Source organism: Belonocnema kinseyi, chromosome 2, assembly GCF_010883055.1.
Source record: "Belonocnema kinseyi isolate 2016_QV_RU_SX_M_011 chromosome 2, B_treatae_v1, whole genome shotgun sequence".
NCBI lineage: Eukaryota > Metazoa > Arthropoda > Insecta > Hymenoptera > Cynipidae > Belonocnema > Belonocnema kinseyi.
Genome location: NC_046658.1, coordinates 118320122 through 118392210, shown reverse-complemented (window position 1 = coordinate 118392210; position 72089 = coordinate 118320122). Strand labels below are relative to the sequence as shown.

Sequence of the window (72089 nt, the reverse complement as noted above, 5' to 3'; positions counted from 1 at the left end):
TATTTAAACTTTCGCGCTACAAGAGAATTGTGGCAACGCTGCATTTTCATTTCAGCATTTTCAGCAGCTTTTGGAACGATGTACATCTATCTTCAGAGTTCAGAACGTACAGAGTTCGACTGGTTTCGGAAGTTTTCATTTCAGGCGAAACGTAGATGTTCATTCGTAATATTTCTAATGATTTGAGTGCTGTTTACCGGCTTTTTACTTTGTAGTCTTAAAAATGCGAGTTTTATAATCATTGTCACAATTTTGTGTGATTATTTTTAGGCTTTTATAATAGTGTAATCTTATTACAAAATAATGCTAGATTTGTAGGTTAGGTTTCATAGTCACGATGGCGGATAAGGCTATAATGAAGGTAAATTATGCAAAAATAATTATTGTTTCGAGTTTTTAAAGAAAAATTAATCCTTTTCCTGATTCAATTATGTGTTTAAGTTTCAACTATCTTTTTGTATTTTTTGCAGCAAATTGCTGAGCAAAAGCTCAAGGCGTTTTCCATCGGCACAATGGGGAAACGGCCTCTCAGTAAAAAAGAGTTGGAAGATCAGCGTAAAAAAGAACAGGAACAGGCTGCGGCACAGGTTAGAATTTATTTTTCACTGTTTTAAATATCTATTGTTTTGTCTTCATTCGTTGTGAGAATTTAATCAATTCTTTTTAAAGGTTCTTGTATGTTGCTCTTAGCGGCGCTGTGAAATCATCTTGTATTGTATTTACCTTTCAACAAATTTTGATTATAACTTTTTTTGTTACTGTCAATTGGTACACAATAATTGTTTCATTTTTTAATGCGTATTTTCGAAGAATATTGCCTATATTGCAACGTGCTTAAAATAAAATTAATTTCCGAATTCAGAAAATTAAGCGTTTTAACAGTGTGTCGACTGGACCTGGACACAAAAAATGTCAAATGATCAATAATTTTATATTAAAATTGAAAAACAATGTTGATTTACAATCAAATTTACCAAATTCAGATTGAGCTGTAGATAAAACTAGCTATTTAGAACTTTTACTTAAAAAATTTTTATTTAAAGGGTTAACTTTGAATCCAAAATCCCATTTTTTAAACCCAGAGATTATCTGATTTATGAATTTAATATTTATATAGATTTCCAATTCATCAAAAATTATTTCACCTTTAGCATTTTTTTTGCGTATTTAGTAAGATTCTTTTAATGATTTGTGTATACAGCTTTTTTCTTCATCTCAGGTATTTATGAATTCAAAACTGGCAAAGAAAAAGGACTTACTATAAGTTTTCAAAAGATACTTCTTAGTTTTTTATTTTAACATGTTAATATTTATTTTGCTCATTTTAGCATACATTAAAGTCGATATATCTGAAGTTTTCAACGTTAAAATTAAGGAAATATTTTTTCTCAGCTTTAGATTTTCTTCAGATATTGTTCCAGTTGCCAATAAAAATATGAATCGTCAATTGTCGTTTTTTCATTTATTCCGTAAATCGATACTGTATAACTAATTTGAGTTTAAAAACGTTCAGAATTTCAATTGCGTTTTCAATCGTTATTTTAAAAGATGAAAGCGATTAAAAAGTGTTCTCGTGAAAGTATGCATTGGCATTAATATTCGTTCTTAATAGGCTTTTGAAGAATTTGTGGCAACTTTTCAAGAAACACCCACTAAACCGACTAACAAAGTCTGGGTTAAAGCTGGTACTTACGATGCTGGTAAAAGACGTGAGTGTCAAAAATTAGATAATTATTTCACAGATCACATTCTTTCCCCTATTCCCTTGCGTTTTCCCCTTTTTTAAGTTCCCAATTTTCGAAAAACTCCTTTTCTTTTTAAATACATAGTTATTTGAAAATACAATATTTGAATTACGCGGGAAATACTCTAAAATTAGTAAATGTACATGTGAGCTCGAAGAACCATTGTTTGTTTTACATCTACAGAATTTTTTTCAAAACTAGCATATTATATCACGTGTAGTGAAGGATTATTTTTTTTCTAACTTACGGAATTATTTACTATAATTAATTTATCTTTTGTAAATCAAATATTAAACACTCAAATTATTTATAAATGATGTACAAAATGAAAAAAAAAACAATATATCAGTCACAACATTTCAAAACATGTTGAAAATGTAAAAACCGAAGACATAAATTGTTATTCAATATAAAAACTTGGAAAAATATATAGTAATTTTATTGAAAGTATTGAGCAGATTCAAATTTTATTTTTAATTCTTACCAATAAAAAATGTCTATATAAATGAAGTGTTTTTGAATTGTAAAATATTCTAGGATTAAATTTACATTCAAATTATTAAATAGTAAGGACAAAGTGACAAATTTTGGAAATAAATATTTAGTTTGAATCATAGGTATCATGATTTAATTTATAATTATGGTATTTCTCAGAAGAAAAAATATTCTTGATTATGCGATCATTTCTACACTTATACACAATACAAATGTTTATTGAACAAAGTTTATTATTGGTCGAGCATTTTTATAGCGCTGTGAATGGATTTACAAAGACCTAAATAACTAATTTTTACAAATAAATTCTATAATGTCAGAAACAATTGAAAATAATTTAATTTTCTTTATAAATACAATTTTTCTAAGATTTCCCCCCTTTTTTTGTGAAAGAATGCCCCTATTTCCCCCTTTTTAAGCTCCTTTTGTGAAGTGATCGATGTTATTTGTTTACATATATATGATCTATCTAAATTTATTCACACAATTAAAAAAAAAAATTATCCTAAATATTTCCTCTTTTATTCGAATCATAGAGGAAGACACGAGAGAGAAGGGAAAACTTTATAAGCCTCAATCAAAGATATCAGAGTTGGTCGATAATAGATCGTCGGCAGAACAAGCCCAAGAATATGCCAGACTTCTTGGTACAAGTGAACGAAAAATGGACAGACTTGGTAAAAAGAAAAAAGAGGGTGAAAAGAAAAAGAGTAATTTAGAATTGTTCAAAGAGGAACTTAAAATGATTCAAGAAGAGCGAGAAGAGCGTCATAAGTACAAAGGCGTTGTTAAAACAGTTATAACAACAGCTGCCGAAGATCCTATGATGGCAGCTCTAAAATGCGTTGAAGGTAATGTAATTTTATAGATTTAGGTCACAATTGAGATATCCTGTCCCTGCCTCGAAATTCTGATAGGTGGCTTTCATTCATATCCAGATCCACGAAAGGCTTGTCTGCGTTACTACATTGACGATCCTCGCCTCTTAGCCCTGATGTATGAGGGTAATCCTTTATCCCTTTTTAGATCCGCGTTTCGTATCAGTTGCTTTAAAACAATTACTTTATTCAATATTGTAAAAAAAATTCTGTTTGTAAATTTTAGATGGTTCTTTTGACAACGGAGATCCAAACACGACAAATCTGTACCTTGGAAACTTGAATCCTAAGGTGAATATGCAGATTCTATTGTTTATTAAATTACTACAATATGAACAGGGGCGGACTGACGTTGAAACTAGATCGGTACTATCGCCGATGGGCCAGAAGACATCGAGGGTCGCTCGTAGCGGCCATTATTAATATTATTAAATTAAAAGAAAAACTTAAAGCCCTTCTAATTTTGAAAATTCGGTTGAAATTATTTAAATCTTATAAAGTTCCTTGATAACTCCCTTGAAATATTATAAAATATCTTAAAATCTTTACAATCAGTTCAATGGAATAAAATATCCTGAAATTCCATAAAATCCGATGACATTTCGTGAAATCCTGAAGAATGTATTAAATTAGCTTTGGAGCTTTTCAAATGCCTTCGAATCTTTTTAAATATCCTAAAACCTCAAATCTTCCGAAATTCTTTAAAACTGCATAAATTTTTTTTTAAACCTTGGAAATTCCTTGGAATCTTTTTAAATATCCTCACATCCTTTGAAAATCTCTAAAATCTCCTGATTTTTTTAAAATGCTCTTGAATATAATATTATAAAATACATTGAAATTCCGTGAAATTATATGGAATCGGATGATATTCCTTGAAATATTTGAAGTCCTATGCAATTTTTAAGATACTGGGAAATTCTTTTAAAATCCTTTGAAATATTAGAAATTCATCTAAAATTATTTAGAATTTTTTTAATATCTTAAATTCTAATAAATCCTATGAAATTCATCCAAATCTTCCGAAATTCTTTAAAATCGCTTGAAATCTTTGAAAATCTTATAAATCCTTCCAAATCTCCCGCAATTCAAGAAAGTTCTTTATAAAACCACATCGAATTTTTGAATCCCTATGAAATCCCCAGAAATATTTAAAGTCCTTCGAAATCCCTCAATTAATTGTTTTGAAATTCATAGAAGTATTATAAAATGTTTAGAATTTTTTTGTCTCCATTGAAGTTCCTTAAAAATCATTTTAAAAAACTATTGAAATCGTGCCAGTCTCTTGAAAATTCCTTGGAATATTTTAAAGCACCGTTAAATATTTCAAATCCTTTTAAAATCTTTTAAATCCTTTAAAATTCCTTAAAAATCTTGCAATTTATAGACAACCCAGTGCAATCTTTTAATCTGTCATAATCTAAAAGTCTTTTAAAAACCGCATATCATTTTCGAAATGTTGTGAAATCCCCAGAAATATTTTAATTCCTACGAAATCCCTTACTTAATTTTTGTTTGAAATTCGTAGCAATTCATAGAAATAATATGAAATGTTCGAACATTTTTTTAAACTATTGAAATGCTTAAAAAATCGCTTGCAATTTCATTTAAAAAATCCTGTGAAATCCTTATGAAGTTAAAAGTTTTTTACAATCCTGTAAAGATTGTATAAATCTCTTAAAATACTTTGCAATCCCTGAAAAAGTTTAAAAAGCTTTAAAGATTTCTTAAAATAATAAAAATCCTTGGAAATTTTTTGAAAGCTTTTGACATCCTTTTATATTCCTGAAAATCTTTCGAAGCTTTTGAAATGTTTTGAACACTTTCACAAAAATTGCTTAAATCCGCTTTTAGGGCCGCTTCTGAATTTGAAGAGAACACTTGAATTGAGTTTTCTTTTTTTTTTCAACAGATTACAGAACAACAATTAATGGAGATATTTGGAAAGTTTGGTCCATTAGCTAGTATAAAAATCATGTGGCCTCGCAGTGACGAAGAGAAGGCTAGGCAAAGAAATTGTGGATTTGTTGCATTCATGAGTCGCAAAGATGGAGAACGTGCCCTGAAGAATCTTAACGGTAAGTTTATTACGATCTGTTTTTTTGCTTATGATCAAATCTATGTTCAAAGGGATCTCAATCAAATTTGGGATTTAAGGTGATTTTTATTGTTGGGACAATTTACTTTTCTTTACAGATAAATTGAAGAAAATTTGTTTGGTATTTACTGCCCCAGAAATTAGTAGGGTATTCCGAAATTTAAAAGTATTTTTCAATCTACCAATATACTTGCCTCTGACTTGTAATTTTTTTATTTATTTTTTCCCCCGTCATACGTATTAAAATTTAAATACCTCTAATAAAACTATCATATATGTTGAGATTTTTTAAAAATTTGATCTTCAATTGACCACGACTAGAGGAAACGTATAAATATGCAAAAATTAGTTTCTTAATCCACCAGGCATTTTTAATGCAGAAGATGATCGACATCCCTTTTAGCAAACATCTAATCTTAATTAGATTTAAAACCCGTGTGCATTAGGGCAGCCCTTATTTTTAAAAGTCAAAGTTTTTGGCCTCACTCCGTAGTTCTATTCGAATGCCAAAAAAAAAAAAATATCTCCAAATTTGAGCGAAATCAAAGACCAAAGACCATGTAGTTTCCCATTGATTTAACTTGGGAAAGAGGCAACTTAATGTGTGATTTAAAAGCGAAATTATGGTACTAACTAACTTGTAATGTATGTTCCTGTACAGAATAAGGAAATAAGAATAATTTTTTCTATTTAAAAATTTGAAGAATTATGAGGCCCCAAAAATCGCTCATGAGTGCTGATTGAAATTTTCATAAAATGGTTAATCATAACATGGATAAATATTTTTTTGCACTTATAATCCTGAATGAAAAAGTTTTCAGTTTCCACTCGCACGTAACCTAATTTCGAATTGTTCAAATAATTTATTTCTCGTATTTTGGGCAATCTAGGTATCTATTGTAGGTGTTATAATTCTTATAATGAATTTATACAATGTTATTATAAGTATAAATAATTTCCAAGCTGTTCAAATAATACTTTTTAATTTAAATACGTAACACATTGGAAAGAAACAGGAAACATGTGCTTCTTTAGCAATTTTTTACCAATTTTGATACTCTTATGTACCTTGTTGTTTATTAATATTCCCCTTAGTTCTGAACGCAATTTTTCATGTTTTAAGCCGTTAACAATTGGTTAAATAATTTTGTTTAATATGTAAATCGTAGTAGACTATCGTTGTTGATTTTTAGACGTTATTAATTCAGTTTGATCGCTGAACCGGCAAATGACCAGGAATTTTATGAGGTTGGGTAAAACCGGGAAATGATAGTTTATTTTTTTACCAGGAATTTTACAAATTTTGTAGACAAAAAAATTCTGTCTACGTTTGATTTCAACAATTTGTTCAGGAATCAGTTGAATTTTTATCTTTTTAAATTATGGTATTATTTCGTTTTCAATGGGTAATTCGAAAATCTTTCACGTACAAATTTGCCATTTTTTATTTTAAGTTTTAAGCGTATATTTTTCATTTAAAGAATTTTAAACTGCAGTTTTAAAGACTTAAAAAATATAAATTATTTGTGTTTGACATAGACAATTTTGGATAAAAAACATTTTTAGTTTATCAAACAAATATAAATTATAATGATTTTTAAAATTGAACTTTAGTTTAAATTTTAGTAGTTAAACTAATATAAACGCTAGATTTAAACCTTATATAAATAAACTTTTCAATTTAAAATAATTTAATTTACAAGAGAATTGTTGAATTTTGACGTATAATAAATTTGAAATTATTTCATATAATTTAAACGAAGTGTTTACTTGTACCGAAAAAACCAGCTATTTGTACCGAAATTTCGGTGAAAATAGACCACGATCTAATTTGAAGCAAAATATAGAATTTTACCGATTTCGAAAACAAATTTAGAATCTTTTTAAAAATTATGAAAAGCTTTAAAAGAATAAAAAACATTTTCTTAAGATTCCACTGAAAATTTAAAATAACTTTATTTTGAAAAATTCTTTTTAAGAAAATATTTAAAGCAATATGAAAAGATTACTAAAATTGTAAACAATGAACTTGGAAGATTGTAAATAAATATTTTTAATTTTTCAGGATTAACAAAATGTAGGAAGAACTCAATTAATTCTCAAAGATTTTAAAACTATTTGAAAGGAAAATAATTCAACTTTTAATTTAAGAAGTGTTCAGCTTCTAACAAAAATGTAATCGTTCGATTTTCAGTATTTATTAGTTTAAAATTGCTTAAAATAATTTGCAGTTCAGTTTTTATTACTTCAAATGGAACATTTTTTAACTTTAGAGATTGAATTTTTAAATTTAATTCACTGAAAAATGTTTGCGAACCCGGAAACATCCGGGAAATGGCCGGAAATTTCTTTATGCGATTAAAACGGCCACCCTGGAATTTGTGAATGCTATCTTATAGTTATCAACCATATCCAGGTAATTTTAACATTTTAAATAGTTTAAAAATGACAAAAATTAGTTAAATAATTCAAAGTAACGAACAAATAGATATTTAAATACATACAAATTTGTTGAAAAATTTCGAATTAAAGTACCGATTTGTCGCATTTTCCCTCAAAGAATGCATCGAATTAGAAAATAATTTTAAGAAGCATTTGTACTGCTAACACTGATGAGCGAAATAATCACGCAAATATAAAGCCATTATTTACCAATTTTACAGAACAAAATTATTTAAACAATTTTGAATTTTTTAAACTAAAGAAACCCGTTTGTCCTGTTTCTCTTCAATGAGCTATGTATTTAAACATATATGGTAAGTATTGTTTAAACATTTTAAAAATTAGGTAAACATGAAATAACATCGTTTAAGTTTTTTATAAGACTCATAGAATCTACAATATCTACCTATTTTTCGGTTTCTACCAGAAATCAATTGTTTAAACAATAAAAAATTAGCTAAGCATATGATACCTTAAACAAAATAAAGGATCAAGCCATTTTCGAAATAGGTCAAATTCAAATTTAAGAAAAACATTTTTTTACATATAATTTTTAATTATTGTTTAGAAGTGTTATTTTGCAATAAAAAGTGACTGTAAAAGTATCTCCTTTATTGTTGATCTCTTTTGAATAGTTGTGAAACATTTTAAATATTAGAAGAAGAAAAATATTTAGCGTTTTTTGAAAAAAGTGAAATTAAAATTATTGTTTCACATATGTTTAAAGATTGTTTAGGAATTTTTATTCAATAGCAAAAATGGAGAAAAAAGTATAAAAGAATTAGATAAATTGAAAACTGCGTTTTATGGAGGTTTTTGTATAATAGAAAATTCTTTTTTAATATTAAGGTTAAGCCTCTTCAAAATTAAAAATTTGCCTTTAAACTAATCGTAGGTCATCAAAAATCTGTTTTCTGTAAAGAAAAATTGAGTTTAGCAACTTTTCTTTTAAAGATGGTTGAGGCTTACCTTGGGGAATTGCTAATAAGAGGGCCTTCAAATTTTATAATATTAAAATTTATGGCCGATTCTTCTTCCCTGAAGTATTTTGAACAGATTACAAGTTGCGTTTAAATGTGGAGATAACTTTCTTGGGCATTTAGACAAAAATATGGGAACGGACCAAAAAGATTTAAAAAATTTTCACAATATAGATAAGGGCCACCCTAAAGTTCTGTCTCCAATAGATTGCGTATATCAGTTTTAAAGGTTGTTGAAATTAGCTCATACCATTAAGATTATACTGTTGTTAATATTTAATATTCTACGAATCTATTGTATAATTCTTGCATTGTATTTTTTTTTTTAATTTGATCATTAAATTTCTAATCGGTCCTTTTACCACTATGTCTTTTTCATGTGCAAATGGTAAAAATATTTCACTGGAATATGATGAAATAGGTCGAGATATAATGCAGTACGAAATGAAATTAGGCTGGGGTAAAAGTGTACCCATACCGCCGTATCCTATATACATTCCGCCAGCTTTAATGGAAATAACACAGCCACCGCCACCATCTGGACTTCCATTTAATGCTCAGCCGCATCGTCGCGACAAACACAAGGTACATCTATCAGACCAATCAAGGGGCGTTAATAAAAGCAATACTCTATCAAGTTTTAATCACCATCGTTTTATTGCCGTTCGACTACTTTACCCTGAATACTTATTAGCGTACGTTAGACATACAGCTTTCTTCAACAAGCAATTAACCTTTTTCTCTTGTTGCCCTTTTTCGTCCTACACGATGAATATAGGCAACAAAAATCAATTTTATCTAAGACTGCCAAAAACTGACTTACCTTTTTTTTTACGTCATCATAGAATGGGGATCCAAACCCAATCTTTCGATTTAATTTAATGAAGATTTAATCCGAATCTTGTATTTGGAAGGTCCTTTTTAAAACTATTTTGTGTCCTCCGTGTAAAAAAAAAATTGATACATAAATTTTTTTGATAAGAGGAATCTAGGTGATTTAAATTAAAGTTTGATTAACGAAAACGAGACGATAGTTTAAGTTTCTCATAAGCAATAGTAATATTCATGAACTTAATCCATTCGCCTTGAGCTGGAGTCATGTAACTATATTTTTGAAACATAATCTCAGATACCACGTATTCGCAACCACCAGACCTTGGAGCCGCAGGAGAAGGAAAACTTTGAAAAGGTAAAGCCATTGTCTTCTGCTAGAACATACGCAAATATTATTCGGCGATGCCCGGATCAAACGCCCTGATACTATCGAAGTGCCTTATTACTTACTGCTCATCATAATTTTCAAAAGAAACAATTCACCTGCTGTGAATTACAAAGACTTCAATTAGATTAATTAACGGATAATTGTGATAATGTCCTTCAAGTTGAAAAGTTTTTCTGGCCGCGTTTAAATTAAAAATTTGTTTGAATTTTTGAAAATGGTACATTTCGTACGAGTAAGCATGTAGAATCAAAGAGTAAAATGAGCTTGGATTCATTTCGGTAAGTTGAATTTTTGAGAGAAAAACTTTGTAAAAGCGGAGGTGCTCGTGTAAAAACAGCCTGTCTATCGCGATAAGGTGTAAATCTTGTAAATCTCGCTCTAAACTTGCCGTAAGAGTTCTCTAATCCACCTTTAAAAATTGTCTTGTCTTGATTTGGCGTCCATTCTTGGGGGTGCATTCTGGCGTTTGGGCTGGCATTCTGTACCTCTATCGACTTACTCTCACTGTTGCACTGTGATCTGGGCCTTGACAGATTTTGCAGAATGCAGTTGTCAAAGTGGTTATTCCGACGGAAAGGTATTGTTAGATTTTAAACTTATATATACAGATTCCTGTAAGTATGATCGCATCCGCCTCCTTTTCCTCTCTCCACGATATTTTTCCCTTTGCAAAATGAAATCCTTCGTGTATCATGGAAGTTCAGTTATTTAATGAGACTGCGCGTTATAGGAACTTAGTCATGTTGATACATAGAATGGTGGAATTTGTCATTCGAGAAGGACCTATGTTTGAAGCAATGATCATGAATCGAGAAATCAACAATCCTATGTTTCGGTTAGTCATCAACTTTTATAATCTACATTTTTGCAATTTATTTGAAAACTATATAAATATATATGAAATGCCTCAAAATTTTGTGTCATTTGACTTGCAGGTTTTTATTTGAGAATTATTCGCCAGCACACACGTATTATCGTTGGAAGCTTTATTCTATACTGCAAGGAGATGGACAGAAAGAGTGGCAAATTGAAGATTTTAGAATGTTTAAGGGAGGAAGTGTCTGGAGACCTCCTCCAGTAAATCCATGGACTCAGGGAATGCCCGAAGATTTGGTCGAATTGGAGGAAAGACAAGAACCCAGAAGGGGCAGTTTATCGAACAGGTATTCTTATAACTATTAAGATTATATATTTTTTACTGCAAACGTGATTTGAGCAAGATGAGGCTAGAAGTTGGCCAAAACTAAAAGGTGCTCACTCGCTTCATCAAATCATGAAAGTTCTATCTCGGGCGAGCACTTTAATGTTTTGATGGAGCGAGCGAGCATCTTCTAGTTTGGGCCAACTTCTAGCTTCATCTTGTTCAATTCCGCGATCTAAAACTATCTAGTGCTTACTTCTTGGTTAGCTTTTTATTGTTTATATTTTTGGTTGAGTATCGTCTAGTCGATCGCGTGCGTTGGCATTCTATCGTTAGGACGCCTCGAGATGTTGAGGTATTTCAAAGAATTGAAACATTTTTACGGAATTTAACGAAACTTCCAATGGCGCCAGAGTAAAAAATGACATCAAAACCTATTTTTCTATATCAATTTCACATGATTTTGATTTTCATAATTTTTATACGCAGTTTAGGTTAAATAAAACCGTTTAATCACGCAAAGTACGATGTTTCATTTTTCATTGAATTGAAGCTTTTATTTTTTATAATAAATACTCTCTTTGGAACGAACACTATAAGACTAATTTTATTTTTGAAGCGCCGTATCTCGGAAGTATTCAAGTAAAAATATCAAAAGCTTAAGTCTCAAGGACTGAAATATTTCAAAAACAGTTTACGAAATTAGAAGGATATCTGGGGATTTTTGTGAAATTTCATAGATTTAAACAATCATTCAGGAAATTTCAGAATTTTTATAAAAATATCCAAGGATTTAAAGGAATTTTAACGAAATGTAGGATATCTAAGGATTTTCGATGATTTCACGGGATATCAAATGATTTTAAGATCCCAAATTACATCGAAGGATTTCAGAAGATGTCGCAAGGTTTCAAAAGATTTAAAGTAATGATTCGGAAAGATTTCTACGGATTTTAATGATTTCAGTGAAGTCTAAAGGGATTTGAAAATTTTCAAGAGATCTCATGAGACTTCTAAATATTTAATCAAATTTGAAGGATTTTAACAGATTTTTACAGATTTTAATGGATTGTAAGGAATTTTCATGGGATTCTGAATAATTCAAGCGGTTTTAATGAGTTTAATAGTTTGTAAAGGGTTTTATGGGATTTTAAGAGATTTCAAAATAAGTCACTGGAATTCAAAGGATTTTGAAGGATTTCATGCAATAGCAAAGTATTTTTATGAAATTTGTACGTTATTAGGGGATTTTAATGAGATTTCCGAAAATTTTAAAGGATTTTAAGAAATATAAAATGCGTTTATATGTTTTTAAGGGATTTCGAGTAATTTTAATGGCTTTTAAAATATTTTAATGGATTTTGATATATTGTAAGCAATTTCAAGAGGTTTGGAAATATTTACGGATTTGAAAGATTTCAATTAATTTTCAAGAGAGTTCAAGAGATCTTGTAAGTTTTTGAAATAATACACGGAATTTAAACAATTTTAACCAGTTTTTAGAGATTATGACTCATCTCCACTGATTTTAAAAGAATTATTAGAGTTTTTAAGAGATTTCAAAATAAGTCAGTAGATTTCAAAATATTTCATGCAAATTCGAAATATTTTTACGAAGTTTTGATGGATGCCAGGGGATTTTGATGAAATTTCAAATATTTGAAAGGATTTAAAGAGATTTCAGCGGATTTGAATATATTTTAAAACATTTGAAAGGAGCTTGGATATTTTTTTAATGGATTTCGAGGAATTTCAATATCCTTTAAAAGATTTTGATATATTGTAAACGATTTCAAGAGGTATTTTAATCAGTTTTCCAGGATTTTTGAAAATATCGTAGAATTTCATGGGATTTTAGAATATTTTAGTGGATTTTAAAGAATTTATTCAAGAGAATGAGTCATTTCGTAGGGTTCGCCGTGAAGTTTTATTATTTTATTCTGAGTTCTTTTAAATTCTATTCAATTCACTCAATTCAATTAATTTTTTTAATTGTTTGCTTAATTCATCTTCGAAGTCTTTAAATCCTCTTTAATTTTTCTAAACTCACTTAAAACTTACTCAAATTAATGAATTTTTTAATTGTTTTGAATCCAGTCGATTATTTTTTAAATTCATTTTGGTTATTTATGAATGTCATTGAATTATTCTCTCTTCCCTTAATTACCTCCAAATTCACTCAGATATTACTGAAGAAAATGGATTTTTTTACAAATATTTTCCATTTCATTTGAATGCTCTTAAATTTAACCTGATTTTTTTTATTCATTGGTCGCTTCTTTAGTTAGAAATTAGTAGGGTTTCAAAGATTTGAAGACATTTATATTTTTTAAATTCCCCCTGAATTCTTTTGATACCTTTGGAATTCGCTTGGATTTTTTTCATTGTGAATTAATTTTTTTTAATTTAATTGGGCCTACAATCTTTTAATCTCATCTTTAATTCTTATGCCTTTCATCAAATTCTTTTGATTCTTCTTGAATTTTTATAAGCTCGTTTCAAACTTACTGAATTCAATGAAGTTTACCTTCATTTCCTCTAAATTCTAATTTTACGGAAATCAATTAATTTTTTTGATTTACAACATTTTTTCCAATTTATTTGATTTTTTTTAATTCAATGTGAATTACTCTGTAAACATTAGTCACTTCTTGGGTTAGAAATTAGTAGAATTTTAATAATTTTAAGATATTTGAATTTTTTTATTTTACCCAGAATTCGGCTTAATTCACGCAATTCTATTTAATTAAATAGATTTTTTGAATTATTAGCCATTTCGTCAAATCCTTTTGAATTCTCTTGAACTTTTCTAAGCTCGTTGAAAACCTAATGGATTAAATGAAGTTTTTTCATATTTCTGAATTATTATTAATTTGTTTTTTCTTCTTCAAATTTACCTTGCATTTTTATGAATTTGCTTGAATTTTTCTCGTTTACCTTAAATTAGTTCAAATTTGACGGAAATCAATGAAATTTTTTTATTTTAACATTTGTTTCCAATGTATTTGAATTCTTTTGAATTTAACTTGAATTGTTTTGAAGTCTTATAAATTTATTCTAAATTGGTTACCCTTTGAGCGCGAAAAAAGTAAACTATCACCCTGAAAAAAGTACCCTTCGAACCCTATATTCCCTAGGGAATAAACTAAATTCCCTTTACAAAAAATTTACTTATTTTGTAACTTTCCAGCCAAAGAGATCGATTGGAAGACTTGTTGCGTAACATAACGCCCGAGCGAATAAAAGTCGCAGAGGCGATGGTATTCTGCATCGAGCATGCTGAAGCAGCTGAAGAAATCTGTGACTGCATTACAGAGTCCCTTTCGATTTTGCAAACGCCAGCAAATAAAAAGATTGCCAGACTTTACCTCATTTCTGATATTTTGCATAATTGTGGCGTTAAAGTCACGAATGCTACAATCTACCGAAAAACGTACGTATTCGTTTACTCTGTCAACGTTTTATTTAAGATTTTAGAGTATTTTAAACTAAAATAATAATTTATTTCGAATGTAGGTTTGAATCACGTTTGCATGAAATATTTGTCGAAGTTCAGCAAGCTTACAAACAGTTCGACAGTAGGCTGAAAGCTGAAGGGTTTAAAGTGAGAGTGATGCGAATATTTAGGGCCTGGGAAGATTGGGCTGTTTATCCCAGGGACTTGCTAGTCAGACTGCAAAATACTTTCCTTGGCATTGCTACGGTGAGTAATATATCACATATCGGTCCCTGTATCTCCTATTGTACTCGATATTCACTTAAGGTTCCTAAAGTACCCGATTTTCAAAAATTGGTCCCTTTGGGTACCCTATTTGAGTCCGACACTTAAAAAAAAGTAGGAAGTAACTGTAAATAATAAGCAGGGTTGCCACACACTCATTATTAGTCACTTTTTTAAATTATAAGATCGCATTAGTCACTTTTCATTCAATAAATTAACGCATGGGTTAATCATTATTAATTTCAGGTCTATTTTACCTATTTTTCGAATTCACCTGAATTCTTTGAAATATTTCAGGGTATTTGTAAAGATTCCGAGAAATTTTCAATAGATTTCAATAATTTGAAGGAATTTTAAAGATTTTATGGTATTTTTAACAATTCTAATGCTTTTTCAGGAGCTTTAGATTATAACTATTTTCCGAGGATTTCAATGATAGAATTTCACGGGCTTTTTTCATATTTTAGTGGATTTTAAAGAAGTTATTTACGAGAATTGAGGTATTTTTTAGGATTTTGCAGATCTGAAGAGATTTTGAATTCACCCTCAATTCTTTTTAATTTGTCCTAAATTCTTTGTAATTATCTTGAATTCTTCTAAATTTACTCTATTATAATCAATTCAATGCAGTTTTTATCATTTTAAAACGTTTTAATTTAATTGTCCCTGAGGATCAAAGGATTTGAAATATAGTAAAGCATTTTTTCCTTCAAATTCCTTGGCATTTCCAAGAGCTTTAAAAAAATTCAAAAGAATTTAAAAGATTTGATATATTTTAAGTTATTTTAAAATATTACAAAAAAATTTCTCATTGATTTCAGTCATTTAATGTAATTTAAAAGGACTTGAAATATTCGAGGCGTTTTAAGGACTTGAAAAAGTTTCAAGGATTTTTAACCCTTAATTGGCACAGTTGTTGTCAATATACGTAACTGGCACTGTGGGGCAATAAATACCCGAGCGTACTCAATCGAGTCTCACGCAGCCGGCATTTAATATTATTGCACACAAAAATTATCTAATGTAATTTATTGTATATTTTTCAAAGTTAAATTGTTTTATAGTGATTTATTTAAATTAAGTTAGTAAAAAAAATTCTTGAAAAAAAAAACGGAAAACATCAGTTTTTTACCTAAAAAATCATAACTCGCGTTATTTTTAATATTTTTAGCTAAAAATTTATGAGTACATGCTTTAGATACTATAGTTTAAGAAAAAAATTACTGTGAAATTGATGCTTTCAAAAAAGGTATTTATTTTGCCAAATGAAACCTCAATTTTTGAGTAAAATTGAACATCATATATTTCACTATTCAAATCACTTTATTTTTATTTAAATGGACAAAAAAATTTTTTAAATTGTTACAAAATAATTATAAATGTATATAAATGTAAAAAGAAAGCTAAACAAAATTTTTAAAAAAATTTTTTAACCTAGCAGTTTCCATCTTGGCCTGAATTGTCGCTGCAGATACCTGCGCGGTGCTTATGGTACATTGGGCACCTGTATGAGCAACCGGGCCAATTCAGGGTTTCTGTCATCTAAAAAAACAAGAAACTATGAAATAATGAATAAAAAATTTATTTTTCTTAAGACGATATACTTACGTTGGAAATTTATCAATAATCACAAAAATAACTAAAAAAATTTTTTGAAAAAAATAACTTTTTTGTTCACTGACGGCACACGGGGTAATTTAGACCCCCACAATTTTTGGAGACTACTTTGAGTGACAGCCCAACTGACGCCTGCCGCTCTATGTTCACCTATTGTATCGTCAGTTAGTGATGTCATCTACTGCTAAATGTCGCCACATGGTCCATTTTATTGAATTTAGTATGCTTATTTGGAGCTCAAAAGATATTAAAGGATTCGAAATATTGGAGGAAATTTTAAAAGATTCCCTGAAATTTTTTTATTTATCGTAATAGTTTGAAGGAATTTTAAGGACTGAGATACCTTAGGGTATTTTAATACAAGAGATTTACAACATTTCAAGGGGTTTTCAAGGGTTTTGAGCGATTTAAATATTTTAATGGATTAAAAAGATTTTTTCACAAGATGTGAGGGATTTCGTATGGTTTAAAAGATTTGAAGAGATTTTTAAATATTTTTTGCAATTCATTTGGACTACGCCCTGAATTCTTATTAATTTATCCTGAATTCACTCAATTCTATTCAAGTAAGTTTTCCATATTTTTTAATGGTTTTCAATTCACTCGATTTATTTTTAAATTCAGCTTGATTTTTTATGAATATAATCTAATTCTTCTAATTACTTTTCAATTTCTCTGAATTCACTCAAAATTGATTGCAATCAATCGAATTTTTTCGATTCTTAAAATTGTTCTAATTCATTTGAATTCCTTGAAATTTAACTTGAAATGTTTTGTAGTCATTAGTCGCTTCTTGTGTTAGAAATTAGTTTAAATGATTTAAAGATATTTGATTCTTAGGCATTTCATAAAATTCTTTAAATTTTCTTCAATTTTTCTACTCTCATTTCAAAGTTACTACATTAAATTAAGTTTTTTCATATTTTAAAATTGTTTTCAATTGATTTGATTTCTTTAATTCACCTTGAATTTTTAGATTTTTCATAGAATTCTTCTCCTTTATCTTAAATGCCTCTAAATTAATTTCAATTTTACGGAAATCAATAGAACCTTTTGATTAAATTTTCTTTTTTTTTATAATTCATTTGAATTCTTTTAAATGTAACTTGAATTGTTCTGAAATATTAGGAATTTATCCTGAATTTCTTATCCTTTAAGCGCGAAAAAACTACTATAGGAGCGTAATAAAAAGTACCCGTTAGTCTCTATATTCTTATCCCATAGAAAATTGTGAGGCCTTCAATTGAAACTTACTCGGAGACCCGTTACCCGGGAAATGAGTTTCGTTTCATTATTTATTAATGTTGAATGAAATTATGTATTTTGTTCAGCCGGATGAACCTGAAGTGGAAAATGACGAAGATATCGATGGTGCACCGCTTTCGGATACAGATGCTGAAGCAGCAGAAGATCTTGACGGTGTTCCTCTTGACGGCGCTGCTCTTCTAAAAGGAGCAATAAAACTTGGGCTAACACCACAACCAGGATCTCATTACGATGATATTGACGGAATACCAAGTAAGTCTCAAGCGAGGGGTTAATAACTCGACTTTTGAGCTTGTCCCAGATTTTAGAATATCAAAAGATTTCTCACCGATTCATGGATCACAGTCTTCCCCCTTTTTTTACCCTTTTGCCCATTAAATTTTGAAAATCCTCTAAAACGCTTAAAGTGGAGTATTTTGGCTCAATTTTCTCTTTAGAGGAGCCTTTTAAGGCTCTTTGAAAAAAAATGTTTTTGCTGATAGCAATTTAAAATATTCCCTAAACGATTTATTTGCTAATTTGATAGTGATGAAATTGCTGACGAGTCAATCGAGACTAAATATTAAATTAATATTGAAGCGCTTCAGTTTTCTAATATTTCAAGTGAAAATATTGAATTTTTAACCAAGAAGATTAGTTTTCTATAAAAAAAACTGCGAAATTTCAACCAAAGAGATGAATCTTTTACTAAAGTGATGAATTTTTGACGAAAAATGTAATTGTTGTCATTTCAACTAAAAAAGATTAAAATTTTAAATCGGAAGTAATTGAATTCAACCAGAAAGGACAGATTTCCTGAAAAACAGTTGAAGTTTCAACCCGAAAATGTGAATTTTCAACCGACAAAGTTTCTTTTCAACCAGTTATTAGAATTTTCAATAAAATATCTGAATTTTTAACAAAAAAGTTGATTTTCAACACACAAAAAAAAACTAATTTTTAACAAAACAGTTCAATTTTACTCCAAAGAGATGAACTTTCAACCAAGAAAGATTTTTCAGCAAAGTAAAAAAGAATTCAACCAAATTGTTCAATTTTCAAGCCAAAGAGACGAATTTTCCACAAAACAATTAAATTCCTAATCCGAAAATATACAATTTCAAGCAAAAAGTGAATTTTTTATCCAATTATTTGGGTTTTGAACAAAATAGTTGAATTTTCGAGCCAAAAAAAAAACAAACAATTTTTGACCAAAAAGATTAATTTTCAACCAAACTGTGGAATTTTCTATCAAATTGTTGAATTTCCAAGCTTATAAAGGGCGAATTTTCTGCAAAACATTTTCATATTCGACCCAGAAATGTTAATTTTCAGTTTCCAACAAAAAAGTTATATAAATTATCAACCATAAAGTTAATTTTATACCCAAAAAGAGGAATCTTAAATCAAAACATTTAATTTTCTGCCAAAAAGAATGGTTTTTGAACAAAATTGTTGAATTTTCAATAAAATAATACAAGTGTTAACAAGAACTTCAGTGAAAAAAAGTAGAAAAAGAAAAAAATAGGATTAAGGCTGTGAAGTTTTCGATGAATAAATAGGAATTGTTATTTATTTTTACCACTTTTCTTTGATCTTGTTGAGTTATTTTCTGACTTGCTAAAGAAAAGGCACTACTGTTCGACGGCACTTTCGTTCAATATCCTACCTAAAATTGAACTGCTGTAATCCCTGAAGATTTCCAGTGTGGCCACTTTACCGGGAAATGGCCGAGAATTTTATGAGACCGGAAAATGACCGTGAATTTTTGTTTACAAGGAATTTTACAATTTTTAGAAGAAAATCTTTCCAACTTTGATTTCAACCGCTTGTTATATAATTAGTTAAATTTTTATCTTTTTCAATTATGATTTCAGTTTAGAACACGTAAATCGAAAATCATTCACAACATTTTCCATTTTATATTTCCATTTTATAAGCGTACATTTTATTTTAAGATTTTTAAAATTCAGTTTTTAAAACTTGAAGAATTAAATATTAGAAACGTTTGAAATCAAAAATTGTACATAAAAAACATTTTTAGTTGATCTAATGTGAATATAAATTAATAAAGGATTTTTTTAATTGAACTCTACTTTGATTTAAAAAGTGAATAATAATTTATTTTACCATTCAATTTGAAATTTTTTAATTAAGAAAAATGACAATCAGTTGAATTTTGATATATACATAACACTTGAACACCTATTATTCTTAGAAAAAATTTGAATATGTTAAAGAGATATTTAGAAGTTTTGAAATAATTCAAAATTAATTTAAAATTCGAAATGATTTCAAATCATTTTTAAAAGAAGTGTCTACGTGTACTGACCAAATCCTGGCATTCGTACCAAAATTTCGGTGCAGAAAGCCCACGGTCTACTTTAAAACAAAACATTGATTTTTGAAGGTTTCGAACGAAATCTTTAGAAGCTTTTTAAGAATTTTGAAAGGTTTCAAAAGAATAAAAGAAATTTCCTTGGAATATTAAAAATTATTTTTTATTTTGAAAATTAATTTGAAAAGAATATTTTAAAATATTGAAAAAATTATCAAAAATGAATCTAGAAGATTTTAAGAAAAATTCTTGAATTTCCAGGATTTTAAAAAAGTTCTGAAAAAATTTGAAAAATAATTTAAAGTTTGATGAAATATAAAAGGACATGTAGATGTTTCAAGATTTTGAAATAGTTTCGAAGCATTTAAAGGATTTTTAAACTAATTAAAATGAAAATAATTTAACTTTTAATTTAAGAAGTGTTTTCAGTTTATAAAAAAATGTAATCGTTCAATTTAAAAATGCGTAAAATTATATCATTTTTTTAATTTGTTGTTTTATTTGTCAATTTAGAGCTTCGAAAATGATAACGTGTATATATATTTTTGGAACTGAATCTTTGAACTCTAAAATTTATAAAAGTATAACATTTTTAATTTGGCAGTTTAACTGTATTTAATTTAAAGTTATTTAGTTGAAAATTGTTAGTAGCTTCCGCTTTATACGTGTAAATTATTGAGAATTTGAATACAGAAATTTTCATAAACTTTAATTTTTTAAATTGAAATCTGAAAAATTCCAGTTTGAGTGCTTTTATTTGCAGTTCTCTTTTTATTACATCGAATGGAATTTTTTTAGCTTCAGTGTTCAATTTCTTCTTTTATTTTCATTTATCTTGAAAAAAATGGTCGAACTGGAAAATGGCAGGGAATTTTTTTCTTTGTTTAAAACGGCTACCCTGATTTTAAATATTTCTCGAAGGCTTGTATGTAGATTTGAAGAGTGATCAATCCCGCCGTTTTCAATCTTCTCGTTAACAATTAAACCTATTTTCTGTGATAAAAATCTTATAAATTTCAACTTAAAATGTGTTTCGTTAATAGTGGATGAAGATATCGACGGTATTCCAATGGAAGACGATGACAGTGAAAATAGAATGAGGGATGACGACAAGAAAGCCGCTATGCCAGCAGGTTTTGTTCCTTCGAGATGGGAAACTGTAGATCCGGACCAGGTAAATAAATTATTGATAAATAGAGAAAATATAATGACAAGTATAGATTTAATGTTGAAAAATAATAAATATTTGTTACAGGTCGAGGCTCAAGCAATGACGACAAGCAAATGGGAGGAATTGGAACAGAACGACGACTCCAATTCCCAAGATGCTAGTATGGATTCTAGGTAAAGGCTGCGTTATTACTTAATAATAATTAACAATCTTTCGTTAATTACACTCATTTTTTTTTGTATTTTTTTTTTGTATGTGTTTGTTTGAATGCATTACAGTAGCCGAGATAACAACGATATTATTCAATTAAATTCCAGTAGCCGAGATTACAATGAAGAAAGGCGGAACAGACTTCGCGAAATTGAAGTAAAAGCCATGCAGTATCAAGACGAATTGGAGAGTGGAAAAAGATCTATAAAAAGTGGAATGTCAATTCAGGCGCAAGTTGAACATTACAGGAAGAAATTAATAAGAAAGGTAATTTTGGGCTTATTTATTGATTTCAATTATCACCATTGTGAGCGATGCTAATGAAGCAATGCAATTGTTTTTGTTTCAGAGTGAGAGGGAAATGAAAGACATCAAAAATGATGATCGAGAGGATGATAGGCGGAGAGAGAAAAAGCGAAGTGCCTCTCCAGAATCGCCAGTCCATTACAGAGAGAGAAGGAGAAATTCGCCAAGTCCTCCCCCTAAAAGTAGCAGTCGATACAGGTAAGTTTAATTAATTTGGATTTTTATGTTAATACAGTTTCCGAATTGGAAGTTCCTTACACTTTTTAATAATTCATTTGTTGAAAAATAATAACTTTTACAGGTCTACTTATTCTTATTTACTAACAATTTTTTTGTGCTGATATTAATTAATGCAATTTTTTCAATAATTCTTGAATTCTAGACAATTCTTATTAATATTAATATGAAACTTCTAAACAATCTTTGAATGATTATGATCATATTTTTTATGAGTAAAGTAAATCATTTTTTATGAATTCGGAAATTAAAAAATCATCATAAAGTATCAAAATAATTGTTTAAGACTTTGAAATAGGTTCGAATAAATAAATTCCAAGTCACCGTGAAAAACCGAGAAAAAAAGTCTAATGTTGCACTTTGAAATTGAAAACTTCTAAGCACTTCATTTAACAAATTTTATTCGTTAGTCTACATTTTTGTTATGAATGCTTTTGAACTAGCAGGACTTGGACACTAATGTCACTATTATTTCGTAATTACACGACAATGCCACTGTTTCTTAACTTTTCTTTTTAAGACATTTTTTAACTTTTTCGCTGATTGGCTAAAATAACATTGTCGTTATATTTTTCATTGAAATCGTTTAAAAATCAACAATTTGATTGAATCACTTTCAATAGTAAAAAAATATCCAATTTAACACTTTCAAAATTAAAGAAGCTTAGATTGTACCATTTAAAAAAGGACCAAATTTAGGAATATTCAAATTTAAATGATTTCGGGTCTAAAAATGCTAAATAAAAGCATTTATCTTTTATTAATAACGAAAATTGTCATTTTTTAAGTTTTAAGTTTAGAAAATACCTCAAAGTAGATATTCTTCCCAATTAATTAGAATTTAAATAGAAAAGATTCGAGTTTGTAAAAGATTAAAGTTGAAATTGAACGGAACAGAAAATTAAAATTTTTCGACTTTACAAGAATTTAAATTTACAAAAATAAGCATTAATTTTTAAATTCCAGAAATGTAAAATATTTGCTTTTAAATAGGGTTTATTTCGACAAAATGTATTCATTTTATTGGAATACGTGAAGTAGGAATTAATTTTTAATGATTTTACTTTATCCTTTCAACTAGTTCAAATAAGAATTTAATTAGTTTGATCTCATGCGATTCTTCTGCTTTAATAGATAATATATTTTTCTTCCTCTAAAAGTCTTTAATTTTATCTGAAAGGAAACTGTCAGTTTGATGATTTATGTTTTGAATTTTGTGCTTCCTCATAGAGGAAGCTGTATAATAAAATGAAGTGTCCGCGGTCTAAACCTGTTATCTGACATTTCAGAAATTGTACACGGCGAAGGGAAATCGTTCCGTGGACCTATGCTGTAGAAACCAAAATTATTATTCTTTAAAATACATTGTAAAAAAACAACTAAAATGACTTTTTCTGTTTCGTTTGCGGGATACTAACTGTATATAAAAAATGTGCCAAAAATCAGTTTTGAAAAAAAAATTCGAGTTAACAGGTTTAGACCGCAGACCCTTCAAATGTTCTAGGCAATTGCATTTCTAGATTTCAGAGAAATGTATAATATTTTTTAGATTGAATATAAAACGGTTCCCTTACATTTCAATATTTTAATTTGGAAACAAAAATTCAGTAACAACCTATGATATTTTATAATAAATTGAATGAAAAATGTAGTCGTAAGCTAATAAAATATTAAAATAGCAGTTCGGTAAGTTAAATTTATTATTTATCTGCATAAAAGTGTATTCTTCAAATAAATTTCGTATTTCTATTTTTCTACTATTTTTCAAAATTGATGTCACTATTGTCGCTATTTTTTATTTTTGAAGTGACTCCAAGCCCTGAACTTGCAAAATTTGTATTTTATGAATTTTAAATAGTACCGGTAATTTTTTTAAGTTTTTGCGGTGAACATAGACTCTTTTGCAATGTGAATAATTTCAAATCGAAAGCAATAATTTTAAAATAATTTTTAATTTAAAGATGTATAACGAGACAATGTCAAATTCAAACGTTTAAAATTGAATAATTTATAATCGTAAATTTAAAAATCGTTGAAGCTTAAATGACAAACCGGTTAAAAAGTAAAATCTGACAATTATTAGTTGTAAACAAATAAAGTTCTAATAATGTAACTCCAAAGCGTTTTAATATAAATTTTTTTTAAATTTCGCAATTAAATTGAACTTTAAATAATTATGTCTCGATATTAAGAATCATAATTTTAAAAACTCCATTTAAAAAACGTTTAGCTTTTAAATGATGCCATTTTTTGCGCATACTTAGTTCTAAAAAGTTTAGTTTTCAAAACTCTAATTTAAAATTATTTGATCCTGAATTTGAAAATAATAGACTTTAAATCTTTTCATTTTTAAATGCTCAATCTAAAAAGTTCAAAAATGTTATCTTTTGATACACTATTTAGGGTGTACAGCAACCTTCAAAACCGGGAATTCTTCTCGAACCTTGAATTTTTCACGAGAACCTTGAATTTAATTTTTTCCCTTTAAAACTATTATTTGATTGTAATGCGGAAAGTAATTTAAATATGTTAATTCAACTTATAAATTATAAGAATTATTAGCTGAAAATTTCGATGTTCATTCACTTTCATAATTTGAATGAGTGTACACCCAATTACAAAACATTACTGAGGATTTGAACAGATTTCAAAATTTTTCAAATACTTTAAATTATTTGAAAGGATTTCAAATATTTTGCAGAGCTTTCACCGATTTAAAAGATTTAAAAAAGGCATGCACTCCAGATTTCAAATATTTCAAAACAATATGTCTCAAAGCTTTTAAAACTTTCAAAAGATTTAAAAGATTTGAAAGATTTGAAAAGGGCTATAGTACACTAGATTTCGAAAATTATAATGCATTTGGAAGATTTGAAACGATTTTAAAAGGATTCAAAATATTTTAGAAGATTTGAAAAGATTTTACTAAGTTTAAGATTTCAAATAATTTAACCCATTTACGATCAAAGCTATCAATTTTATAACATGAGTTTGACCGCAAAATTTATGGGTATAACGAAACAATAAATAGATCAAAATTACTGTTCCTTATGTTTTTGAGTGAGCTAAATTCGAATCCGTCGTCAAAATTCGAATATTTTGACTTGAAAATTAAATATGGCGGTTTATGTATACAAACATAGTGAAAAATGTTTGATTTTTTATTTTTATGATTTTTTTCAGGCATAAAACGCTTTAATATCTTAAAATTTCTTCAACCGTCGGAGCATAAAATTATTAAACTTCAACAACAAAATTTTATATATATATATATATATATATATTTTCTTCCAAATTGGCGGACAAAATGTAAACATGTTCCAAAAACTGGTTTTTTCCATCATCTTTGTTTTTCTCAAAAACTTGAAAGTTTTAAAAAAAGTTCCATGGAATAAAAAATGTCTTAAAATTAACCATAGAACACTGAAATTTTTAAAAGATTTTTTAGAAAAAATTTTTGATGAATAAAAAAAACAGTTTTTGGGATATTTTTGCATTTTGTCCGCCATTTTGGAAGAAAAAACATACATGTAAAAATTTCCTGTTAAGGTTTAAGAATTTTGTGCACCCATAAATTTTACGGTCATACTCATGTTATAAAATTGATAGCTTTGGTCGTTAATGGGTTAATGATTTTAACGAATAAAAAAGATTTCACAAACAAACATTTAAGATTTTATGAAAATTTTCCAAAGATTTTGAAAAGGCGTGTTCGTCAGATTTCAAAGATTTCAAACATTTTCAAAGATTTTTAAACTTTCAAAAGTTTGCAGAAGATTTTACACAGATTAAAAATTATTTAATGATTTCAACTGAACAATATTTGAAAGATTTTAAACGATTACAAATATTTTAAAAGGTTTCAACAAATTTCAGAAGATATCAAAAGATTTCAATGATTTCAAATGAACACAAAATATTTCGCAAACAAAGTTTAAAGAAAGCTTTCACAAAGGTTTCAAAACATTTCAGAAAGATTTGAACGATTTTAAATATTTTACAAAAATTTAAAAAGATCCTAAAAGATTTCATATAAATTACAAGATTTGAAGTACTTCAAGATATTTCAACGATTCACAAAAATTTCAAGAATTTCAAAGACGATTTGTGTTCGCCAAAAATTAAGAATTTGTTTATTTATGGTTGTGCTTTCTTTAACAATTGTTGGTCAATAAAAAATGAAATTACACATTTTTTACATCTACAACAAATGGTTATAAACCTGGAAAAGATCTTGAATTTCGTCCCGAATGATCGCTGGGCACTGAATATTGAATGTTTCTGATTTATTATTTTACGATTCGAAGCAATTAAAATCCATTCAATTTTTAAAGTTGCGATTTTTAAATCAGTCTATTTCTAAGGCTAGTGATTCAAAGTGTAATTATACTAATTTAAAAATGTCTGAAAACCAGAACTTTGGTAATAAAAAGTTCCACATTTTTACTTTACTGTTGACTATGAGACCGACCTGGAATGAAGTAGCTCGTATTAAAATTAAATTGTTGACTCTGAATGTAATTTTTGTTCAGGTCGCGTAGTAGATCACCAGTGCGTAGTAAACGCAGATCCCGATCGCCGCACAAGAAACGAAATCCGATCACTCCGTCGCCACCTCGAATTCGCCGATCACCTTCGCCTTCTTTTTCTTCTTCGAGATCATCGCGTAGATCACCCGTGAGTGAACGCAGTGATCGGAAAAGAAGAGTTCGATCGCCTTCTATGTCACCACCTCCTCCGCCAAGAACTTCCTCAAAACACAGAGCCAGCAGTCCACCGTCACCTTCGCCCCGGAAGCACAGACATAAGCATAAATATTAAGCTCAGGTTTTCCTGGCTATTCTTCTATCTATACCTCAGTCAACTGGACAGAAATTCAGTTACGAATCAAGGTAAACTGAAACCTCATCACATGGTCTTCGATTTTTTATTTTAAAATGAATTAGGCTCCAGCACAGTTTACCCTAATATAAATTAGTATAAATGATTACTATTATTAATAAGAACTTTCAGGAGCCTCAAGTTTTTCAATTAGAGATAAATATGACCATATTGTACATTCTCCGTTTTACACTTATTTAATTTACATCGCCGTTGGGTGCACTGTATGCGTATTTCTTAATGCATCCAGTGATACTATAAATTTGTATTATATTTGTAAATTGCTTCGGTGAGAACACGTTCATTGATAAGTGCATCAGTGAATGTGATTAGAATTAAAATATTTCCACTTTCACTTCATCGTCGCAAGTCCGAAACGTCTGTTGATATAATGCTAAGTAATAAATTAGTTGAAAAATAATCATTTTTCGGATTTATTTATCGTGATTTTAGAATTATCGGTGCATTAGCGTCTTCTGGTTTTTTAAATAATTAGTTATATTCTCATCTTTTTCAATTATGATATCATTCAGTTTGACTCAGAATGCGTAATTCGCAAAATATCCATTTTAAATTAAAAAATTTTAAGTGTACATTTAAATTTAAAGAATTTTAAAATGCAATTTTAAAGACAACAATTAAAAATTAGAAGCGTTTAAAATCGAAGATTCTGGATAAAAAGAATTTTAGTTGATCAGCTGTGAACATAAATTAATTATTTTTCAAATTGAACTGTACTTTAAAATTTTAAAAGTGAATAATAATTGATTTTACAAGACGATTCGGAATCAGCTTACGATTTTAGAATGTCCAGATTTTAACGTTAAAAAATAAACTGTTTGAATTCGAAAGTCTTCTTCGTTAAAGAAATTTTAAAGGCCTGATTGAAACTTTATAATCTGTTTTCAATTTTAATATAACTTCAAAATAATATGTTCATAATTAAAGGCTTTATTAAATTTTAAATATTATTTTCAAAAAAGAACAATGACTTAATATTTAGAAATACCTCACTATTAATTTAAAATCAGTAATTATAAATTCAATATTCAGAACTAAACAAAAAAAACGAATTGTTAGATTATATTGTTCAATGTTGATGTATAAATAAAAATTACACACGTATTATTCTTCGAAAAAATTCCAGTAATGAGAAGATATTAAGAAGTTTTGAAAAAATTCAAAAATTAATTAAAAATGTTAAATATCAAATAATTGAAACAAATTGTCTGCTTGTACCAACAAAATCCGGCTATTCGTACCAAAATTTCGGTGCAAATAGGCCACGGCTTAATTTAAACCCAAACATACATTTTGGCAGATTTAGAACAAAAAAATTAGAAGTTTTTTAAGACTTTTGAAAGGCTTGATATGAATAAAAAAACCTAAGAAAATTCCAAATGATTTTTTATTTTCAACCATTTTTTCAAGAGAATATTTAAAAAGATTTGGAAAGATTGACAAAATTATTAAAAATAAATGTGGAACATTTTTAAGGATTTTTTTTTATTTGGCAGAATTTTAACAAAATTTGAACAAAAATTCGAGTCATTTTAAAAGATGTTTATAAGTTCTGAAAACATTGTACAAATAATTAAAATTTTGAAAAAATATAAAATAACATGCCGATACCTCAAGATTTTTAAATAAAATTTTGAAGCATTTTAAGAAGTTTTAAAATATTTAAAATTAAAATAATTTAACTTTTAATTTAAGAAGTGTTAAGTTTATAAAAAAGGTATAATCGTTCAAGATTTAATGTTTCTAGCTTGAAATTGCTTTAAATGATATAATTAAAAGTTTTAATTGATTGATTTTCATTTTAGAGTATCGAAAATGATAAAGTCAATTTATATTTTTGCAACAGAATTTGAATCTCTAAACTCTATAATTGATAAAAGTTGAAGATTGTTAACTTGGCAGTTTAACTACATGTAATTAAAAATTGTTCATTTGCAAAGTGTTAGTAGCTTCTACTTTATGCGTGTAAATTATTGAGCATTTGAATACAACTTTTTAAAATTAAAAATCTATTAAACTTTCGTTTTAAAAGTTCAAGAGTTTCACTTTGTGTGCTTTAATTTGCAGCTAATTTTGTATTACATCAAATGAAAAAAATTTTAGATTTAGATTTTTGAAATTTTATTTCCCGTGAAAAATGTTTACGAATCAGTAAAATGACCGAGGATTTTTTTCTTTTATTAAAACAACCAGCCTAAACACCTCAAATATATCCACCTTTAATTTTTGCGTATATTTTTATAAAGAAACTTAAGAGGATAGCCGCTGGACCAGCAGAAGCCAGGAAATGTCAATGCATTTATTTTTCGACCCGTAATTTTACAAATTTTTGGAAGAAAATTCTGTCCAATCATTTTAAATAACACAAATATTAATTATTGTTTTTTTTTGTTACAATTAAATTGCAGTTCTATTATTAAAAGTCAAACAATAATGGTTTTTGCCAGATGACTCTAAATCTGTTCAAAATTAAGCCATTTACAAATTTTAGTTTTAAAAATGGAGTAGTTAAAATAGTTAAATTATGTACCAAAAAGATGAATTTTTAACTAAACTGTTGAATCTTTACCCGAAAAAAAAAATGAATTTTTTTTTTAAAGTTGAACTTTGAAACAACTAGTTGAGTTATCAACCAAAATACATGAATTCTCAAAATGTAGTAGTTAACATTTCAACTGAAAAATATTTTTATTCTAACTAAAACACAGTTGAGTTGTACAAAAACAGAAGAATTTTCGATCAAATACTTTAATCTTCAACTAAAAAATATCCATTCTTAAACAATAATGAAATTGTTATATTTTCAGTTAAAAAATTATTTTCCACGAAAAAAATGAATTTTCAATCAAAGAGCTAAATTTTCTACTAAAATGATACATTTTCAACCAGAAAAACGTATTTTCAACCAAAAATGATAAAATTTCGAGTAAAAGAGATGCATTTTCAAGGATGAATGAAAAATCCCAAAAAATAAACTTTCCTTCGCTGAAAAATTTACCGGAAAGGAAAAAATTCGATATATAATATTCCCGAAATTAGAAAATACCGCAATATAAAATCTCCGCATGGGAAATTTCGCGAATATTCAAATTCGCGATTGTTTATGATATTACCGAATTTGAAAATTCTTGAAATAAAATTACCTGCATTGTAACTATGTAAAATATTCCAGAAGTAAAATTGCTGTACATAGGAAAAATAAAAATTTATCATATTGCCAAATCTAAACAATTACGAATTTGTTAAATAATAAATTAAAATACAGAGCTTTTATTTGATGAACATAATTTCATAGTTATTATTTATATATTATTAAAACCATTTTTTAATTGTTCAGATTCGGGAATTTTCTTGTTTCGTCAAATTTATAGTGCCGGATATTTTATAATGTCAGCAATTTTTATTTTCCGGGATTTTTCAGTCGGTCCGCTAAATTTATACTTTGAAAGTTACAAGTAAATAACAATATTGAATCATTATTGATTTGAAACGACTTAAAATTAATAAAATTTAGCTTCCAATTAAAAAATGTTTAGTTGAAAACAAATTTGAAGCGTTCAATTTTTAATGTTTATAACTTAAAATTGTTTAAAATAATATAATTGTAAACATTTACAAATTTATTAATCGATTCTTCAATTTAAAGCATTGAAAATGATAAATTCAATTTATAGAAGTTTGAAATTTTGCAGTTGACCGGCATTTAATTTGAAATTGTTCAACTAAAAAGTGTTCAAAGCTTACATTTTAAACATGTAAATTATTGAGTGTTCGATATAAATGTCTGAATTTAAAACATGGTCAGCTTTAATTATAAAAATTAAAAATTCAAGAGTTGCATTTTGAGTGCTTTAATTTTTATTTTAGTTTTGATTACTTCAAATGATAAAATTTTTAGTTTTGACTTTTGAATTTTGCTTTCAATTTACTGTCTATCATAAAAAATACCTGGAAATCCACGACAAATGGTGCACCCTTAAAAATAACTTAAATATTATCAATGCTTGGAAAATAATTTGAGAGAAAAAAAGTTCCTTTCTTTTCGTTTATTTTGTATAACAAAGATAATCGTAAACATACACATTTCAACTGAATACTTCTCTTGAAAAATATACAACTCGCTTAAACTTTCCATTAAAATTGGGAGACAGTTGGGATTTCTCGTTGAAAGTAGAGACGATATTACTCACAACCAAAGTTCGATTTAAATTCCAAATGGTTCGGATTTGCCAATTTCCACTTATCCTTCTCGTCAGTTTTTGGACCCAAGAGTCAAGAATAAGGTGCAAGGATATTTTTGGTGTGGAAGTTATTTCAAATATTATTGAAATTATTTAACCTCGCTAGAAATATTGAACTGATTTCTGTTGAGGGTTACATTAATCAGAAATTGACGCCTAGATGTTCATTGTCAGCAATTTTAAAATTAAAGTGGTAAAAAATTTCCCAAGAGAACTATAAACAAATAGCTGTCTAAAATTCAAAATAATTATACAATTTAAATTATTTTATCGCTCTATTGACTATCCTATAATCACAAAGCAAGCCATGTGATAGGTAATGGCTGAGATATTTACAAGGGAGGTGGTCGTTTAAATTAGTAAGCAGCATTTATTCTATTTTAATGATCTAGACAATGAAAAACTGAGTTAATGAAAAATAAACGTGCAAAGAGGAAGAGATGAGAATTGAAACTAGTTATCAGGTCCCTGAAAACAGAAATAAAAGTTCTTGTTCTTACCTTGTATTCAAATTAAAACTGACTGAATGAGTATTTTTACCGACTAAAATTGTCTCGAAAGACAAGTTACTAATCAAATTTAGGAAATCAGTCCACCAAGAGGGGTTCATCACTTGACTTTTGATGTACGCCAGATTTTAAAGTTTCTACCAAGATTTCTAGATATTTAAAAGATTTTACAAATATTACAAAGTTTCCAAAATATTTCGAAAGATGTCAAAAGTTTAAAAAATATTTGCTAAAGATTGAAAAATATTTCAGAATATTTTGATGATTTTACAAAGATTTTACAAATATGCCAATGATTTAACAAATATTCCAATGATTTCACAAATGTTTCAAAGCTATCCAAATATTGCCAAAGGTTTTTAAAAATTTCAAAATATTTCAATAATTTTACGAATATTTCAAAGATTTTACAAACATTTCAAACATTTCAATGTATTTCCAAGTTAATACTTGAAAAAATTTCACAACGTTTCTAAAGATTTTACAACTATTTCAAAGATATCCAAGGTTTCAAAATAGTTAAGAAGATTTAGAAAGATTTAAAAGGATAGTATAAAGATTTGAAAATATTTAAATGATCTTACGAATATTTAAATGATTTTACGAATATTTCAGATTTCGAAAGGTTTTAATAAAAGTCTTCATAAAGATTCCAATGATTTTATCAAACATTTCCAAGATTCCAAAAAACTTCAAAGATTTCAGAAAATTTTAAAAAAGCGACACACAATTCAGTAAAATTTCAAAAGATTTCACAGATTTTACAGGTATTTCAAAGATTTCAAAAAATTTCCAAACGTTTTCCAAGATTTTCAAATATTTCCAAATACTTTAAAAGATTTTACGAATATTTCAAAGATTCCAAAATACTGCAAAGATTTCAGAATATTTAAAAAGATTCCACACACGTTTCAGTAAATTTTCGAAATATTAAAAAGATTTCACAAATATTTCGAGGATTTTACCAATATTTCAAAATGTTTTAGAAGATTTCGCAAATATTTCTAAAGATTTCGATGATTTCGGAAGGATTTTAAAAATTTCACAAAGATTCTAAAATATTTCAAAATTTTGAAAAGATTTCAAAAATACATCAAAATATTTTAAAGATTTTACAAATATTTCAATGATTACATCATTACATCATGAAGATCTGAAAGATTACACAGATTTCAAAATATTTGAAAGGTTTTACAAATATTTCAAACAATTAAAAAAAAATGTTAAGTTTCACAGTTATTTAAAAGATTTCGAAAGTTTTTAAAACATTCCTATGATTTCATAAAACATTTCCAAGATTCCGAAATATTTAAAAATATTTAAAAAGATTTTACGAAAATTTCAAAGATTTCAGAAGATTTAAAATAGTCCACACACGTTTCAGTAAAATTTCAAAAGATTGAAAAGATTTTACGCAGATTTCAAAAAATTTCGAAGATTTTACCAATAGTTCAAAATATTTTAGAAGATTTAGCAAATATTTCAAAAGATTTCGATGATTTCGTAAGGATTTAAAAAATTTCACAAATATTTTAAAGATTGCGAACGTTTGAAAAGATCTCCCAAATATTTTAAAATGTTTAAAATATTTTACAAATTTTTGCAATGATTCCAAAAGTTTTCAAATATTTTAAAATAGTTAAGAAGGTTTCGAAAGGTTTTGAAGGACATCATGAAGATTTCGAAGATTCCAAAGAGATTTCAAAATGTTTGAAAGATTTAAAAAATATTTCAAAGATTCTGAAATATTCCAACAATTTTCGAAGATTTCAATAATGTTTCAAAATATTTCAGAAATTTAAATAATATTTTAATTTAATATTTAATAATATTTAAAGTAAAATTTACATCAAATTTAATATTTTAATTTCCAGAAGATTTCGCAATGATTTTGATGATTTGACAAAGATTTCTCATATAAATTTCAATTATTTCACAAATAATTCCAAGATTCCACAAAGTTTCCAATTATTTCACAAATATTTCCACGATTCCAAAATATTTTAGAAATTTTCAAAAATTTCACGTAAACTTCACACCATATTAAAAGAGTGATTAACCCCTCGGACCACCATAAATTTAATAAACTTAAAGTATTAAAATTTTAACACAAACCTGAAGATGTGGATTTCTTAATTCTTCGCTAGTAGTTAAATCGGCAGCGGTTGAAACATTAGCTATACTACTCATTTTAGGAACAGCTGTGCTACTAAATTTTGTATCTAATCCCATCTGAGCTTTTCGCGTCGCCTCAGCCTCAGCTTCTTTAGATGCCGTAACGTCTGTCAATGCAGCAAAAAATCATTTCTCTTTGAGATAATTAACTTGAGAAGTCATTCCTTACATAAGTTACGCAACAATTCAGTGAGATCCTCCGTGCCCAAATCGAAAATAAACCAAATCTAATGGACAGGAATTGTCAACTCACAAACAATTAACACGAAACCGACATTTTTTATTTTGTCTTTTTTCATTTTTTATTTTTCGCATCTGACGAAAAGAATTGCCAAAACAAATATATTAAATTAGCTTTATGCAAATTTTCTAAAAAATAGTACTATCATCGAATTACGGGAAGATAAAAATATATTAAATTATAATTATTTTAAGTTGTGCGAAGTTTCTTTTTTGTTAGACGGAATTGAGCTACGTACGAACGTATCTTATTTGCTATTTACGTTTCCATCCTTTGATATCTTCGTCTTCTTCTTCTTCTTCTTCATCATCCTCTTCGTCATCATCTTCTTCTTCTTCATCATCACCTTCACTTTCGGTTTGAGTTGGCAATTTTCCGTATTTGGCTTCTAATTTGGCAACCAATTCACTATCATCAATTTCTTCTAGATCTTCATCTTCTTCCTCTTCTTCGTCTTCCTCTTCCTCTTCCTCGTCATCCTCAAGTTCCTCTGAATCTGTAATCTGTTCACCTTCTGAAGTTTCCGTATAATCCTCTTCTTCCGAAGTTAATTTTGCCTCACTTTGGATATTCAATTCTAAAAAAATTACCATCTCACAGTATATTCTTTTGAATGTATAATTTTTATAAGTACATAAAAAACTTATAATATACTTATCAAAAATATTTTCGCATTAATTATTGTGAATAAGAAAGATGCTTTCAATAACTTTTGAAGTATAAAAATGCAAAATTCAATATCTAATCGTCAGATGTTGAAAAGAAATTCGAGCTACTTTTTCTTACCTTCTTTAGACTTAGTTAGCTTTTCTGCTTGCAAATCAACGACCTTTTTCACATCTATTTTATCCAAAGCCTCATCGGATCCAAGAGTTTTGTACTTTGCCCTCAGATCTTCGTAATTTTGAGTTTGTTTTTTACTGGGCACTTCTGGTGTCGATTGCTTAGTTGAAATTTGTTTAATGTGTGGAGGAGGCACTATGGTATTTCGACGTGATAAATCAGGAAGTTTCTCGATTCCAACTAGATTTTCTGGAGTTTCAGGCTCACCTAAGAGAATTAAATTTTGGTTCCAAAATTAACTTAATTTGTAACAAGAAAAATTTTGCGCTAAAAGTCAGATTAAAACAGAAGTTAAAACAGTAAGATTAGTCATTTTTTGTTAAGAAACTTAAGAGTGAAGGAATTATGCTAGGAAATAATGGATTAAGTGATTTAATCATTAATTACATGAATAAAGAATTAATTTCAAGACTATCGAATTAACTACATGATTCAAGAATTGATGACACTTACCTGAAAAAGCTTTTGATCTCTTTTAGAACGTTTATTGAAATGGTTAGTTGAAGATGAATTCAACGTGTTAATTGATTGTTTTATGCGCACTATAAACACGTTAATTAGACACCGATGCACGGTAAGAGTTTTTAGTAAAAAATCATTCGACATTCGTTTTCTAAACGTTTTTTTTTCAATGTGTATTAAATGTTAACCGATGGCTATGCGCAATTTGGAACATACCATCTTGTAAGGAAACGTTGGGACATATAAATTTTTTTTGCACTCCAGGACTTGAATGAATTTCGAAATATTTTTGTATCCTATAACAATAATTTTCTCATTGCTCTTACTCAAATGTAAGTGTCTAATTTGCATTTTTTTAAATAAAATTATTGAAGTAAAGCTGCTCAAACGGGATAAATATGCAATTATTGAATTCTTTTGTTAAATAAAGAATTTCAGAAATTGTATACAGATAAGCTAATTTTAAATTTGATTTATAATGGGAACTATGAAATGTTAGGTAGGAGGATAAACATATAACGAAAATTTACCGTTATTCCATCGTCTTACGAGAACAAAGTGCGCAGCAACGACAAGTGCAACACCAACTCCGAACTTCACTGCCACTGGAACCACCATATTTTAATTTCCCATTTCTTCGTTTCAACAGAAAGCGATAATTTTTTAAATGATTTACTTTCGTACATTGGTCCCCAACATTTAAAAAGGCAATATAGATATCTCTGCATATAAACTATAATATGCAATCAAAATATATAAACTATAAGAGCATGGAGGATCACTGACTTCGTTTAATAACAAATTAAAAATACCTGTCTCAAATAAACCCATATAAAGAAACTCACCACTTGAGGTTTCTTCTTCTTCCTCCTCCTTTTCCTCCACTTCATCAACATCATTCAAAATTTCTTCTGGTTCATCTTCATCAATCTAAATTGATTAGAATTTTAATAACAAATACTCTATTTATTATTTCTCAGGGTGGCCGATGGACGAGAAAAATGGGAAATTTTTGAGACCGAGAAAACTCGGGAAATGACAGTGAATTTATTTTTGATTAAGTATTTTAAAAATCTCTTGAAGAGAAATTTATCTGATTACTTAACAGATATCACATATATTACTCCTTTAAATAAGTTAGATTTAAGTTTTTTTTATCATAAATTCAATTGTTAATTTTTTCAATTATCATATCATTCAGTTTCCTTCATCAAATCTTTTACTTTGAAATTTTTTTCATTCTAGGTCTTCATTTTTAATCGTAGATAAATTTTTAATTAAAATACTTTTGAAATGCAGTTTTTAAGACTTAAGCGATTAAAAATTAAAAACGTTTGAAATTGAAAATTTGTTAAATGAAAAAATGTTTTAAGATGATCAACTGTAAATATTAAGCAATTAATAATTGTGTAAATTGAATTGTAGTTCGAATGTTTAAAATTGATCAATAATTTATTTTACAAGACGATTCTAAATCTGTTAAAAATTAAATAATTTACAGAATTTAACTTTAAAAATTGAATAAATCCATTTCGAAAGACTCATCAGTTAAAAAAATGTAAGCGTCCAATTGAAGTTTTATAAATTATTTTCAAATCTTAAATAATTAAAAATTAACGAATTGACATGATTTCACCGGAAATTTAAAATCCCAATTGTTACACATCAAAAAAACATAAAAATTAGTAATTTTAGACTAACGAAGAAAAAATTCAACTGCCGATAATTTGAAATTTTGTTAATTTTGTGAGGTCGAGAATTTTGAATATCTAAGTTTTTCTGGTTTTATTGCCTTTCAATAATATTTTAGAAGATTTCGCAAAGATTCCGATGATTTCAGAAAAATTTCAAAACTTTAATATATATATATATTGAAATTTAATTAATTTTCTGATGTCGGGAATTTAAAATTTCGAAGTTTTTCTAGTTTCGTTAACTTTAGGAAGATTTGAATTTATTCAATAAACATTTTCGGTAGCTTTATTGTTTTCGATCATTTAAAATGTTTATTTTTTGGAAGTTTTATACTTCGGTAATTATATTTTAGATATTTTTCAACGATTTTGTTTTTTTCTGCAAAATTATGTCATCCTTAATATATTTATAATTACTTTTGCTCAATTTATATTTTATTTGTTTATTTAAAACTGGTAACTATAAATCCAATATCCAAAACTAAAAAATTGGAATTAAATTGTTTTAAATAGCCTGGAATTGTTAATGTTTCAAAATCCTAAATTAAAACTTTCAATCTTACAATGTTAATTGTTCTATTTTACGCATTTTTCACTTGTGAATGAAAGCGTTGAATTTTAATATATAAAAAATAATTGAACATTAATTTTATACGACTTCAAATTTAAAAAATTAACTTCTGATTCATTCTTCAATCTAGAAAATTGAAAGAAAAAGTATTGATTTTAATTTTGCAGTTAAACGGCATTTAGTTAAAAATTTTCAAGTGAAAAATGGATTATAAAATTTCAGTATTGATTACTTCAACTGAAATTATTTTCAACTTTATGAATTCGAATTTTTTTAATTTCAATGGTCGTTAGAAATGTTTTTGACCCGGAAAAAACCGGAAAATGACCCGAGAATTTTTTCCCTTGATTAAAAAGGCCACCCTGTTTCTATTGAGGCTTCTTGTTTGAAGATTAAAACTGAATACATACTTCCTCCAATGGTCCATCACTATTGTCAATTTCGTCGACACCTGGAATTGCCGTGAATTCATCGAAAGCCTCATCATCATAGTTTTCCTCAGATGCTTTAACACCTTCAACACTATGATCAAGTTCAACCTCAGGATAATTTGAAAATTCTTCTTCGTTGGCATTACTATTATCTTCAGAACTCGAATTTTCAACTTCTTCTAGTACACCAAGCTCATCAGTTTCTTCAAAATTATCTTCGTAGCCCTCGTCATTATCCCGTTCCTGATTCTCTTCACTATCATCCAGCATTTCACCTTCTTCTGAAATGAGTCAAGATAATAAAAAATAATAATTTATTGTATGAATTTATCGGATACAAGTTTTTTCAGATTGATATCGTTTCATGGGGATGGAAAAAATTATGAGGTCTTTACTTAAAAACTTCCTTTGATTAAGTGCCGAAAAATATCTTGTTTTTTTTAATCCAACTTCAAATTAAACAGTATATTCTGAAGAAGGTAATAATTAATAAGAGAAAGTGATTTACCAGGTGAATTAAATGCTTCTTTTTCTTTGCTCTCTTCATAATCAACTTCATCCTCTTCTACGGAGTCTGCATCATCTTGATCAGTTTCATCATTTTCTTCGTCTTCCCCTTCTTCTCCATCTTCATCTTCTTCATGAGAACCTTCTTCATGACCAAGACCTTCGTCATGATCTTCATCTCCTTCAGATTTGTCAACTTCGTCTTCTTCGTGTTCTCCACTTTGAGCTTCTTGATCTGTGTGTTCTTCATTATGAAGGACTGAAGCGTCGTCCACCCAACCATCGAAAATCATTGCCCATTGTGAAGAAGCGACTGGAGTATCAACTAAAAGTTTTCCAAAATTACAGTATTCCAAAAGAATAAGAAAAATAAATATTTCTTATAATTACTTAATCTTTGTTAACAGAAGAAATCTCTTTTAAAATTTTTGATATGACGTATAAAATATCTTCAAATGAAACAAATGGGATGTGTTATATTCTAAATCGGAAAATTATAATCGTGACTTCTTTATTTAAACAGTTCAACAGTTAAAATTGATCATTTTTAAATTAATAAATTTTAAATGTAATCAATTAAAAATTGGAAGTATCCCAGAATGAATAATTTTAATTTTTATCAAAATAATTATTTGCGGTAGTTAATAATAGATAGTATTTCAAACTAAAATATTAAAAATGGTATAATTTACTATTGATTATTTTGGAATTGATCAATTTGCACTATTCACAATTCAGTTACAAAACTGAAAATTAATGTATTTGATAAGTATTTAAAAACTGACTGATTGTAAACTAAAACCGTTGAAAAATATTAAATAATTTTTCATTTGATATGTTTTATAGAGTTTCACAATATCAAATTTGAATCCTTCAATATTGTAAAATTTTATAGTCATTAAAAATGTACATCCGGTACTTTAAAAATTCAAAATATCTAATTCAAACATACAAAAAATAACAGTTTTATGTCTGCAACACTTAATATAACATAATTTCGGGATACAGTAATGAAAATAAAAAATGTAATACTGATAAATATTATCAATTCGAATATTTAGTAATTTCAAATTGAAAGCCTGTAAAAATGTCTGGCTTTCTGAGTTAAATATTGAAAAATTAAGAAATTTATTATTCAATTTCCATGCTTTAAAAACACAACCATTTGGAATTTGGACATTTAAAATCGAATTTATTTTTATTTGAAAATTTTCCGAGTTGCAAAATTCGTATAGGGCTTCAGATTAGAATTGAATTAAAATTTAGAAGCTCAGCTTCAAATGAGCTTCATTATGAAGTTCTTTATTGCATTTTGAAAATAAATTGGAACATAAATTTCGCGCGAAATACAAATATAAAACAATTTAAAAAATATTGGATTTTAAAATGCTTTAAAAACAGAAATGAATTTAAAAAGCAAAAAAGGAATTTCATGTACATAATCAAAGAATACAACATTTCTATCTTACCATCAGTTGCTCCTCTGTACTCAAAAATAATGATGCCGATTAATCCGATGAGGATTGCTGAGAGGGTAAAAAAAATAATCCTAGCACACCAATGTCCTCCCGTACTAGTTTCTTTATGAACGTGTATCGCAACATTTTCCACATTATCAGACGGATTCACTAAAGTCGGTGGTGGAGTACCAGCATCATCTTCATCTGAGAAAACCAGCCAGATCCATCCATTTTCAGAAAACAGCAAAGGTTTACATCATAAACAATTTTTCAAGCACCTATAGAGTGTCTAGAGTCTAGAGATCACACAATTTTAAGTTCCCGGGGTTTTCTAGATCAAAGTAAAGTGTCTACAACATTTTTGTCCGCTAAATTCCCGTTTTCTTTTTTATTTGCTTCAGACATTTGTTTTATTAGCGATTAATATTAAGGATTAATTATTGAATTAAATAGTATTTTTAGTTTTTTTTGCAATAACTCTTCAATAATTAATCAATAATCAATCCCTAAACCAAAGAAATTGAAACTAGACTTTATTTTACTTCTTAAAATCTTAAAAAAGCTACATTTTGTTTTAAATGTTTTGAAAATTTTACAATTGTTCAATTATTTTAAAATTGGTTTAAAAAATGTAAATATCTCTTAAGCTTACTCGAATTTGTTCTAAAATTTCGTAAACTTGCAAAATTGAACTATTCCACTTTAAAATCTTTTATATTCTTTTTCGAAATTTTTGAAAATAATTTGAAATTTTTTTAAATATTTTTTTAATTTTCTCTTAGAATTCATTTTTCCAAATAAAAGAATCATACGAATTTTTAAATTAATCTTAAGAAAATTTTTTCATTCTATTGAAACCTTTTAGTTCTTAAAAATCTTTTAAATTTGGATCAAAATCTTCAAAAATCCACATTTTATTTAAAATTGTGTGAAATCCTAACAAATTGTATAGTATTCTTGAAAAAAATTTTCAATAAAATTGTTGAATCTTCAACTGAAAAAGATTATTTTTTAACCAGTTGTATTTTCAACTAAAAAAATGACATTTAAAAAAATGAGACGATTATTCTAGAAAATAGTTTAATTTTTCACCTGAAATGTGAGCTTTTACAAAAAAAATTAATTTTAAACAAAATCCTCAACCAATGAAAATAATGTTCTGCTAAAAGAAGAATTTTTGAACATCTTTGAAGCTGACTCGAATTATTCACGAAAATTTGTAAAAATCTTTCAAAATAAAAACATGGCCTTAAAATCTTCCAGATTTTTAAAAATGTTTATAGAAATCGAACTGTCTACCGTTACGGAATTTTCCATAAAATTAAACCCTTTTCCAGCTAGTTCAGGGCTAACATTACACGGAATTCTGTAATACTAATCAGTGCCTTGATAAATGTGTTGAAATGTTTTAAAATTTTCTTTAAATATTAATTCTTCTAAAAAGAAAAGAATGTTTAATTTTTCCAGAATATTAAGAGAATGTTGTTGTTTTAAAAATCCTTTAAAGGCTTAAAAATTTTATTTCACAATCTTCAACTTGGTGGCATTTTGTCGAAATTAATAATTCTTACATTGTTATTTATTCATAATTTTTTAAAATTATTTTTATATATTCTGTTAAAATTAATTTTTGGTTTTAATTTTGCCTTAAAATCATCTGAATTATTTTTTGACAATTAACGTGGTAGCTTTAAAGTTTGAACCTATTTCAGTGAAAAAATTGTAACTTTAATATAATTTTATTTAAAAACCTCAAGCAACCCGGGAATTTGATATAGGATCGGGAATTTTTTTGTTCTATCACAAAATCCGATTTTCCTCTCTCTGATTTTACGATAAAAGAAATAAATTCTCGGGGTTTTTCCGATTTCCCGGTACGCTAGACACCCTAGAGGTGTACGTAGTTTTGAGCGAATCTGAGGAAATTCTTTAGTGATTTTAATTTGAAAGAAGGATTGAAATAAAAGAACAAAAAAATTAAACAGAAAAGTGATAGCATACCACAACTTGCACCTCGTATCCTTTGAATAGTATACTCTCCATCGGCTAAAAAGGTACGGAAAGGAAATTGAAACAAATTTGGGCAAATAACAAACTTAACTGAAAAACAAACTACAAATTCAAAATTGTGCAAAAACTAAATTGTTCTACATTACATCTTTTAATAAATATAAAACTGTAAGTAAATATTTAAAAAAAATGATTTGAATTACGGAGGGGAGACCAACCTACAATGGATAACGCTCATACAGTAGATAATCATTTATTATAAGCACAAATATGAGTAAAATAATCAATGTTAATTTTAATATAATTGTATTTATTACATTAAATAATTTTTTTTAGTACACTAGTTATATTAAATTAATGATTATCTACTACATGGTGATATCCCCACGTTTATTTCAAAACGTATTTTTTATTCTTCAATTTTGTTACTTTTATTTAAAATATCATAAAGTTCTTAAATAATTCAGCTGATAAATGCTTTTAGGGTGGATCATACAGTTTAATCTATTTTTGTAAAGCAAAACGGTGGTCAGCCTAAGCTTTGCGAGCTTAAATTTTCTTACTTGAGCTATAATGCGAAACTATTATTTGACTTGATTAAATCTGTCACTTATCGATAAAAGCATTTCAAAATCTATAAGATCTAAAAATAAATAAGATGATTATTTTTAGATTTACAAAAATGTAAATATTATATACTCAAAACAATTTTATAATTTCTGAAAAATTGAGAAAAAGGAATATTTAAAAATTGTTTAAAAACTATACACGTGGCTCAAAGTATTCCGATTTGAAATCTTATTCAAAAATGAATTTAAATATAAATTATAATATCGAATTCTAAAATGACTTGCGATATTGATTAAGAATTACATAATTTACTATATATTTCTAAAAATGATAAAATTCATAAAAATTAAATTCACCAAAAAATTAATAAATTTATAGGCACAAATTGGAAACAAAGAAATTTATTTTTGTTTTAAGTTTATTTATAGAAAATCCCGAGAATTCACAGAAAATTGCGAAACTAAGTAATCTCCCAGAATGCGTGTTTATTTATAAAAAAAGGGAAAATTGTATTTTTAAATTAAAACAAATATTTGTGAATCTGAATTAATGAAATAAAAAATAAAATAATATATATTAATTGACATTAATTGTAGAAACTTAAGGGGCAAGTGTCAATATAAAATACGCGTTTATGAGACAGAAATGAGGAAAACACGCGTAGCTAAAAATATCTCGGAGGCAGAGGACTGTTACGAAAGTTCATTACCAACTCAAACTCTCTCTATTGTAAATATATCTTACCTTTTTTACGTCTCTTGTCTTTTCGTTTTCTCGGTTGAACGTCCCCCGACATTTTGCGAAAGGAAATTTGTTCCAAACTTAATTAATCACTCGTTCCTCGCGAATTCCGAATGTCAAGAGCGCTGGAACGTGCCTCAGAAATTTGATTTTGCGGTCTGCTCGAATGATGCTGCCAACACCTCTGTTGTCCAATAGGAAAAATCTCTAAGAAATTTCCCTGGAATCGAGTTAAAGTCACTAAGAATTACACTAAAATTTCAACTAGTTTTTTTATTTTTTCATTTTACCAAAGATATTTTACCATTTTACTAATTAGACGTGAGTCAATAAAACGGTTCATTAGACAATATATAAAATTTCATGATAAAAATTTTATTTATACATGATAAAATACATACATTATTTTTACATTATTATTATATATTATAAATTATTTATACATTATAAATATTTCGTTTGAAATGCTATAGTTTCCTAACATTTCAAATAAAAATATTGCATTTTCAACAAAATAGTTGGATTTAAAAAAAACTTAAATTTTCAAAGAGATGAATTTCCAACTAAAATTATGAATCTTTAATAGAGTTGTCCGAAAATTCGACCTTTTATTTTTGATGACCAAAACCACAAAACCCCCACAATTTGTTTCCTTTTCCGGAAATAAAATTCCCTATTTTTAGGAGCTTACCCTAACCAACATTACCCCGGACCCTAACCGATTTTACCCCATACCCTAATCAACTTAACCATGTATCATAACTGAATTTACCCCCTACCTTTCTTTACTCAGTACCCCAGCCAACTTTGCCTTGTACCCTAGCCGAATTTACCCCGCAATCTAGTAGAATATTTCGTGTATCCTATACAAAGAGTGACGCCAAAGTTCGCCTATTTTTTGGACCTCACTAGCGACCTGGTGAAAAATATAAAAATACGTTACCGGTATCAAATTAATCGTCATAAAAACCAAAGTGAGCATTGTTTTTCGTTTTTTTTTGTTTTTAAAAATTACCCCTATTTAGGGGTTGAGAAAACCCCAGAAAAATTAAAAAATACAACAACCTCTTATCAATGAAAAAAAACGTGATTTTACTTTTATAAGATTTATTTTATATAAAAAATGCCATGAAAAACGATGTTATAATTAGTGGTATTTCCTATTTTTTTGGGGGGTCTTCTCAACCCCTAAATAGGGGTAATTTTGTTGAATTAAAAAAAAACGAGAAGCGATGCTCACTTTGGTTTTTAATGACGAATAAACTGATACCTGTAATATATTTTTATATTTTCTTACCAGGTCGCTAGCGAGGTCAAAAAAATAGGCGAAAAAACACCCTATTTTTGCGTCACTCTTTGCCCCGTACTCACGCTGACTTTACCTCGTCCCCTAGAGAAATTTTGATTATTTTACTTATATTTGTGCTTATAATAACGGATTACCTACAGAAGGATCATGATTGTAGAGTGATCTCCCTTTCAATGGGGAATGCTCGGTTTTGGAAGAAATAGCCAAAATAAGTACTTTTTATTAACTTCTTTCAAATTAAAGTTTAGACACTACAATTCAAGGATTTATTTACACCCTATAACTTTTATTTTGACCCCCTCCCCCAACCTCCTTATATTGGCCCGGAAAATGCCCCCAAAAATGTAAAATAAGTTTTATGTAAAATTCATGCCAAAGGCGGTAAATTTTTATTTTTTCAACAATTATTATTAATAATAATCACTCGGGGATTGCTTAAACAATTTTTTCCAATTAGTCGAAAAAAGTATATATAAATATAGATATAATTTATGAATGTGAAAAATAATATATTTTTTACTCTAAATATTTTGAAAATCTTTAACTAATTTCTAATTGTATAATTTTTTTCCACTAAACCGTGAAAAGTTAGTATATTTTCTGAAATTAATAATACAATTCACGATTTCTAAGAATATTTTTTGTTTAAGATGTTCGTAAGTTATTTAAAGAATTTTTATTTATCTAACCCATTTTTCCCCTGTAAATCCTAAAAAGTTATTATCTGGAAAAAGTAACGCTGTTAATGAATGTTATGTGATATTCTTTGTGAAAGACAATTGATTAAAATTTCATTCTCCTTGATTGAAAATTCTACTATTATAATTTTGGTTAAGAATTTATCTTTTTTATTAAATAATTTTATTATATGGTTGGAAATTTAATTATTTCATTGAAATTTTATTTTATTTTTTGTTGAAAATTCATCATTTTGGGTTGAAAAATGTAATGTTTTATTGGAAATAAAAATTTTTATATTGAAAATTGACCTATTTTTGTACAAAATTCCACTTTATGGTTGAAAAATACAATATTATGGTAAAAATTTATATTTTCAGCTTAAAATGCAAACTATTTTTATGGAAAATCCGTCTTTTTGGCTTGAAAATTCAACTATTTGGTTGGAAGTTAACTTTTTGGTTGGCAATTTATATATTTGGATTGAAAATTGAACTGTTTGTAGAAAATTCGTCTACTTAGCTTGAAAATTAAACATTTTGTTTGAAACTGTTGTCCTTCTCATAGACAAATCTTTCTTGATTAAAGATTTATCCCTACTTCAAAATACAACTGTTTTTCTGGATATTAACAATTGTAAGTTGAAAATTAAGCTATTTTTTTTTAGAACATTTGTTTTTTGGCTTAAAAATTCAACAATTTGATCATTTGTTTCTTTTGTGACCAACAAATCATTTTTGAATGAAAAATAAACTATTCTATTGAAAATTCGTACCTTTTCGACGAATCCGTTTTTTATTTAAAATTAACACCTTTTCTTGGTTTAAATATATCACGTATTACACTTTTAGTTAAAAATTCATGTATTTTCGTTGTCAACTCAACTACTTTCTTAAAAATTAACTTTTCGGTTAAAATTTTTTTTTGGAAATGTAACTATTTTGTTTAGAATTAAACTTTTTGTCGAGCGTTCATATTTCTGGGTTAAAAAATGTAACGGTTTTGTAGAAAATTCGTATTTTTGACTTGAAAACTCATCAATTTGGCTGCAAAATCAACTATTTTATTACAAATTAGTCTTTTTTTGATGAATTCAATTGCTTTTTATTTAAATTAAATGTTTCTTTGTAATATTAACTATTATACTTCTCGCTGAGTTAATTTGTTGTTTTTTGTTTAAAATTCAACTGCTTGGTTGAAAGTTGAACTAATGTGTTAAAAATTAATTTTTTTTGGTTTAAAATTCGTATTTCTTGGTAAAAAAATTCATCATGATGTTCCAAATAAACTATTTGGTTAAAAGTTCATTTATTTTCTTGAAAATGCAATATTTTTATGTATAAGATTCAAAATTTGAAGAGTTTCAATTCAAATCTGTAAAATTAGCAAATAAATCGTTTAAGAAATATTAAAAATTGGTAATATAAAACAAGATTCTCTGTTAAAGCGTGTTGTTTTCTAATGTCTTGAATTTCTGTTTACGATCCTTAAACAATGGATCTAAACCTCGTAAAAAAAGGGAGGAAATTGAATAAAAATTTCCGTTTTTAGTGTTATCGGAAAATTTTTCAAATTGAAGGCAGGAAATAGGGAATTCTGACTTCTGGTATTCTTCAACTAATTTTATTAACATTAATTTTGATATTTTTGATAGTACGGAGAACACAAGATATGAAACTCGATTAAATAAGAATAGATTAAAATTATTTAATAGAAAATAAATAAAATTGAAAATACTAAGATATGTCGTAATGAGATAATTATATACCAATTATTAAACGATTTAAAAACTGTTTATTACAAAGTACAGAACGCTATAATGTACAGTAAATTCGCGTCGATAGACTTTTCAAAGCAAGCACTAAATTAGAATTGCTCAGTTTTTCCCACTCAATACTTGAAAGTGTTGTTAGCCTGAAATGAATAGAGTCTGAAGCTGGGGGTGCAACTGAAAACTAGATTTCAGAGGGTTTAATTCGCAAAATTACAGGAACACTAGATGGAGGCAAAATTGCCAATTCGGTGACGACGGCTGTGACCAAATCCGCAGGGGTGACGTCATAAGTTATGTTGAGGAGATTCAAGGACTTTTTGGCTTTCCAGTTGGCAAGAGAAGATTTGTTTGAGCCGCTCAAAAAAGTCTCTGTAAGCGCGTCTGCATCACCTGCAATTTAATTGAATTAGTCAGAAAAAACTCATACAAAAGATATTAAATTTTGAATATTTCAGATCAGCTAGAATTTATAACTTGTGGAAATAAAAAATCTATCTTTATAGAAGACAGGAATCAGAGTGCAAAAAGAGTTCAGAAAAGGGACAAATAGGCTCATTTTTTCATGAAAAAGGAGGAAAATATGGGGAAGATTAAACTTTTTTAAAAATTAGAAACATAAAGTATTTAAAAATGTCTAATAAGGAATTTATAAATATTAAAAGTTCTAAAAAATGTTGGAACAAAATTTCTGGAATTTTTTTTGTTCTTAATATCCCTTGAAATCCGTAGAGGTACCTGGAAATAAAATTTAATTTATGTCCTAAAGTTCTCTAGAAAATCAATAAACCCTCTTAAAACACCTTAATATCTTTGGAAATTATAAAAAAGCCATTAAAATATGTAGAAAAATTGAAATCCAATATTAAAAACATGAACTATTTAAAAATCAATGATATCCTGATTTAAATTTAAAATCAGTTTTTCTATGTATTTCAAGATTTTTCCAGGTAAAATTTTTCATAGTACGAAGCCATGAATATGCATACAATTTCAGGCATACATTCCTTGTAAACAAATTTTTATTCTATCTTTATATACTTAAAATTCAGAGTGCATATTTAACATATTATTATTCGTGTAATAAGATATTTTCTCGGTAAATAGAAATCCTGTAAAAACAGGGGAAGTAAGGAGATTTTTCACGAAAATAGTGAAAAAAATTAATGCATTGTTAACTAAATAGTTTATTTTTCAACTAAAAAGATTCAATTGCGATAAAATAAATGTATTTTCAATCGATTAGTTAAATTTTCAACTAAAAAAACATTTTCTACAAAAAATGGAATAGTCAAAGTTTCAGTAAAAAAAATCGATTTTAAACCAAAATAATAATTCTGAAAAAAATAGTTCTATTTTCAACCAAAATGATGAATTTTCAACTAAACAAATGAATCTTCAACTGGAATAGTTCAATGTGAAACCGTAAAAAAAATTAATTTTAATTAAAATGATGAATTTTCAATTGGAATAGTGGAATTTTTAAATGAATTTTAAACAAAAGAGATTAATATTCTACCAAAAAGACGAACTTTGAACAAATAACTAAAAATTTTCAACTGAAAAAGATGAATTTGCAAGTAAACAAGATCAATTTTCAACCAAAAACTGAATAGTCCATTTTTCAGTTTAAAAAGATGATTTTCAACGAAATGGATGAATTTTCAACTAAGATGAGGGGATATTCAACTAGATTAGTTAAATTCTTACTTTCAAAAGTAATTTTATTTTGAAAGAAACATTTATATTAATGTAGTAGAATTTGTAGTTTAAAAAATCAAATTTAAACAAAAACAAAAAAAAAACGAATTTTTAAACAAATAGTTACACTTTCAATCAAAGATGAGTTTTCAATTTAAGTGATGTATCTTCAACCAAAACAAGGAATTTCTAAGAGAAGAGTTTAATTTTTAAACAAATGTTGAATTTTAAACCAAAAAAATTAATTTTCAATAAAATACATGAATTTTTAACTAAAATATACACATTTTTAACCAAATAGAATAGTTGATACTTACCCACAAATTATTTCAATATAAAATTGAAAACAGTTCAGTTCATCAAAAAAGACCAATTTTCAGCTAAGAAAGATTTTCAAGTATAAAGAGTAAACAAAATTCAACCAAACTGTTGATTCTTCAGTAAAAAAACTAAATTCAAACCAAAAAAGGAAACAAATTTTCAACAAATTATTTAAATCCAGTAATATAAATCTAATTTTACAAATTAAAAAAATGTTTTTTAAATTTTATATTACAATTTGGAAACAAATGTAAAAAAATCTCCCGACATATGCAGGGTTTCCCAGATTTACACAAATTCCCTGACAATTTCAGGTTTTTCAGGTAAGTCGACACCATCGTATATTTGAGTTTCAAAGTTTTATTTAAATCCTAAACAGTTTAGTTTGAAATTGGTTAAATTAAAAAAAGTTAAATTAATTATAATTGATCATTCTGTACATTAAAAAAGCTTTCGCTACTCGCGGTAGCATATTCTAGTTTTAAATAGAATAATATTGCAGAAAGGGGAAGTTTTTAAAAAATACAGGATAAAAGGAGAATTTGAGAAAAAGGGAAATGCAAAGGACTATGATGAAGCTGTGAACCCTGCAAATAACATATGTACGTCAGAATGAATTGAGAGTTTCTAGATCGAGAAACTTAGCCCAGCACTCGAGATCGTGAAAAATTATTGTCCATACGTCTCGGGGGACGGAAATGTTTAAAGTCACAAAATGAATCTTTTTCAAATATAGGTTTGTAGAGAATGATGAGACGGAACTTCGTCTATTTTCTGTTTTTTATCAGATCAGTATTTTTAATAATAAGATTGAAAAACTGAATTAAAAATTCGGCCCTAAATTCAATTACTTTTTAAAAAATATTTTTAATAATACTTAATTGCAAATTGAAACTGATCGGTAACCTCGTTTTTTTTCAGATTCGCCGACAAAAATTATCGAAGGAACTTTAGAGTTGAAAAAACTTCCAGTGAGACGTTTGTTCATAATTACCGGAGGAAGTTTTTTGAATATTTTCAGATTGATTCAGTTAAACAATATCCAATTTTCAGTTGTTTTTTCATTCAGTTTGTAGCCATAGTTAGGACATATAAAGTGTGTACATTAAAGTTTCAAACAATTCCGAGTAATTGAATTTAGGGTCCATTTTTTCATTTTTTCAGGCTTATTAAAAATACTCATCTGGTAAAAAAACAGAAAATAGAAAAAAGTTCCGTCTCATCATTATCTACAAGACATTTTATGAGTTTAAAAATTTCCGCCCCGCGGACGTATGGACAATAATTTTACACGATCTCGAGCGCTGGGCGAGTTTCTCGATCCAGACCCTGACTTAGAATTTGTTTTGCAATTTACCTATTTCGTTATAAACAATAGAATCAGTTTGAGCTCGTTCACAAGATTTGTGCGTTTCACAAGCAACCAGAACTGGTACATTGAAGGCTTTTGCCATAAGTGCAATTTGTGATGTGCCAGCTCTAGACATAACTGATCCATTTGCTAATATTGCATGCGCACCGAGGAATACTTTGCTCACCTATGAAGGATAATCAAGACTCATGAAATCACACTTTTTAAATAAATTGGTATCCTATTTCTAAATAATAAACACTGCAATTATTTTCTGTTTCTTTTTTTTTCTATACTCACCTTCGGCATTATAAAACTAAGAGCGTGTATCAAAATATAAGAGCATTCTATTCCGTGCTTAACTAATCTTTTTAATAGTTCTTTTCCCTCATACCAGGGTCTTCCATCTACTACAACAACTTGAAATTGTTGACCTGCCGTGTGTGCATCACACAATATTTTATGAATCAAAGACGAGCTGTAAAGAAGGTTTAGGTATGGTTAGATTTTGCTAAGAAACCTTAATTCTAAATTAATTGCTGTCAGGGGTTGATATCTACGGAAATAAGAGTGATCTGATTTCTATTTCGCCTGTTAAGATTCGTTTTAGAAAAAAGCTTATTCGTTTTTTTTTGTTTGAAGAATAAATCCAATTTATGTTTGTTTAATTTAATAATTTAAATTTAATATAATATTATTGTAAATAAATAAATAAATATATATATTATTAATCTTTAATTAAAGTAAAAATAAAACAAAAAATTTGCCCGCTTCGCTTTATTTGTCATGAATCATTTTTTGGTGGTTCGTTTTTTGATTTTAATCGTAAAAAGATAGCATTAAAAACATTTAAAAAAATTAATTTTTTGAAAACCCCCACACGGGACGAAAAAGAAATTAAAAGACAAAAGTTGTGATAAGAGTGTGCCCAGGCAGCGGGCAGATTTTTTTGCTGTTAATGATGTTTTTGACGATTCAAACACAAACTACGCATCCTATCAAAACGTGATTGATAAGCAATTTGTAGATCTTTTTCAAATGCACAATTTTTGTCTACGCATCTTTTACGGTATTTTGCAGTTTGACCGAATTTTCAATTTTTCAAGAAAATTCAAAAAGTGGTTATGATAATCTGCTAAGACGTTCAAAAAGCAACAATTTTCTTCTCTTGACTTTTTTCATGTCGTGCGTTATTTGGCTTAAAATGTTAATTTTCGTGTTTTTTGCAATTTTGTAAATGCTATAACTCTGGTAATTTTTGGTTATATGAAAAAAGTCATAAAGCTAAATTGTTCGCCTTTTTGAATACTATGAATATCCGTACAGAGAATTTTTGAGTTTTGAAAAAAAGTGGTCTCAAAAATATTCAAAATGCGCTAACTTTTTGAATTTTTATTCAAGATGGTTGGCTAACCAATTTGACCTTTAGTTTAGCACACTAAAAGAGTGCTTACAGACAGACAGACATACAGACAGACACATTTGTAAAAACATGTTTTTCGAATTCAAGGCATTTCCCTGTATGTTTTGGTTCTGTTTTAGAAACTAAACAAGACACAGTTAAATGAATGTTTTGTTAGGTTTTAAAAATAACTCATATTGCATTTTTTCAAAATGGAAATCACATAAACGCTTAAATAAGGCTGCTGATAAAAAATATTTTACTATTCGTCCTGTATTTTGGAACGATGAGACACTTCGTTTTAATAAATTCAATCAGCGCAGGGTTTAATGTTGAAAATTGAAAAAAGAGATGGAAAATTGTAGAAAAATATGTTTTAAAGTAAGCGAAATTTTCAGTTAATCAAAAATTGAAATAATATTTCAGATGCTGAAATGAAATTTGAAAAACAATATTCAACTTGCTCATAAATCAGAAACGAAACGTTTGTTAATTTTTATTTTGTTTTTTTTTATGTGATCGAATCGAAATTAAAAATAAATTTGGAAAACATTTTGAATTTGTTAATAAAAGTAAAATGAAATTGGAATGTACACATTTTTTTTAGATAAATTATTGCTGAACGAAATTGGACAAAATTTTAAATGATTGCTGAAACGAAATTGGATAAAATTTTAAATTTCTTTAAACTTTGGGGCCATCGCCGTTTTCTCGTTTTTTGCTTAAGCGCGAACTGAATGAGAACAACTTGGTTGAAAATTTAACTACTTTTTAAAAAATTTTATCAAACTATTTTATTGAAAAATCTTTTCATTTTTGTTTGAAAATTAATGAACTCAAAATTTAACTATTCCATTTTTAGTTGAAAAACTTAATCTCTTTCAGTGAAAAATTCAACTATTTTGTTAAAAACTGATCTTTTTTAATTAAAAATTCAACTATTCGGCTGAAAATGCATGTATTTTGTTTGAAAATTAATCTTACTGGTTAAAAAAGCAATTACTAGGTTTGAAGTTCACTTTTTTTGGTTAAAGATTTATTATTTTAGATAAAATTAATTTCTTTCTTTAAAAATTAAACAATTTGGTTGAAAATTCGTTTTTTGTTGTTGCTGAGAATTAATTTTTTAACTGGAAATATAACTATTCCATTTTATCTTGTTGAAAATATTTTTAATTCAAAACTTATCTCTTTTACTTAAAAATTCGATTATTTTATTTTCAATGAATTTATTTTGTTGAAAATGATTCTACTATTATATGAGAATGCATATTTTCAACTTAAAAATTTAACTGATTTGTCAAAAATCATCTTTTTGGCTTGAAAATTCAACAATTTGATAGGAGATTAAACTATTTGGTAGAAAATTAAACTATCTAGATAATAATTAAACTATTCATTTGGAAACTTAACTAGTTAGTAGAAAAGTAAAGTTTTTTTTTGAAAAATCATGTGTTTTTAAGATAATGCATCTTTCTAGATTCAAAATTCAACAGTTTTATTAAAACATCATGTATTTTGTTACAAATTCGTCTTTTTGGTAGAAAATTAATCTTCTTGGAAGAAACTTAATTTTAGGTTGAAAATTAAAGTATTTACCTGCAATTATTGTGTTCAAAATGTAACTACTTTGTTAAAAATTCATATATTTATTATTTTACACACACACACACACACGCACTCGCATACACACACAATTTATTTATTATTTTCAATTTCTGTCAAAAATTCAACGGTCCTTTAAAAAAAAACCGTCTCTTTAGCTTGAAAATTTAACTATTTGGTAAAAAATTATTCTTGTTAAAAATATGTCTTTTTGGGTTGAACATCTTATTCTTTAGTAGAAAATATTTTTTGGTTGCCTTTATAAGCCTTGTTATTTCTGAAAACGGAAGCAAATTCAAAAGGGTATAAAACGCAATTGCAAGCATTTTTTGTTTAATTAAATCTTTCCTTTACACACGTCTAATTTCTGTAATCTAAATGTGATTTGAAAAAATATGAATTTTTTGTTTATTGAGAAAGTAAAGAATCGTTAAACACTCTTATATTATTTCTGAAAACTAAGGTTAAAAAAACCGTTTTTTTAAGCGAAACGAAATTGGTCCCTGATTTATAATTATATCAAGGTAAAACAATTAAAATTAGTCCATACTTACAATCCATAAGTTAATATCACGTCTCCATTGGATATCTTAGTTTGAATTTTAATCGATATCGCTTTATCGGCGAGTAAAATCTGCTCTTGAATATAAGTGTCTATTGCACTACCCAATTTTATTTTCGCCTGTGAAATAAAGCATTAACAACATTATCAGAATCTAAACATTATTTTTAATTACTTGTTTAGCTATTTATGTTTTTCACGATTCTTGAGAAAATTCAAAAAGATTCTTAAAGATTTCAGATGTCAAATCTCAATTTAAACAAAACAGTTTATTTTTAACCAAGTAGTTGAATTTTCAGCAAAAAAACATGAATTCTCAAAGAAAAATATAATAGCTTTGATATTTCAACGAAGATTTTCATTTGAAATAAAGAAGAGTTGAATTCATCTAAAAAAGACGAATTTTCAACCAAATATTTAAATCATCAAACAAAAAAAGATAAATTTTCAAAAATAATTGCAAAGAAAACAGTTCATATTTTTAACAAAATAGTCGAATCCTCAACCAAAACAAATTAATTTTCAACTAAACAGTGGCATTCTTAATTTTTTAAAAATAAGGATTTTTCCCAAAGGAGATGAATTTTCAGAACCCAATACCATTTTTGATTAATATTTGAATTTCAAACCAAGAATGAAAAAAATATCAAAATAATGATCATTAAAAAATTTTAATAACTGCTTATATTTTGTTTGTTAAGGTTATATAATATAATTTTTCTAAAATACTTGAGAAGTTTGGGAAAAAAAATATATATTTGTTCAATTTTATATTTATTAATATATTATTTTATACTTATAAATATTTTATTAAAATATCTTATTTTTATTATTTTATTCAAAAAAATATTTTTAATATCTTCAAAAATTAAAAATATCTTTTGTACTGGCTTCGTATTATTAAACAAATTTTCTTAAAATCTTCTGGATTCGTTTACGACATTTTTTGGAAATCATTCGTGAAGTTTTAAAATCTTTTTTAATATTGTATTAACATTAATTTTTCAAAATAAAGAATCACCTTCAATATTTCCAAGATTCTTAAGAATTTTTGTTAATATCTTGAAACTTCTCAAAATCTGTTTTTTTTTTTTAATTCAGATATTTATTTCGAAAATCTTCTAGATTTTGTTGTTGAAAATTTTGGAAATAGTTTGGAATGTCTTAAAATATTTTTAAACATTCTCTTAAACCAATTGTTGTAAAATAAAAAATCGTAATTTAAATTTCCCCAGAAGTCTTAATGAAACTTTTTTACTCTCTTCAGCCTTTTCAAAATTCTTAAAAAGCTTCTAAATTTTGTATTCGAAATCTTCAAAAATCTGTGACATGTCGCGAGGACAGGTACATAAGCAGGAAAAAATCAATTGTTTGCCACCTTTTACTTGGGTCTCCTGTAAAATTCTTAAATTCACGCCAAAGGTACCTTTCCTCGCGGGCAGGTTACATCAACATTTTTTAAAATGCTTTTTTGCAAATTTTCAATTAAAAAAATGGTCTTGAAATCTTCCAGATTCTTTTTGACAGATTTTAAAATCTTTAAAGCTTCCAGTTAACCCTTTAAAACTAAGTCTAAATCATTTTAAATGCTCCCAGAAATCTTATTGACAGTACCGATATTATTTTTGTAACCAGTGTTCGACAATGTATAATTTATAATAATATAGATAAATTATACAAAAATATAAATTTCACTGAAATAAAAAATATTTTTAAAATTTTCAAACAAATTTAAATATATACACTTCGCAAATTGAAACATTTTACTTTTTTTTCTTTTCACAATATTAAAAAAAAAATACAATTAAAATGTGCTCTTTTATCAATCAGGTTTAGAAACATTCAGAAATAAATTGTGTCATCAAATAAAATTACTTATTTGAAAATTTTGATGTACATAATGGATGTTGAACGATATTCGTAATTTTTATTAATAGATAAATACATACAACCTTTATCAATAAGTTCAAGGTGTTATAAATAGAATCCTTTTGTCATTAAAAAAATATTTGGTCAAAAAGTCAAGAACAGAATTGCTGCCTTTACTACAATTTCAATTTTCTCTTTTCGAAATAAGTGTGTAGAATTAGAATTCTATTGAATTTTATTATATAGAATAGAAAATAAAATAATATCCAAGGTTTATACTCACTTCATCATCCGAAATCGTGGCAGGCAACAAAGACATTTGCCACTTGAGATGCTTCAAAGCGTTTTGCATCGACACAGCCAAAGGCCGACAATGATGCAAGTAAATTGTCGAATCTTGCAAACTAGCTTCCAATCCTCGAGTAAAATCCGCTTGTGAAGGTCGTTCAAAGTCTTCCACGAGGTGCTTAACAGCTTGAAGAAGAGCAACGCATCTAGCATTGCTCCCCACGACAATTTTATGTGCATATTTGATTCCTAGTTTCTTAATTTCGGGATGAATTTTTGAACCTAGAGCAGAAACATTACCCAAGGTAATTTCTCTTTCGTGATACAAATGTTTAAATAAATTCACTTCGTGCAAATTTTCCTTCGCAACTATTTTCAAAGGAGGTTTCTTGACTGGCTCAGAGATTTGTCGTCGATTTTCCATTTTTGGGACAGGTTTTGGCTTCTTTTTATCAACTTGTTCTTGCTTAGCTGCTCTTTGAGCCTCCTGTTTTGCTCTTCTCTCGGCTTTTAATTGAGCCTTGCTCTTTTCTTCCGGTGCTTTTGGCACTTCCATTGCCGGAATTTGAGCTACGCTCTTTTCTTCTGGTGCTTTTGCTACTTCTTTTGGAAGGTCTTCCATCGCGACTGATTTCGGAAACTGAATCATATCCAACTCCTTTTTGATATCCTCTATTTCCTTTTTCATCGAGTCGTAGTCTAGTCCAGGTTTTGTTTCAGATTCTTTAGAAGATACTTTTAAATCTTTAGATTTAACTTTTGCATCCTTAGTTTTTACTTTAGATTCTTTAGGACTTTTTTCAGCAACTGGCTTGTTGGTTGCCGCCTGGTCAGTTTTTGCCTTATTTTTGACAGCAGCTTTTGCCGCTTTCTTCGCCTCACGCTCGGCTTTCACCTGCTCCCTTGTCTTTTCTTCTGGATTCATTTCTACGCCTGATAATTTTCCAGCAGAAGGCAAAGGTATGCTGTTCAACTTGGCAACAATATCTTCTAACGTAGAAAAAAAAGTATCATTATAATCAGTTTTTAAACTTTGTTCTTTTGTTTCCTTCAACAAATCCGATAATCCTTGATTTAAATTCTGACCAGAGGCCAACGCAATTTTAGTTTTTCTTTTGTCGCTTCCGGAAAAACTTGAATGAGGGCTCGATACCTTCTGGGGACGCGACTCCTGTTTCAAATCATGTTCGCTGATAAGTGTTTCAGTTTGAGAATTAATCAAGCTCGCAGTGGCTCTGACATTTTCTCCGAGTTCTGATTCACTGTTTGTCAAATCTTTTTCTTCTATCTCTTCATTATTTTCGGCATCTGCACCAGATGAATCGTTTTCTACAACCCTGCGGGCAATAACCAACTTTTTTCGACGGAGATGTCTCGCTTTTGAGCGACTAATCTTCGGCTATGAAACGTAAACATTTTTATTTTGAATTTTTCTTGATAGAATATGTTTATTAGATGTAATAAAACTAATTTGTGGGACTCAGAAGTAAAGCTCAGGGCTCACAGCGGTACGTAGGATCAAACTTAATGAATACTATGCAGTCAGTTTTTACAACAAAAAATATAAATGAGCTATAATTAAATCTTTAAATTTATGATAGCTTTAATGAAAAGAGGAGAAACAGATTAAATAAGGGGCCGAACTATGAGCTCTGAAAATTAAACCAGAAAATGTTAACAGATTTACATTAAAGATAATAAATATGTATTTGGTAGTATAAAAATTTGAAGAAAAAAATATGAATTAAGCTAGTATAATTCAAGAGTGCCATGCTCAATCATATACATAAATTTAAATTCCATGCAAGAATAATTGTCTACAAAATATGATCCAACCAGAATTAAAAAGAAAATTTGATTTCTATTACATATTATTTTGGCTTCTTTGTTTGTCTTAAAAAATTGTTCTTGTCAGATTGTTTGATGAAAAATTGCCGATAAAATTATTAGATACAAAATAATAGATTACTTTTTTTTAAATTAAATTAAGTACCTGAAAGATCTATGAATTTTTTCAAGAATGAAACAGTTGTTAGACAGAGACGTTTTTTAGTCACAATTGGCCATAACAATCATGCAAATTAATATTGTATCACGCATATCTGGTTATCTAAAATGCAGAGGTTTATTTAATAGATTGTGAAAAAATAGGTATCATTAATCGCAGAAACAGAAACGAAAATTAAATATATACGAAAGGATAAGACTTATCTACACCACAAAATAATTCAAAGATATAGTGAAAATCAGAATAGCAGTTTCACCGACAAGGAAATGTTCTTATGTTTTTAAAAGCAAAAATGAAACTGAAATTATGTAGATTCATTCTTAAAGATTTTCTCCAGAACTGTAACTAGAAATAAGGGAAATAAAAAAGAGGGTAATTTATTTTTATATATAAATTAAAAAGTAAACACCAGTATCTAAAAAAAGTAATGTAATATGATTTTCTTCATTTTCAAAGTTATAGTTTGAATAATTATTATATTACTTATTTAACGAAAATCGTATGTATTCTTATCTCATAATCGGTTTTGTAATTCGTAATTTGAAGAATAAGAAGGCTATTAATTTTGTTTTAAAATAAGGATCATGTAACAAAGCAAATGAAAGGATATCAACACAATTTGTACTGAAAATAAGGCGTAAAAAAGTTTAAATTTATAAGCAGGAAGAAACTTGAGACAGATTCAGTTATTGTCCTCAGGAAAACGTAACTTTTCTGTTACCTAAATTAATCTATCCGTTTGGATAAATAATAAATAATTTCGTTAGTAGCAAAGTTTGCAAATTTCATTTATTAAGTCAATTTTTAATTTTTTAATATCTTGAAATGCGTGTATTAAATTATTATACATACAAATATAATTATCCCACTTTTATATTACCATCATTGTAAACATATTATTGCAAATATTGAAACTCATTCTGAAGGAAAACAATTATTTTTCTAGCTTGTTGAACATTTTTATATAATAAACACTGTTTCTAATTTACTTATTGTATTATGTAGGCACACCGTATGTCGAATTCGTATAGATAAATGTGGAAAAAATAGAACAAATTAATTATTTTACTTAAAAATGAGTTTACAAATTTGCATTATATTATATGCTGTTCTGTAAATAATTTGTTTCTTAAATAAAGATTTATAAAGAAAAATATACATTATTAATAAAATTATTCATTTAATCACATTATATTTGAAGAACAGCAGTAAAGAACTAAATAACCAACATTTTGGTTGAAAATGTTATTTTCATACAAAATTCTTTAAAAAATCTTAATTGATCAACCTTTTAACATTGATATTTCTTGAAATTATTATCGTTTAATTAAAAAAATATTTTCATTTTTTCGCATTTTTAGCAAAAAAGGTATGTTATCATATTTTGTTTTCATTCAGCAACTCCATATCTCAATAGATAGTTTCTATTTTTGAAAAAAATTAAAAATTCACTTTTTTAGACGCTATTCAAAGCCGATTGTGTAAACCCATGTAATTTTAACCATGAAATTCTCCGTTGATTTTCTCGGAATGGGCTAACTTTTGAAAAATTAACTTTGTTTAGCTGTATTCAGAAACTGATATCTCGGAAGAATAATTTTATTTTATTTCTAAACTGAAAATTGAATTTTTTATCGCAAATTACCGCCAAGCTTGTTTCAATTTTTCGGTCACTTTGAGATTCTCAACTTCCATATTCTGTACTTTCATTCTGTACTGCAGCCCTGCATTTATTAATTAATTTTTTTGTTAACAATGCAACTGTCTGCATATAAATTAATCTGTTACGGTTAAAAATGATTTTTTTCGCTGAAAATTCAACTGTTTTGTACACAATTCGTAGTTTTCGCTCGAAAATTCAACAATTTGGTAGAAAATTTAACTGTCGGTTTGAAATTGATGTATTTGGGAGAAAAATCTTTTTTTCTTGATTAGCAATGCAACTGTTTTTGTTGAAATGTCAACTACTTGGTTGAAAATTGAACAACCGCCTTAAGAGTTTATGTTTTCGGTTAAAGATTTATTATTTTAGTTGGAAATGCTTTTTTTTCCTGAAAAATTAATTTTTTAACTGAAATTCGAACTATTTTGTTGAAAATTCAACTGATTGATTCAAAATGAAGATTTTTTTGGAAAATTCATATTCTCATGTTGAAAATTCAACCATTTGGTTCAAAATTAAACTTTTTTATAGAAAATTCGTTTATTTTTTAATGAAAATTATTTATTTTTTGCACTGAAAATTCATATTTTTTGTTAAAAATTCAACTATTTGGTTGTAAATTTGATATTCTTTGCAGGAAGCTCATCTTTTTGGTTAAAAATGCAACTGTTTGGTTGAGAACTGATCTGTTTTGAAAATTCATCGCTTAAAAAAAAATTAATTTTCTTAACTGAAAATTGAACGGCTTGGTTGGAAAACAGGTTTTTTGTGTGGAAAAGTCATATTCTTGGGATGAAAATTAATATGTTTTGTAAAAAACTAAATTTTGGATTGAAAATTATTTTTCTTAGAAGACAATTTCACTACTCCACTCTTAGTTAAAAATCTTCTTTTTTGGTTTAAAAATTCCATTACTTTGTTACAAATTTATTTATTTTGTTGAAAAATCGTCTTTTCTGGTACAAAATTTAACTATTTGGTTAAAAATTCATATTTTTAAATGCAGAAATTAAATTTTTTAATTAAGAAAGATTTACGTATTTGTTTCAAAATATATTTTTTTTTTGGTAAACAATTGATCTTTTTGGCTGACAATTCCCCTATTATGTTAAAAATGTAACCATTTAGTGGAAAATTTAACTGTTTTTATAGAAAACCCATATTTTCGGTCAAAAATGCAAATGTTTGGTTGAGAATAAATCTGTTTTGGTTTTATTTATTTATTTAAACCAATAAGTGAACAAAACCAAAAATATTCTTCACGAACACGTTAAGAAGATAGTATCATTAGAGGACAATTGTGAGAGAATATTGTTTTTAGTATCATTTTTTTCGAAATAGTAGCAAAATAGCATCATCGTTGAAAAAAAGTATCAAATAGTATCAATATTGTGGTGAATCCGAGACCTGAACGTATCTAATTTCAAGATTTCATAAATTTAACTGAAATTTCGTGACAGGATAGAATACTACTCATTTCATAAAATTAAACTGAATACTCGACAAGTTCTGTCAAATTAAAAATAAATTACGTTTAAATTTCGCAAGTCAAATTGGTTTAATAAAGTCTACAAAAAAGTGCAGAATTAGAAAGAAAAAATAAAGCTTATCGAATATATTAGTTTTAAATCTATAAACGACTCGATTGCTTGGGTTTTAATGAAAAACAGAAAAAATCTGTTTTAATGTCATTTTCTAAACCAAAACAAAAGGATCTAACATTAGACAACATTGAATCTATATGCCTATATTCAAATGGTAAATTTACTTAATTTCCTTGTCAGTATATAAATAAAAGGTACAAAATTAAAAGTTGCTACTGCAATCGGAGCGTTTGTTATAATTTGCGAATTATTTCTCAAGATACCTGCTGCTCCATCCTGACTAAAAAAGCTCAGTCCATTCGGACTTTCGCACACAGAGTCCAGCTACGAAAATAAAGCTCAATATTTATAATCTCTCCATACAGTTCATCACCATTGGAATATTAAATAAAAAGTCACGTATAAATTATTAAAATAAAAAGACGAAAAGGACCGTACAGCTTCTTCTCAAACATTTTGAGGTTATGTCAAGTCAAGATTAGGTCAAAAAGTAGTGACTTAAAGCAAAAGCAAATTGTAGAATACGTTAAAGAACTCCTTTTCATTAAAAAGTTTAATTAGAATGTGGTAAAGATCATAGGTCATTGTGACCTCACCACACGTTTCATAAGTTCTAACCTATTCTTCGAGTAATAATCAGAAAATTTAATTGTTTAACCTTTCTTGGATTGTGAAATATTAAATATAATCTTACCTGTCCAGTTCTAAAGCTGACAAATCGCTATAATTTAATCAGCGATGCTGATTTAACACTTTTATATCAATCCTAGATCATTTTCAAGGCAATTTCAACATATGTTTACATCAGTTTACATTTACAGCGTTTACATCATCACACTGACTCCTGAACTTTTCACCGCCATTTTGTGATTTTGTTTGTAAAATTGCGAAGGGAAAGGGCCGTGTTTCGAATACCTGACGTCACTTTTTAAATTGCGCAGAAAAAAATCATTTTGAATTAAAATGATATGCACATGAAAATTTCCTTTTTATGTTTTTCAGAAGACATTTAAACAAATATTGGATGAATAGTAGGGATGAGTAGGGATGTGAGACAATGAAACGTTTCACTGAAACATTGAAAGTTTCATGAAATAATTAAATGTTTCATGAAACAATGAAACGTTTCATTTAGATCAAAATTTTAGAAACGTTCGAAAATTTCACAATATATTAAATTAAATTTGTAGCGCTTTAAATTCTCAATATTTCAAGTAAAAATAGTTCATTTTCAACAATTTGGACACATTTTTAACCAAATATTTGAATTTTCAATCCAAAAATCAATTAAAAAAAAATGTCACAAAATATTGGCATTTTTAATAAAATAGTAGCGTTTTTATCTGAAGAGATAAATTTTCAATTAGAATGGCGAATCCCCAATCAAAAAAATAAATGTTTAACAAAGTAGTTTATCTTTTAGCTACAAGAATTTGTATTTTCAAGCAAAAACGACGAACTCTGGACAAAAAATGCAATAGTTGATATTTAAACAATTTTTCTTATTCAAATCAAAATAGTGGAAACCCACCAAAAATCAACGAATTTTCAACATAATAGTTAAAATTGTAAACAAATAATTACGTTTTAAACCGAAAACATGAATTTTCAACTAAAATGATACTGACTCAAAAAAAAATTACAAGGAGTTCATCTTTTAGTTATAAATGTAGGTGAATTTTCAAGCAAAAATGTCGACTTCTCAACGAAAAATGAATAGTTTGCTAAATTTTAAACAAAAAATTGTTTTTATTATAGATTAGAAGCATTTGAATTCAACAAAAAAGACGAATTCGCAACGACGAATTTTGTAGCTGATATTTAAACGAAAAATTACTTTTATTTCAAATCAAACATTTTCAACCCAAGCGATGAATTTTCCACTAAATGATAAATCCTCAGCCAAATGAAAAAAATTCATCTTTTAGCTGTAAGTGTGGTTGGGTTTTCTCAACAAAACAGTCGAATTCTCAACGAAAAAAGTGTAATTGCTGATGTTTCCACCAAAAAATATTTTAACTTTAAATCAAAAACATTTGAGCTAAACCCAAAAATACGAATTTTCGACAAATTAGTTGAAAACCAACAAAAAAATAAATAAATTTGTAACAAAGTAGTTCATCTTTTAGCTATAAGTATTAGAATTTTCAACCGAAAAAAAATTCTCAGCAATGTAATAGTTGACATTTAAACAAATTTTTGTTTAATTTTAAGTTAAAAAAAACCATTGAATTCAACAAAAAATACCAATTTTCAAGAAAATGATTGAATCATCAACCAAAACAGATTAGATTTCAACAAAACAGTTGCATTTTTAATCGAAAAAGATCAAGTTTCTACCAAAAGAGATAAAATTTCAAAGAATTTAAGATTGTTTGGCCAAGGAAATAAAAATGTAAACCAAATTTGTGCATTATCAAAAAAATGTGAAAATTTTTAACCAAATAATTGAATATTCAAACAAGAAATATGAACGTTCAACAAAAAATATAGCAATAAATTTTTTAACCAGAAAGAATGAACTTTCAGTCATAAATACGTAGTACAATTCTCGTATTGCGTTCAATTACCTCATTTCGTATTCAAGTGAAAAATGAGAAAAAGGTGAAAGGAGAGGAAAAAGACTGTGAAGCTTGTGACAAATAAATAGAAATTTTACTCAATTTTAATATTTTAAAATTATTATCTGATGTCTTAGTAATAATATATATTAATACAGAATTAAATGTTCAAACTTAATATTTAATAGCATTTTTGAAATATTAAAAATTTTCCCGCTCTAATAATTGAAATTTAATTTCTTGTGAAAAAAAATATATCCAAATAAACTTGTAGTTAATAATCATTTTTCCAAACCATTTCCGATCATTAATGCACTAATGCTTACGTTTTCTAAAAATAAGAAATAATCGTGCCGATTTAAACCCTTAATCAAAAATTTTGAAGACAACAATTAGGAAAATTTAAATGGGATTTTTGACGGATATTGATTTTGCGCGTGTTCATGCGCAAGAACGTGATAAATCCGTTACATATTTGAAAAATTCGCGTTTGAACAAGTTCTTCATTTTTGCGATCAATTATATTTCGGGAATTGCTTTCGTGAAGTTTATGGTGTTTTTCAAAATTATAAAGAATATCGCAGTTCGTAAATGTGTCGGTTGATTAGAGTTCATTAAATTTTCTATAAAATAAGGTTATTTAACTCTTGTTTGACGAATAGAGAACGCAATTTAGTGGTAGCCGGGTTTGTTATCGTGGACACATGTATTCAAAATGTCATTTTTATTGTCGATTTTGCGGGAGTTATCCGTTAGATCAGTTTTTTTTTGTTGATAAAATCTATATTCTCAAGACATTCAGAAGTGACAATGTTGACGAACTGTTCCATGGGTCAATAGAATTATATATTTTTCAAGGTTAGGTTTTAACATCAGTGCGGTTTGTATTATTAATTTCAGTGGTCTCTAAACAAAGTATACATGTTGTTTTTGAGGACTGTGGATTTTTCCGAAAAATAATTGATTCTGGACTGCAAATTATGAAATTTTGAAGATTTACTGTCAGCTAACATAATTATGCAAAGTATGTAAGATTTCATCAAGTAAATTTCGTCCTATTTATAAGTTAACGTTTTGTCGTATTATTTGACAAGACCTGTGATAATCTACAAATTTCTAGATAAAGTAAATTGTAAAGAATTTTGTCCTTTTTATTAGAATAAATATAACGTTTCTGAATTTTCTTTATAGTAAAATAAATTGTGTCTTATCCATATAGAATATGATATTCAAGCAAATTAGTTTTCACGTATATAAATCGATATCCGATAAATCTATTAGTCTTTTGAAAATAAAAATTGTTAAGAATTTTCGTTTTGAAACCAAAATTGAATTTTTTTATTTCTGGATGGAGAACTGACTATATTTTATTTGCCAAATTTATACGAAAAATGTTCCGGTAACTACCTTTTTTCATTAGAAAATTAGAATCCACTTTTTATATAAATTTTGTATGCAGGCTTTGAGATGTTATTTTAAAATTTGATGTCTAACTCGAAGTTTAGAAAGAAATCATATTTTTTAGTTTCTCGAAAAAGTTTTCTTTTTTAGTTTGGTCACTATTTTATTTCTAAAGCGAGATTTTTGCCTTTTATATAATGCAAATTCGCAAATTTTTCAAGTTTATTAAATTTCCAGATACGTATACTGCATGAATACTTCCCTGAAAAATAACAGTGTCTTAGAATTAATTTTCAAAATAAAAAAAAATAATTGAAATTTTTCCCATGAATCTTAAGCAAATGTTTCATTCTCATGAAACCTTTTAAAATTCTTAAAAACCTTGCAAATTTTTTTCTCGAAATTTCCAAAAATCTACATTTAGTTTTAAATATTTTCAAATCTGAATTCTTTCGAAAGTTAAAAAAGTATTCTTTTTTGACAATTTTTTGAATGATTTTAAATATTTTTAACTCTTCTCTTAAAATAAATTTTTGAAAATAAAAAATGATTAAAAATTGCCCTAGTTTGTTTGAAATTTTACTAAATCTTCCAATTTTGCCTAAATCTTTAAAAAGATCTAGAAAATATAAAATTGGCATTTAAATCTTCCAGGTTTTTTTTTTGATAACTTTGGAAATGTTTTGAAATATATTAAAATATTCTCTTCAAATTAATTTTTCAAAATTAAAAATAATTTAAAATGTTTCCATAAATATTTAAAAAAGTTTATTATTCTTTTTAAATCTTTTGAAATTCTCAAAGTTCATTTTTTCGAAATCTTCAATAATCTATAATAAAAAAATTAAAATCTTAACCGGATTTGTATAATTTTTAAATCATTTCAAAGCTTCTAAATATCTATTGAACTCATACTTGAATATTTGATCAAATTTTGTATTCTTTGCAAAATTGCAACATTTTGTTTAAAATATTTACATTATTTTTCGAAAATTTAGGAAATTAAAAAATATATATTTTCTTGAAATCTTTCAAAAATTCTCAAAAAGCTTTTAAACTTTTAAAAATCTTCGAAAATTATATTTTGTTTGAAATTTCTTTAAATCTTTCCAATACTTTTAAATCCTCTAAATACCTTTAAAATGATTTTAGTTTTTACTAAAATTAAAAAAAAATCTGCTTAAAATTCTAAACCTTCTAAATATATTTTAAAATTAGTTTTATGTAATTTTTTTTCTTTTCTTGCAATCTTTCGAAATTCTGAAAATGCTTTTATAATTTATTCAAAATTTTTCATTTTGTGTTAAATTTGTTTAAGTTTTAAATAATTTTTCAACGTTTCAGGAAAATCTTAAATACCTCTTAAGCTTACTCGATTTTGAAAAAAATTTTAATCTTCCAAAATTGAAAAGGTTTGCTTTAAAACCTTCAACATTTTTTGTCAATATTTTAGGAAACAATTTGAAATATTTTAAAATCTTCTTTTAAAATTAATTTTTCAAAATAAAAAATGATTTCATATTTTCCCAAGAATCCTCAGATTCCGTTTTTTTTTCATTTTCTTGGCATCTTTCAAATCTTAAAAAGCTTCTTTCTTTTAAAATCTTCAAAAATTTATATTTTACTTAATTTATTTTTTTAAGTTTCTTGTGATTCAAATTATTTTAAAAAAATTCAAAAACTTCTAAACAGAGAGAAATTTTCTAAATATCTTTTGAAATAATTAGTTTCCCCTAATTTCTTAAAAATCCTGCAAAATTAAAAAATGGTCTTAAAATCTTCCAGATTCTTTTTCCATATAGTATGAAATGTTCAAAACTTAAAAATAATCTATTAAAATAAAACCTAAATGATTATAAAATTCCCCAGAAACGTTATTTTTGGTACCGGTAATTTTTTCGTTACCGGTATCAACAATGACACTTCGTAAATTGAGATGTTCCAAGTTATTGTTCATAATTTCATTTTTGTGATCTCTTTAAAAATGTGAAATAGTTTAGAAATTATAGCGAGGTTGCAAAATGTTAAGAACATAACTATTTCCCAGTATCAAAAACTAATTTACAATTAAAATGATCTCTTTTATCAATAATGTTTAGAAACATTCAGAAATAAATTTTATTACGAAATAAAATCCCTTATTTGGAAATTTTGATATACATAATTGATAGTGCAGAAAGTTCTAAATGTTTATTAATAAATAAACAAACTAAAAACAGCCTCTATAAGCTATATTTTCAAAAAACCAACTTCAGACTAAAATTTGGTTCAATGTAGACTTTCAAAGTTAAAAATTTGTTTATTATTTCTCATATTATTTGAATTCGACAATAATAAGTTATTTAACGCGCGTTAAAATTTTAGAGAGGATTGTATTAAGAAAATCTGGATTATTCTCAAAGTCGTGGATGCATGGAACAGACAAATGAATGAAATTTTCAAATGGGTTTATTGTTTACTGAGGACTGAAAGAGCAACTGTTCTGCATTGTAAGTGAAATTAATTTGTTCTGTTTCTAATTATTTACCATTCTCAGGGTGTCCAACGACGTTGAAAACCTTTGAAAACCTGGAAATTTTATTGAATTTTTCACTAGAACCTTGAATTTTTGTTTTGCTGTTAAACAGTTATTTTATTAAAAATTTAAGATCAATTTAAATCTTCTAATCGGTTATGAAAGGAACATCTCATTTAGAAGCAATCTTGCTACTAAACAATTTTTTATTTATCAAGATATAATTGATCTTTTGATCATTACAGAATAAATAAAAAGATTTCAATGCACTTAAATAATTCGGTAAGTTCTTTATTTCTTCTCCTCTAATGTAGAATATTATAGAAATTATTAGCTGTAAATTTTGATGTTCATTCAGTTTCAAAATTAGAATGAACCATGACTATCCGACGGATTTTTTTCAAAAGTTTTCAAAATAAGTCTAAAGATTTCAAAATGCTTAAAAATATTTTAAAGCTTTTATAATATTTAAATAATTTTGTACATTTAAAAGAGTTCCCAGATTTCAAAGGTTTAAAATCGTTTTCAAGGATTTGAAAAAGGCATGTAGGTTAGATTTCAGAACGATTTAGAATATTTCACAAAGAAACGATTTCAAAATTTTTGAGAAGATTTGAAAAGATTCCACAAAGATTTCGAATATTTTAATAATTTCAAATAAATACAAAGATTTAAAAAATATTGCAAAGATGTCATCAAACTTTCATAGAGATTTCAAAATAATACAACAATTTCAAAGTTTTCAAAAAGGTTGCAGTACACCAGATTTCGAAGATTTTAACATTTTTAGAATATTTCAAAAGATTTCACAAGGATTTTGAATATTTCCATGATTTCAAAACAAAAAGAAAAAATTCAGAAAGAATTCATAAATATTTCAAAGAATTTATAAGGATTTCAAAAGATTTCAATAATTTTAAAGATTTCGAAACGGGTACAGTACGCCAAAACACAAAACATTGCAAAGATTTTAAACGATTTCAATTTGTTCAGAAGATTTCACAAATATTCCATTTCAACGATTTCATCAACGTTTTTTTTATAGAGATTTCAAAATAATACAGGAATTTTTAAGTTTTCCAAAAGGGTACAGCACACCAGATTACAGACTTAAAAAATTTTAAAGAACTAAAAATTTTTTGGAATGTTTCAAAATATTTCAATGATTTCAAACTAATATAAAAAATTTTACGAAAATTGTAAAGAATCCATAAGAATTTTAAAAGATTTCAATAATTTCAAAGATTCCGAAAAGGGTACAGTACGCCAAAATACAAAAAATTTCAAAGATTTGAAACGAGTTCGCATTTTTTCTAGAAAATTTAAAAACATTTCACAAAGATTTCAAATATTCCACTGATTTGAAATTAATACAAAAGGTTTAGTAAAGATTTCACAAGTATTTTAAAGAATTTATAAGGATTTAAAAAGATTTCAAGAATTTAATTTTTTCAAATATTTCAGAACATTTCAAACGTTTTAAACCATTTCAAAAGCTTTCAATAAGTTTGAAAAGATTTAAAAAAAATGTCAATGATTTCAAACGAACACTAAAGTTTTCACAAACAAAGATTTCAAATATATTTAAAAGATTTCAAAATATCACGAAGATTTGAAAAGATTTCACAAAGTTTTCAAATATTTTCATGATTTCAAATAAATATAAAGATTTTACAATTATTTCAAAGATGTCACCAAAGTTTCATAGAGATCTCAAAATAATCCAAGAACTTCAAAGTCTTCAAAAAAGGTGCAGTACACAGGATTTCGAAGTTTTAAAAAACTTTAAGAATATTTCAAAAATTTCACAAAGATTTTTAAATATTTCAATGATTTCAAACCAATAAAAAAGATTTCAGAAATAATTCACAAATACTTCAAAAGAATCTATATCGATTTCAAAAAAATTCAAGAAGTCGAAAGATTTCGAAACAGTTATAGTACGCCAAAATGTAAAACATTTCAAAGATTTTAAAGGATTTCAAAAGATTTCATAAATATTTCATTTCAACGATTTCTTCAAAGTTTTATAGAGATGTCAAAATAATACAGGAATTTTAAAGGTTTCAAAAAGGGCACAGCACACCAGATTTCAAAGATTTAAAAAAAATTCAAAAATTTGAAATAATTAAAAATTTTGTATATTGTTTCAAAATATTTCAAATACTTCAATGATTTCAAACAAATACAACAAATCTCACAAATATTTCAAAGAATCTATAAAGATTTCAAAAGATTTCAAATATTTCAATGATTTCAAACGAAGACACAAAATTTCACAAATATTTCATTTCAACGATTTCTTCAAAGTTTTATAGAGATGTTAAACTAATACAAGAATTTTAAAGGTTTCAAAAAGGGTACAGCATACCAGATTTCAAAGATTAAAAAAAAATTCAAAAATTTTAAATAATTAAGAAGTTTGTATATTTTGTAAATATTTCAAAGAATCTATAAAGATTTTAAAAGATTTCAAATATTTCAATTATTTCAAACGAAGACAACAAATTTCACCAATATTTCAAAGAATCTATAAGGCTTTCAAAAGATTTAAATGATCTCAAATATTTCGAAAAGGGTACAGTACCCCAAAATACAAAACATTTCAAAGATTTGAAACGAGTTCGCATTTTTTCTAGAAAATTTCAGAAGTATTTTAAAGAATTTATAAGGATTTCAAAAGATTTCAAGAATTTAATTTTTTCTAAATATTTCAGAACATTTCAAAGGTTTGAAACCATGTCAAAAGCTTTCAATAAGTTTAAAAAATGTTTTTTTAATGTCAATGATTTCAAACGAACACAAAAGTTTTTACAAACAAAGATTTCACATATATTTCCAAGATTTCAAAATAATTAAAAAAATGTCATGAAGATTTCCAAGATTTCAAAGATTTTACAACAATTTTAAAAGATTTCAAAGGATTTCACAAAGGCAACTTATTTTCGCAAAAAATGAAGAATTTGTTTTTTTGTGATTCTGCTTTCTTTAGAAATTGTTACCAATAAAAAATGAAATAGTTCATCTTTTGCACATATAAAAAACTGTTACTTGATTATTTGTTGTAAAAATAAGGAGACCTGGAAAAAATTGATATCTTGTCCTGGAAAACCTGGAAAGACCTTGAATTTTGTTCCTAGGAATCTCTGGACATCTTGATTCTGTATTAGAAATACTTATACAAAAATTGACCGTTTTTTTAAATAAATGAATAAATGCATTTACACCTGAATAATCAGTCATTTTTATTTCAGCTCGTACTGCTCTGGAGACGCGAGAATGCAGTTGGTGAGTCAGTTTTAGAGTTCCTCCTGTTTTCATCATACCGGGGATTTAAGATCCGAATCGGTACGAAGATAGGTTGTATTTATAAACTAAAATCTCATAGTGACCGTTGGTACTCTAGCGAGTGGACATTTTTATTTCATGATTTTTTTAGATCAGGTTCATGCTTTTCTTGGACTCTTTTCATGAAAGGTTTCTAAATTTGATTTACATCGGGATTACAGATTATAATGTAAAATTACCATTTGTTCGACTTTTATAGCTGGTAGAAAAAAAACTGTTATTAAAAATAAAAAATAAAACATGAGACACAAGAAAAGATGGAGTGTTTCTCAGATCAAAGGAAACCTAATTCGGTTTTTGTTGCTAATAATTTACTTCAAAGTTATCTTTTGATACTATAAAACCCAGGGGGTAAATTTTTAAATTCATTTTTCTATAACTAAGTTGTAACAATTTATATATTTTTGAACCAATATTAATTTGTAGCTCTACTTAAATAAAAAATACATTTCACTTTTGTTTGTCTTTTAATATAAATAAAGTGTTTTCAAAGTGCTTCTGATTGAAAGTTTAAAAGTCCAGGAAGTTTTAGTCCATTTAAAAATTAACGTGTTTAACAATGTGAAAAATGTTTGCGTACACCGTGTATTCAAATCCAGTAAGACACAAAATCTGTTTTTCGTCTGTTTGTTTCTTACTTGAATAATTCATGTAAATTGCTCTCTTTTAATTTATTTATTTATTCCTTTGAAATCATCAACATTGATAAGGCGTGGATTTTTTTTAAGCCTCAAAGATTTTATTTCAAAGTGATATGTTTCTCGGAGGCCTCACAATCACTATGGGGTAAAATTTAGGGACCAAAAGGTACTTTTTGTCATGCTCAAAGGGTTCTTTTTTCGTGTTAAAAGGTTAACAAATTTAAGATAAATTCATAAGATTTCAAAACAATTCAAATTAAATTTAAAAGAATTTAAATGAATTGGAAA

The 72089-nt window shown here is 27.0% G+C and overlaps 3 protein-coding genes across 9 annotated transcripts; 1 reads left to right on the top strand and 2 right to left on the bottom strand.

Moving 5' to 3' along the window:
* The first annotated feature begins 99 nt into the window (after window positions 1-99).
* On the top strand, window positions 100-27148 carry LOC117167270 (U2 snRNP-associated SURP motif-containing protein). Of its 4 annotated transcripts, XM_033352076.1 has the most exons (20): window positions 100-361; window positions 471-587; window positions 1613-1709; window positions 2777-3091; window positions 3179-3244; window positions 3345-3409; window positions 5031-5196; window positions 9060-9223; window positions 9768-9827; window positions 10394-10437; window positions 10591-10695; window positions 10796-11023; window positions 14192-14434; window positions 14518-14704; window positions 17671-17857; window positions 20966-21096; window positions 21178-21266; window positions 21372-21570; window positions 21653-21807; window positions 26379-27148. In XM_033352076.1, the coding sequence occupies exons 1-20, from the start codon at window positions 338-340 to the stop codon at window positions 26665-26667; spliced, it is 2931 nt and encodes a 976-aa protein (XP_033207967.1). In that variant the 5' UTR covers window positions 100-337; the 3' UTR covers window positions 26668-27148. The 4 variants fall into 4 exon arrangements, with proteins under 4 accessions (XP_033207967.1, XP_033207968.1, XP_033207970.1 ...); XM_033352077.1 differs by lacking the exon at window positions 3179-3244; XM_033352079.1 differs by lacking the exon at window positions 3179-3244 and having other exon boundaries at window positions 338-361; window positions 21414-21570; window positions 26379-26667.
* Window positions 27149-30779: 3631 nt separating this feature from the next.
* On the bottom strand, window positions 30780-43379 carry LOC117167285 (glutamic acid-rich protein). 4 transcript variants are annotated; one of them, XM_033352104.1, is made up of 11 exons: window positions 43207-43379; window positions 41884-41928; window positions 39892-40086; window positions 38424-38747; window positions 37895-38196; window positions 36065-36149; window positions 35750-35824; window positions 34701-34964; window positions 34177-34491; window positions 33614-33780; window positions 30780-31457 (listed from the first exon to the last, which is right to left on the bottom strand). In XM_033352104.1, the coding sequence occupies exons 1-11, from the start codon at window positions 43256-43258 to the stop codon at window positions 31443-31445; spliced, it is 1839 nt and encodes a 612-aa protein (XP_033207995.1). In that variant the 5' UTR covers window positions 43259-43379; the 3' UTR covers window positions 30780-31442. The 4 variants fall into 4 exon arrangements, with proteins under 4 accessions (XP_033207995.1, XP_033207996.1, XP_033207997.1 ...); XM_033352105.1 differs by having other exon boundaries at window positions 37895-38193; XM_033352106.1 differs by lacking the exon at window positions 41884-41928.
* Window positions 43380-46961: 3582 nt separating this feature from the next.
* On the bottom strand, window positions 46962-62378 carry LOC117182218 (translation initiation factor eIF-2B subunit delta). Its single transcript, XM_033375300.1, has 7 exons — window positions 62030-62378; window positions 61599-61659; window positions 56056-57459; window positions 53896-54023; window positions 50635-50812; window positions 50341-50521; window positions 46962-47354 (listed from the first exon to the last, which is right to left on the bottom strand). Exons 2-7 carry the CDS (start codon window positions 61608-61610, stop codon window positions 47146-47148), a joined length of 2112 nt encoding a protein of 703 aa, XP_033231191.1. The 5' UTR covers window positions 61611-61659; window positions 62030-62378; the 3' UTR covers window positions 46962-47145.
* Between the last annotated feature and the right edge of the window lie 9711 nt (window positions 62379-72089).

Excerpts from the sequence above, each read along its gene's own strand:
- LOC117182218 (XM_033375300.1), bottom strand. Across the intron at positions 54,024-56,055 it reads CCACGATTTCGGATGATGAA|GCGAAAATAAAATTGGGTAG; the intron begins GTGAGTATAAAC and ends TTTATTTCACAG. Across the intron at positions 50,522-50,634 it reads TTAGTTTTATAATGCCGAAG|GTGAGCAAAGTATTCCTCGG; the intron begins GTGAGTATAGAA and ends TATCCTTCATAG.
- LOC117167270 (XM_033352076.1), top strand. The coding sequence starts at position 338 with ATGGCGGATAAGGCTATAATGAAG. Across the intron at positions 10,696-10,795 it reads ATCAACAATCCTATGTTTCG|GTTTTTATTTGAGAATTATT; the intron begins GTTAGTCATCAA and ends TTTGACTTGCAG. Across the intron at positions 21,808-26,378 it reads AAAAGTAGCAGTCGATACAG|GTCGCGTAGTAGATCACCAG; the intron begins GTAAGTTTAATT and ends ATTTTTGTTCAG.
- LOC117167285 (XM_033352104.1), bottom strand. The coding sequence starts at position 43,258 with ATGTCGGGGGACGTTCAACCGAGAAAACGAAAAGACAAGAGACGTAAA. Across the intron at positions 38,197-38,423 it reads AGAAGCATTTAATTCACCTG|AAGAAGGTGAAATGCTGGAT; the intron begins GTAAATCACTTT and ends GACTCATTTCAG. Across the intron at positions 36,150-37,894 it reads GTGATGGACCATTGGAGGAA|ATTGATGAAGATGAACCAGA; the intron begins GTATGTATTCAG and ends TAATCAATTTAG.